Below are 72,089 nucleotides of genomic sequence, written 5' to 3'. Positions count from 1 at the left end.
GCCCAAGCGTATAAGTACAAATTTTTCATCGTTTTCTTCTTTTTTCAATTGTACAGCTGCCCAGGTTTCTGAAGAAGCATTTGTACTAAGAATAAAAAGACATCGATAAGCAGGACTTAAATGAGGAAGATTTTGGGTTAAGGACTTTAACTTTATTACTTCCCCTACCTTCCCATTCCATGTGAATGGCTCCTTCTTCATGCAAGCATATTTTTTTTTTGTAATGCTGGAATAAAATCTCGAACATAATTTATACAATCAAGGAATCTCTGGCATTGTAGCTTGTCTTGGAGCTGATCAAGGAATTTATTGATTTTATGAATAACAAGAGGCTGCATTTTTTTTTCTATCTGATAGTTGAACTCTAATGAAATCAATTGTATTTAGAGCAACTTGAATTTAATTTTCTGAATAACAAGAGGCTGCATTTTTTTTTCTATCTGATAGTTGAACTCTAATGAAATCAATTGTATTTAGAGCAACTTGAATTTATCTTTTGAAGCAGATAAACGAATGTCATGATTTTATACTAACTGAGCAAATACTTTGAGATATTGTATATTCTCCTACACCTTGCCAGAGAAAACGAGAAAATTATCTATATAGTTAGCAATAAACTTTATATATGGTTTGAAGATGAAATCCATCTTCCTTTGGAACTGTGATAGAGCATTTTTCAGGCCCAATGGCATGACCAGCCATTCAAATAATTCTTCAAGAGTAGGAAAAGTTGTCTTGTGGATATCTTCTTCTCTTATCTTGATCTGATGATAACTTGATTTGTAATCCAATTTTGAAAATATTTTCTTTTCTGCTACCCTCTATATCAATTTTTCTTTATTGGGTAAAGGCCATTTAGTATCCACGATAACATTATTAAGACGAATGTAATTTATCACTATTCTGGCTTTTTCTCTTTTTTCTTCTCTGTGATTTCTCACAATAAATGTTGCATGTGAATAATTTGACTGCGATGGCCTAATTAAACCCTTTTCTACCAACTCTTTAATTTGATTATTTAGCTCGTCTTCATCTTCCTTATTTATTCGAATAGGCTTATTTTGAACTGGTATATTATGAATAGTAGAAATATGAGCCACAGGTAAATCTTTGTCCCATTTTTCTAAAGGTTGCTCAACACAACATTTATGTAATTTTTCAATAATATTTTTAATAGTAGTTATCTAAGAAGTTAAGTTCCAAAGGCAAATCCTCTTATTTGTTTGACAAGCTCATATTTTTCATGGGCTTCTTCCAATTTGAGCAGTCTTCTTATAATTTTTGAAAGAGAGGGATTGCTTTATTTAATTTTGCTTGATCTCATTTTTAATGATGGCGATATTCTTGGAATAATATGTTTTTCTCCTTTTATGGAAAATAGTACCATATCTTGTAAAGAAAAAAGTTTATATAAAGATGCTATCTTATAATGTAGAACTACGGATGGCCCTAAAAAATCCATCGGAAAAGGGAGTTTTAATGTTGAAAAACCCTTTGATTGATCATCTCGACATCGAGATGTATGACTATGAAAAATAGTAAGATTTTAAGTCTTAGAAATAGTGCATTTTACAACATTTTATCTACACTGTCCATTTTCAAGATTTTCATATGTTTATAGATCTACTTGATTTTAACCATTTTTTAAATTTAAAAGTTTATAATTAGATATAAAAATAGATTTTGAAATAATCCTAAGAACATTTTACATCCAAATTATGTGCCATGATAAAATTTGAAGGTGCACCTTACCTCTACACCTACGGATGCATCCGTATGCAAATTATACCCTCCTCTAAAATAGTATAAGGACTTATCTCATACAGAGTTATAGGACCTAATCCAGTCTGATATCCTCCATCATCTATATTCACAAAATTTACAGTAACGACTTTTTCTCTAAGCTTTAAAGGGACATGTAAGGCAAATTCTGTTAATTTTCTTTGCCCATTCATTGTTTCAACAAATTCGCCTTGAGGATATTTTATCTAATTTTTGTGGCTTTTTTAATAATGAAAAACAAACAAACAAAACACTGACTCTATCTTTGTGATTTTTTATATAAGAAAAACAAACAGAGAAAGGCAAACCAAAGACGAACTCTATTTTTGGGGATTTTTTATTTAAGGAAACAAATACAAGCAAACCAAAGGCTTACTCTATTTTTGGATTTTTGGATAATAAGGAAAATAAAGACAAACCCTCAAAGAGATATTGTTTTGATGCCCAAATATCGCCAAATTGATCAAAAAATGGATTTCAAGTTTTGGAAATAGTGCATCTTATAATACAGTTTTGGACCATCAATTTTCAAGATTTTCAATTTTTCATAGATCTACTCGATCTACATTATTTTTTAAGTTTTAAATTTTATAATTAAAGATAAAAATATATTTAAAAACTATCACAAAGATTTTCAGTGTTGAAACCACATTTCTCGATACTATTTGAAGGTGGGTTTTACTTTGATTGTTTAGAGCCTCAGCTCTATAAAATTAGCGAGTCCTATAGCGGATTCTGCAGCAGCCACAGTAAGAACCAAAAGCGCAAACATCTGACCAACTAGATCATCCAAATATACCGAAAAAAGCAAAAGGTTTAAATTGACCACCAAAAGCATCAATTCAATAGACATCAGCATAACTATAATGTTCTTTCTATTAAGATAAGACAAATGCCCCAAATCCCTAATATAAAAAGGGTCATGGAGACAGCTAAGTATTTTACTAGATCCATAAGAGTCGAAGATGTTTTTGTTCAATTTTTTCAAAAGTGCTTGCACACTTTAGTGCAAGTACCAAAAGTGCTTGCCAGGTACCATATCATAATCATATTTACAAGTTCTTTTAAAAGAACATTAATTCTTTAAGCCCTGTCCTTTATTTTTTATACAAGGAGGTCATAATCATCATTAATTGTTAGATTTGATATCACGTGGTTGAAGATGTCTCACTACTTTGGCACAAAGTCTCAAATAAAATTTCTCTAATATTGTGACACACTCATCTATTAGGTTTCACATCCATTGTCCAAATGTAATTGTGATCATTAATCACTAAATTTGAAATCAGGTGGTTGAGGATGCCTCATTACTTCGACACAAAGTCCCAAGTAAATTTTTTCAAATGTTGTAACACACTCTCATCTATTAGATTTCACATCCAATATCCAAAAGTAATTGTGACCTTTTGGGCATCTGTTAGATTTTTCATATAATCGTTAGATTTGAAATCAGGTGGTTAAGGATGCCTCATTACTTCGGCACAAAGTCCCAAATAATTTTTTCAAATATTGTAACACACTCTTATCTATTAGATTTCACATCCAATGTCCAAAAGTAACTTTGACCTTCTCATAGTATACAATCTCAAATAAGTAAATAATTATTTTAGCTACTTCATTGAGTTTTTGAGGTGGTTTAAATGATAGTTTCCTATGTAAAGGTGATTTCCACTTTTCCTTGGATTCCTTTGTGTGTGGGTGGGTGTGTTTATGCACGCGACTGAGTAATAGAGAAAGGGCTGTGTTTATGCATGTGAATGAGCAATAGAGAGAGAGACTTGTTGATTTGTTGTGCTCATTTAGCAATGAGCCATCTTTATCCAAAGAATTACTCAAATTCTTGATGTAAAAAATTTGATTATGTACATACTAAAGATAAAGAATCCATTCTTCATGGTTCATTATAATCAAGAAATGATCATATTAATGATGAGAAAAGTGTAGTTGCATCACTATCTTGAGTTTACTTTGCCTTTGCGCCATCATGATAGCATAGGAAAAGAGATGACGATGCTCATTCATCGACTAAAAATATCCTAATGTATTTTAATCTCAATGTGGCCTCCAATCTTAGAGAAAGCAATGAATTATAATAATCAAAGTTGCTTTCTTAAGCTCGCAGGACCATCATTTTCAATATCAGGCCCAAAAGTTGCACAATTGGGTCATTATGTACAGCACGTGGCAAGTGTGGTAAAAGTTTATAGAAGCATAAATAATGATTACCTATATCGTGCTCCCGGTGGGAGCAAAAGGAAATATTCATGTAAGGCATAAATTTTATTAAAAAGTTTATATCGTCATATAAATATATTTGTAGAAGTAAAGTTGTAATAATCTATATTATCTCTTAAATTTAAATGGTATAGATTCGGTATCATCTTTAATTATATATTGATTGCACACAAATATCTGAATATTTCATTACTTTTAGTTTTTCAAAAGAATTTTAATACTGAAAGAGAAAATACATGTTTGATGGGTCAAAATCGTATCCTCAAATATCACGACAAAAGCCTCAAATCTATATTTCTCAAATTCAAGTATGGTTTGAATTTTATGGGATGTAGTTTTCCATCAACAATATCCCACAGATTTTAATTTTCTTCCCCTCTCCTTGAATATCAATTAGACCTCTCTTCGCCCTTTCCCCCATTACTCTCTCTCTCTACCCCCTTTGCAAGGGATATAGGACTTTCATAATTGAAGATGACATGAAGAAAGGGGTTTCTTTCCTCATGTCAACATGTTTGCCTTAAGAAAGAGGGTAATTTATGCATCTAGAGATTAAAGGTAGTCAATGAAGCCCTCCTGACTCAGTAGTGGTGGGGACTTTTGAGACAAAATGGGCACCTCGGGGAGGTGATCATGACCCAAATAGTTTCATTGTTAAGTAAAGCCCTAGAAATGCTTCCATCTCCACCGTATAGAAAGGGGTCTTGTCATAAAGATTACTCTTTGTGGCCTGTAGTGGAATGACGGTTGGGGATGGGAGAGAGACAAGGTTCTGGCATAGTAATTGGCTAGGAGAATGCCCTCTTAAAATCCTGTATCTCGAGCTTTACAAGAGATCTATGGGGAAAAATGAGAAAGTGGCCTCTATTGTTTCTAAAGGACCTGACAGAGCGACCTGGGATGTAAGGCTTGATCTTAGAAGGGTGGATACAAGTGTAGAGTAGCAGTTCATATCCTTAATCACCTCTCGTTATGGATTCTTGTACTGCCCTATGAAGATGGAGAAGTTGGTTTCGACACTGGAGCCTAGTGGTATATTCTCGATAAGATCTTTTTATGATCACATGCAAAGAGACGAGGATAACAAGACAGTGAACAAATTTTAGAAATGCAATGGGTGAGAGCCTTCAATCTCTTTGATCCACCATCAAGATTCAAATCTCAACTGTCGTTCTAAGGAGACTTATGGGGATAGAGATTTGAGCCATCAATCTCTTTGATCCACCATCAAGATTCAAATAGATGAGCTATAACCTTATCCTCCCTTCCCTAAATGTATTCCCATCAAATAAAGAAAGCTTATATTTTAATATATCAAATCCTTAATTATTGAATCAAGAGTGTCATTAAATAAAGAAAGCTTATATTTTAATATATCCAATCTTTAGTTATTGGATCAACCAATCTTGATTCAAAGATTTAGTAAATATCTCAAATATTCAACCTTACCATGGCTATACTCAAAAGATAAGCCAACAAGGATAAACATTATTCCCAAGAAGAATATGTGAATAGGTAAGCGTGCCACTTGTGTGGGCCCCACCTAATCCACATGCATTTAAATTTTAGGCCCCATATTTTATGGTGGTCCCATTTATTTTTAGAAAATATTTTATTTTATATTTATAATTTTTAAATATTATATTTTATTTAAAACATTTTAAAAATAATTTCTCTTAATTTATAAATCCAAATGACAAAAATAAAACATCATAAGATTCACAAAAATTCAAATAAACATTCTAAAAATCACATAACATAAAATTAATTAATTTTGATGGGAATCAGATCCGTTAAATCTAAAAAATTATCAATATATAGGAGCACTCCACTTTCACTACGAATCATGATCCGCCGAGCTTTCTCAAATTTACCCAGCAATTCTCATGACCCACAGTCCACTGCAAGGGCTCATGATTAAACCATCAAAGTCAGCCAATAGACTAGGGGGCGCAATCCTAGTTTATGGATTTCAAGTTCTCCCCTAGAGACAAAAAAAATCATGGTCCTCCAAACCATGATGCAACCACGACTCTATGATGCATATGGGTAATCTCTCGCATATGCACACGCTTCACCCTCATTGGTGAATCTCAAAACGGCTATTTATGTATATATCGTGTGATGATATAACGATGAGGTTTTAGTCATGTCTCTAAAAGCTATTCATCACACGCAAGGGCCACACAATCCATTGGCTCTTATCTGGGCATACTTCAACCTCATCAAGGGATAACCCACTAAATCCTTCTCGGTAGATCCCTATACCCAGGTATTTTGGGTTTTTCCAAACCTTGGCTGGCCTAGCTCGTCGAGCTTAGTCCGAGTATCAGCAAATAACATTTACCTAGTATGGTCCACAAAAGGACCACAGTCCTACTGAGTTTATAGTGAAACTATATAAAATGCTCATACAAACTCTTATAAGGCCTTTAAAGGCCACATAAACCCAATATCTTCCACTTGGCCTTTGAAGGTTTGAAGGCCTTACATTCTCTCTTCCTCACTTTCTCTCATCCCCATCTGTCTCTCCCAATAACAATTTATCTCAATACATTAATGATCTTTTCACAAAATGACTGATAGAGGCAACACCTCATTCTCTGTGCTGTTGGGATCTCAGCCCGAAAGTGGTTGTAGTTCATCTTACATATAGCATCACGAATCATGAACCTACTGTCGTAGAAAATCATCACGTATCCTCATCGCATGGTATCGTATCTTCATTGGCTTAAATGAGTTCTTCAAACAAGTTGCTTCTATAGCCATACAACCAGCACCACACATTTGGGTTTCAAGGGTAAACAAAACCATAGTCTGTTGTTCCAGCTGGCCTGTAAAACACTAGGTGCTCCCACTGAAATATTTAGTTCGATACGCTTGGAGTTATTATGGAATTGTGGCTCCCTTTTACACGCGTATCGCCGCTGTGTTGTCGCAGAAAATCCTTATTGCCTCACAATGCACTAGTTGAAAGTCAAGTCGATTAAGAACATTCTTAATACATACGCTCTTCTTGGCCGCCAAACAACATGCCATGTATTCTGCCTCCAAGATGGACAATGCCACCGCATCATGTTTCTTTGATTTTTAAAAAACTGTACTCCCTTCAAGCATGAACATGTATGCTGATGTAGACTTCACATCATCTGAATCTTTGAAATAGCTTGCATCTGTATATCTTAATATCCAGGCAGCTAAAACAATTGTGGAACTGTAGCAGCTTCCACTCAATTATTGCACATGCAATATATACATTCTCAACATTCTTATGTCTATATCATGAAGTAACGTAGTAAGTCTCATGCAATAAGTAATTCAATGCCCATTGGTTTCACAATATGCAAAAAATTTTATAAACCACAAAGGTTCAACCACACTAGTCATCTTGGTAGTAAATCCATACAAACCAAGTTATCTAATCAACATAACATGTGTCAAGGAAACCAAGCAACATAGCCTTCCTACAACATTCCCTATGATTCAAGGTCTTAGGTAATTGAGGATTTTAAATAACTACAAACATGAGTCAAGGGATATGGGTATTTAAAAACCTCTGCATGACAGTTTTTCTCCCAATTTTATAAATACTTTAAAGGCATAGTGGTTTTCTTCCTTTTAAAAAATTGACTTGGTATATATATCACAAACAATGGTTAGATAATAGCATGATGGTTTTAAATGATTTTCTTATATAAAGACTCAGGTTTTTCTCAAAACATCCAATTTGATATTAAAATGTATGTTTAATCTTCAAAAATCATTTTACTGCATTCACCTACCCAGTCATGTTTACAACTACAAAACAAGTCATAAAGTCCATGTTAAAATTATATCTAAAACAAAGCATGACTAAATAATAGTTATCAAAATCTTGACAAAAATTTCTTTTTGGCAAATATGGAGACTTTATGAAGAGATTATCATTGCATGCAACACATCATATTATTGGATATTGTGGGGAGGATGGTCACTAAGATTGAATTCCATCAGAACATTCCCTTCGTGTTTACATATTTGAATGAGTCATACCCATATCTTGTGTCTCATATTTAGGACTCAAAGCCCTTGATCAAATCACATCTTCATGTGTATCACTACCTTAAGTAGTTCGTATTCTTAGCACAAAGAGGCATCACAACACATGGTATTCATAAACAGACTATTTCAAATTTGTTAGCACATATCAGTCAATGTCCATATACTCTATACATATTCATAAAACAATTAGCCAAAAATATAACCAAAGCATATAAAAAGTTATTGAATCATCTTTCCCTATATGACCTTACCATGTAATATGAGGTAGATTTTAGACCTCAAAATCATATAGTGTGGTACCTGAGCTTTCTTGATTCATTGTTGACAAAATTTTGTGATCTTGGAAGAGCAAGTAACTGATGAAAAATATATTGGTCATCGGTTTCACATGTCACGAAGGGTGCATCTCTTCGGCACTTGGATTCTTCCTTATAAAGCACTGTAAATAAAAAAAACGTCTTCTTTATCCTATCATTTTAAATATCATAAATTTGATTTTCCACTGATCTTTAGCTTTTATTTGCTACCTCCAAGCCTCTTTATGTATCACTTCATTTCGAAGAAACCAAAATGTTGTTATAAGTATTGTGTTTCTTCTTCTTTTTGTTGTTCCCAGATCGAACACTCTTCATATAGTGTGTCGTGCCTTGTCAGCTTTATATTACGTCTCTCTGAAGTTTCATCATAATAAAATATATGCATGGCACACTATAAAGCCCCTTTTAAATGAGCTCTATAAAGGTTTCCATTACTGAGAATCCAAAGATGTGCATTAACATGCCACGTCTTTTAATTTACTGCAGAATAGAACATAAGTATTTTATGACAAAAATATGATATCTCTCAACTCATAAAATATTTATCTTTGAATCCTTTTTAGTATTGAAATAAACTCAAAAATATAAAATAGTATTTAGTTCCATCCCTAAATCATACCATTTAGTGACTCTTCATTCTAGTGACATTTACGTCACAATGCAATTTTCTCAGTAGAAAATTAGGCTAAGCATCTCTCAATAAAAAAAATTGTTTCACTCAAACCTCAAAGAATTTCTTCCTGAAATCTCTTGTGTCGAAAACTAGACTCAAAACAAAATCATAACATCATGGTGTGAATCTCAAATAATATTTGTCTTTAGATAAATAAATAAGGTGACATACACATCACAAAATAACTCAGAACTCCAAGATGAACACTGCCTAGTAAAAATGTATTTTCTCTCTATTCTTGTGAAGTTTTCCTTTCAAACTAATTTTATTTAAAAGTAGATACATAATGGTAGCACATATATTTCTATAAGCCTCATATCACTTTGTTAAGTAGACTTGATAATTATAGTCTTTTTAAGTCTCAATGAAAAGCACACCATAATTACAGAAAATTCAAGATGACCTTTCTTCAATCCAAAATTTTTATTCCTCTTTTACCATAGATATTTCTCTCTCAAATAAATTTCATTAGAAACTAGACTCAAAACGTACGTCTAAAAACTTAGTGTGAGCCATAAAATATTTAGTTAAGAATAGAAATAAAATCTTGATTTCCAAATCATAGAAATATTTTTTTTGGCAGAAAACAATACTTGCGCACCCTTCAATAAATTGATCATATCTTTCAAACCACAAAGAATTTCTTGATAAAACATTTTTTGTTTAAAAGTAGACTCAATTTTATGAGTCATAGTAAAATTTTAGATAGAAATAAAATCATATCATTAGTGAAAAAAATTATGGAACTCAATAGACAGTTTTTGGATTTTGCAAGGTCAAAACTGGCACCATTCAACCATGAGTTTATAACTCTCAATTCCCTTAGGATCTCCCACTAAAATTTTGTAAGTAGATCCTACTCTCAAAGACACACAAAATCACTGAAGTATATAACAGAGAAATACATATGCATCTTCTTCATATAACTGCTCCAAAATAGCACAGGATACTCATTCTGCAAAGTGTCTTTCTCGGTGTTTTGAATATTCAATAATTCTTCACGGGGTGCAGTGCTTGGCCACAAAGATTATTAGCTTTCTCATATCTCATTCTCAAGTTTGACTTTGACTCAATAATGAGAAAATACATCTAATAAAATCAAATATCAACGTCACCTTGATATCAATGAAAGGACTTTATGATAAAGCACAATGTATATATTTTTAAAAAAATTATTTACCCCTACACCGGCAAGATCATTTACAATGTCCAATTATAATCAAACCACTCTTGAAATAAATAAAATAAAAATAAAATCGCATTTCAATTACTACATCTTAAAATACAATTTTTTATTCAAGAAACAAAACTAGACTTTATTGCTTTATGAGAAGAGAAATAAATATTTAAAAAGGTAAAATTGTCAGAGATTACCTCAATCGGGCTTAGTACACCCCACGTCGAGTCTCCTCTTCTCGATGGTGCCCGGGATCTATGATCGGTATGTTGATTTCCTTACCATGACAAAAATCCGCTCAATGACTTAATCTTGATCAAGCCTCTTAGCTTGATTTTAGAGAGATGAGAGATGAATATGAAGAAAGAGGGAGAGATCTACTAACAAGGGGTTCCACCCCTTTGCTACCCACAAAAAACAGAAGTGGTACGTGCCACCAAAACATGGTACAACTTGGAGGGGAGATGGTGCAACTTAGAGAGAGATAAAAAATTGGGGTGTGCCTCCCCTTTGGAAGAGAGGGGAATTTTGGGTAGGGAGAGAGAATGGTTAAAGAGATAGAAGAGAATAAGTCATTCATGGGAGACCTCTTTTTATAGATTTTTTATGCCATAGATTTTACCTCAATTCGTAAGGTCAAATCTCAACCATCGATCTAAAGAGACTTGTGGGATGAGATATTTGAGCCATCAATCTCTTTGATCTACCATCAAGATTCAAAGAGATGAGCTAGAACATTATCCCCATTTCCCTAAATATATTCTCACCATCAATATTCAAAGAGATGAGCTAGAGCTTTATCCCCCTTTCCTAAATATATTCCCATCAAATAAGGAAAGCTTATATTTTAATATAACAAGATTATTATTAAATAAAAAAAACTTATATTTTAATATATCAAATCTTTAATTATTGGATCAACCAATCTTTATTCAAAGACTTAGTAAATATCTCAAATATTTAACCTTATCATGGTTATACCCAAAAGATAATCCAACAAGGATAAACATTTTTCCCAAGAAGAATAATACGCGTGTCACCCGTGTAAGTCCCACCTAATCCGCATGTATTTAAATTTTGGACCTCATATTTTATGGAAGTCTATATTTTTAAAAAATATTTTATTTCATATTTAGAATTTTTAAATATTGTATTTTATTTAAAATATTGAAAAATTAATTTCTCTTACTTTATAAGTCCAAATGACAAAAATAAAATATCATAAGATACATAAAAATTCAAATAAACATTCTAAAAATCACATAACATAAAATTAATTAATTTTGATGGAAATCAGATCCGTTAAATCTAGAATTATCGATATATGGGAGCACTCTACTTTCACTGCTAATCACGATTCGCCAAGCTTTCTCATACTGACTGAGCAGTTCCCATGGCCCACAGTCCACTGCAGGGGCTCATGATTAAACCACCAAAGTCATCCAATAGACTAGGGGACGAAATCTCAGTTTATGGATTTCAGGTTCTCACTAGAGACAAAAAATTCATGGTCTTCCAAACTATGATGCAACCATGACTTTATGGTGCATAGGAGTAATCTCTCGTACATGTACACGCTTCACCCTCATTGACGAATATCAAAACGACTATCTATGTATATGCCGTGTGATGATATAACAATGAGGTTTTAGCCATGTCTCTAAAGGCTATTCATCACACGCAAGGGCTACACAGTCCATTGGCTCTTATCTGGGCATACTCTGACCTCATCAAAGGATAAACCACTAAAACCTTCTCGGTAGATCCATATGCCTAGGTATCTTGAGTTTTTCCAAACTTCAACTGGCTTAGCTCATCAAGTCTAGTCCGAGTATCAGCAAATAATATTTGCGTAGTATGGTCCACAAAAGAACCACAGTCCCACTGAGTTTATGTTTCACTATATAAAATGCTCATACAAGCTCTCATAAGGCCTTTAAATGCCACATAAACCTAACAGTTGGTAGGTCAGAACAAGACGCTCACTATCAGCCATCTGCACAAGAGCGGCATGATAACCACAAATTATCTGTTTATTTTGTAAAAATGATGAAGAGACAATGATCACATATACGTTCGTTGCCCTGTTGTTGGTGCATTATGGGGTTAAGTTTGTGATTTGTCTCATTAGAATTGGGTTCAACCTTAAGTATTGCTCATTTGTTAGAGCAGGGTTGAACTACTTAGTTCTTGGTTATTGGCTTGACCCTTTGGAGGATCATGTTGATAGTTATGTTGTGGAATGTCTGAAAGGAAAGAACTATAGAACTTTTGAGGGCAGAAGGAGAGACCTTGGCCAGGTCTATTACGCTATACAGAACTCTGTCACAATTTGGGTAAAGGTGCTGCCTAGCTTTAGATCCATCCCAAAAGAAAACCTCTTTACCCATTTCAATGATATACTATTCTTTAAAAAAACGTAGAGCGGAACATTCGAAGGTGTGGCTACCACTTCTAAAAAGATGGATTAAACTCAACTTTGATGGAAGTGATGGAGTGGATGAACAAATTTCATATTATAGCGGTCTATTGTGAGACCCTAATGGAGTCACCCGATGGTCTTATCGAGGTTGGCTGCACTATTGTGGGATCAACAAAACTGAATTATGGGCATTAAAAGTTTAGAGTCTCCAAGTTGGATCATAGCCACACATGCCTTATTGTTGGCGTTGAGTTAACTAATGTGATAACTAGGTGCAAGTATCCTGACCACCTCCCTTGGTTTTGGAGCAAAGTAATGGAAGAGATCCTACACGGATTACAAGTGAGAGAGTGATCTTCAACTATACATAGATTAGCCAAAGAGGCCACTACACCTTAACTCCTTCCTCTACACAAGCTCAGGATCTTCCCTCTTCGAGCATGTGTTTACCGTTTTTCTTCCTTCTTTATTTACTTTATGTAAAGGGTGCAGTTTGTTTAGAGCCGAGGTTCTAAACAATCAAAGTAGAGCAAACCTTCAAATAGTATTGAGAAATGTGGTTTTAATACTGAAAATCTTTGTGATAACCTTAAAGTAGATTTTTATCTTTAATTATAAAATTTAAAGCTTAAAAAATAGTGTGGATCAAGTAGTTCTAGAAAAATTTGAAAATCCTGAAAAGTGACCGTCCAAAAATACATTACAAGATGCATTATTTTCAAAACTTGAAATCTATTTTTTTCTCATGTCCATGCATCTTGATGTCGAGATGATCAATTTTAGGATATTTGAGCATCAAAACAACCTCTGCTAGTGAAATTTTTGAGGTGGGTTCTAATTTGATTGTTTAGAACCTTGGCTCTATATAAACTTTTTCTTCATTTAAATATTGTATTTCTTCATCAACGAAACTTGCTAGACGTTAAAAAAAAAAAAAAAAAAAAAAAAAAAAAAAAAAAAAAAAAAAAAAAACGAAAAGGAAAAGAAAAGCAAGATGAAGAAAAGAAAAGAAGGAAGAAAGAACTGCCACTTTCACTCTCTTATCTTTCAAGCGAGACCCACTCTCATTTCCTGACCCTTCTTTGCAAAACCCATCCACATCTTGTAGATATTTCTCTCTCTAACTCTAAACCAAAGCTCGCTTCCTAATTCCTAGCAAAACCCACTTCCCCCTTGCTCTCCTCTCGATACCCAACAAAACCCACTGCCATCTTGTTAATGTCTCTTTCTAACTTTAGACATCTTCCTTGCATGGCCTGCAAAATGAATATCCATCTTCTTAACGTTTTTATGAGTCTTCGGACTCATATGTAGGAATGCATCTTGAGATGGATCTTCGACCTAATTTTTTCAAAATAAATAAGTAGTTAATATGTATAAATAAATAAATTTAAAAAAGTGAAAAACATAATTTATTGAAGAAAATTTTACCACTTTACATCCATCATTAAGATGGATGTTTTATATCAGTGGATGCAAGTGCAGGATCATATCCCCCGATGCATAAAACATTTTTCCAAAATAACATAAGCAATCCCCTACCCCTTGTTAGGTTCAACAAAAAAAAAAACATAAGGTTTTGCAAATACACATTGGTGAGGATGGTGTATAAGGCATCCTCCTTGAACTGTAGAAGTAAAACATACCTTTAAAAATTTGCTTAAGAGGTGTAGCTCTTGTGTCTCAAATCAGTTGTGGAATTTAAAATTTCAAAATTGATACAAATTAAGCAAATCTATAAACCAGTGTTTAAAAAAACGCCGAGTCGAATCGGACTCGCCCGGTTCGACTCGGGAATCGCCATGGACGGATCGAATCGGCGAAAAAAACGGGAATCGTCCGGTTCTAAAGAGAACCGAACGATTCTGTACAATGACGCGCCAATTCACTGTACGGAATCGGAGAGTCCAAACAGTGAATCGGCGAGTCCCGTACGGAATTTTTTTATTTTTTTTATTTTTTATTTTTTATTTTTTTTATTTTTTTTTTGTAATCCATGATAGATTTTTTTGTAATACTTGATCGATTTTTTTGTAATCCATGATCGAATTGTTTTTTTTTTTTTGTAATCCATGATCAAATTTTTTGTTTTTGTTTTTTTTTTTGTAACCCATGATAGAATTTTTTGTAATCCATGATCGAAATGTTTGTTTTTTTTTCTTGTAATCCATGATCGAATTTTTTGTTTTTTATTTTTTTTTTGTAACCCATGATAGAATTTTTTGTAATCCATGATCGCATGTTTTGTAATACATGATCGAAATGTTTGTTTTTTTTTTGTAGTCCATGATCGAAATGTTTGTTTTTTTTTTTGTAATCCATGATCGAGATTTTTGTTTTTTTCTTTTTTTGTAACTCATGATAGAGTTTTTTGTAATCCATGATTGAATTTTTTGTAACCCATGATCGAATTGTTTTTTTCTTTTTTTGTAATCCATGATTGAATTTTTTGTTTTTTTTTTTTGTTTTTTTTTGTAATCCATGATCGAATTTTTTTTGTAATCCATGATAGAATTTTTTGAAAATTTGTGATTTTTTTTTTTTAATCCATGATCGAATTTTTTTTTGTAATCCATGATAGAATTTTTTGAAAATTTGTGATTTTTTTTTTAATCCATGATCGATTTTTTTGAAAATTTGTTTTTTTTTTTTTTTAATCCATATTATTCAAAGAGAAAATGAGAGAGATGATGATTCTGAGGTCACCCTATCCCAGCCATATTATTCAACAACAGTGTAGGGATGAGCACGACAGTACAGGTGAGCATGAAGGATAGACAATCTTCGGGGATTTTAGATTGGGAACACAACAAAACACTAACACTCAGGGATTTGGGAATAGTCAGACGCCTGCTAATGTCGATCATTCGTTTTTAGATCGAATCAACAAATTGTTAAACGAATTCAATCAATGGCACCAGCGTGACCAAGAAGAACAATAACGTCGTCTATCATTTTATTTTTAGATCATATGTTACTAATTTTATGCTTTATTGTAGTCCATGTATGTTGATATACTTATTCCATGATAATTATATGTTTATCCTTTTGTGTGATGTAAATTAAATGCTGAATGGCGATTCATGCAGGGAAAGAACATATCAATATTCGCATATTCATTCAAAAACATGAAAATTCTTAATGGAATACCCTCATTTCTTATTGAATTCCTAAAAAACAATATTTATAATGAATTTTAATAATTTTTTCGGATTTTTTTTAAGCTTTATTATGACCAATTCACCTGATTCCTGATCCGGATCGTCGATTCGCCGATCCGGATCGCCGATTCGCAGATCCGGATCGGTTTTTTAGAAACCCGATCCGGATCATCGATCCATTTTTTAAACCATTACTATAAACATAAGAAAATCTTGAAATCTCAAATCTTTTATCCCTGGTTATGGAATTTAAAATTTCAAAATTGATACAAATCAAGCAAATCTATAAACATGTGAAAATCTTGAAAATAAATAACTCAGATACATCTATACAAAATGAACTATTTTTTGGATTTCAAATTCTTTTTTTTTCTTCATATACACACGTCTGAGGCCAAAATGATGATTAAAGGATTCTCCAATTACAAAACACTCTCTTTTAGAGGATTTTTCTGTGCATCTTGCTTCAATAGTATGAAATTGTAAAACCTCTTGTAAACCTTTACCATTAAACATGTAGATACTAGAACTTCTCTCCTTTCTCTCTCTCTCTCTCTCTCTCTCTCTCTCTCTCTCTCTCAATGTGGCCCTTTCCTCACTTGTAAAGCCCCACAATAGCTCCATAATAGCTCGTTTTGAGTCCATAACTTGCACTACCAAAACATCCAGAGAGTACCCCCATTCTGGCTCAACCATCACTGAAGGTTTAAAAGACAGCAGTTATAACTGTGATAACGACCGTTATGAGAGGAAAGCACCCCACCTATAATGTTAATTTAAGGTAACAAGAAACAGTTTGTACATAAAACAATGGTTGCTATTTTTATCTACAGCATTCGTTGTGCAAAGAGCCCAACGGCTTAACAAAAATAATATCATACATAGAAACGATAGAAAATGGCCTTTTTATAAGAAAAAAAAGTACTCTTCAGAGAAAAATGGAGAACTTATATTTTCCAGTACTTGACCATCATACTGTCCAATGTTTTCATTACCCCATTTTCCTGACAAAATGCTCTCTTTTCGCCCATTAGAAAACAGAAACAGACCACCTTCCCTGTTTTCCTGGTAAATAACTATTTTTTCCTTTATAACCCCATGACCGTCTTATAATTATCAACATTTTATAAACCTTGCCGCTACCACCACCAAGAGCAACAGAGAGTCACTTGACGTTACTAACATCACTCGACCTGAGACCAGCATCTGCACTTTTTTTAATTATTAACCAAAGTGTGAATTTAATGAAAATCATACATTTAAAAAACATAACATACATCTACTCATTGTTGATTTTAAAACAAAAGAATATATGAGAAGGCAAAAGAGAAAAAAAAAAAAACCTATACACAGCTACGACCACAAAAGGTTACTTATTTCACATTAACACGAACCGGATACAATTATCTCATAATTTGCGCTAAACCCATCAGCTAAAGGGCAATTGGCTTGTGGTTCAATTAATTTAGCCCTTGGCTTCAACATAATTCTCACGGACTGCAAGCTGTGGAAGCGTGAATTGACGTGTTAATCAAGGGTAAGCTAAGACATGCATTCCTTGCCACCAAGTGTCTGAATTATGGCTTCCAAAACCTTGATGTCACTGTCTCTCTTTGAGATCTCCTCTTGTTTTAACCTCAACTCTTCCATGTGTAGTTTGAAAACCTCTGCAAAAGTAAAAGATTTGAAAAAATAAACTACCCAACTTCATATTCTACCAAAACATCTCTCTCTCTCTCTCTCTCTCTCTCTCTCTCATACACACACGCACACACATTAAATTTGATTTAATAAAGTTTCAAGAAGAAGTGCACACGACTGGTGTTCTCAAGCTCCCTCATGACTTCTTGTGCACGTAACTCCGCAGCTCGCTGTCCAGCCTCAGCCAGTCTTTTTTCTGAGCGAGCCCGGGCTGCTGCTGTGATAGCAGAATCAAGTTCTTTTTCCAAAGTTGCAACCCTTTGTTCAAGTGCCTGCATTAGGAAATATTGTCAAGCAAGTAATAATACTGGCTATATGAATGTGAAAATAAGACTAGTTCTAAAGAGATATTCTCTTTAGAGAGGGAGTAAACAATATATATATCGAGAGAGAGAGAGAGAGAGAGAGAGAGAGAAATAAAACGAGGGTATGAATAACTCATTCAAAATTTTCTGGCTCCAAGGAAATTGAGCCCCTTCAACGTCGTAAAGTCGTGAGTTCCAGTTTATAAGTACAACTTTTGTGCCCGTATCTTGCAGACAAGGATTTATACTTCAAATTGAAGTGTACAAGTTTCCATTTAATCAAAATTGAGTATTGTTTTTCTTGCATGAGTTCTCAAACTATTCATTGCCAAAAGAAGAAAAATAAAATGCATGCTCTGGTAAGATCTTGGAGCACCTAACTAGATTTCTGTCTCTTATGTATTATAGTAATTTATGAGTTATCTTGCGGTACTAATTACTCCTAGTTTTATGTCATCTATGCCTTTGTACTTTTTTATCAAGTGCACATTAGATAATCAGAATAGGACAATCTGTTGACACATTTATGAACTTTTCAAACACTTAATTTTAAGGGTGTAACTGGATTTCTGATCTCTACATAGAAGTAACTTGCAGGGCCTCACCTTCCCTGTTGCAGGTCTTGGATTCGTATGGAACATTAGAACACTAGATGCTGAAGTTTTTAAAGAGGAAATAACCAACTTGCTCTAAACCCCTATGGCTTAGAGACTGATGATTAGAGTTCAGATGTTACTAGATAAGTTTAACAAGGGAGTGTACATGTGAACACACATGTTTATGTGTATGCACACATTCATACACATACTCCTGTATGAATATTCATTTATAGCTGTCCATCTGTATAACACACACACATACATGTACATGCGCACACATTCATATATATATATATATATATATATATATATATATATATATATATATGGAAAAGCCTCCCAACACCTATAGGCGAAAATGAACAGTGATTTCGTCTACCCTCATCACTGTCAAAAATTCATCGCATGGTCACAATTATCCAGTAGTGTTTCATTTTTCATTTTTATTTCTACAAATCGAAATGATCTGAAATTTGGATCCTATCTATATCTTAGTGAGGTGCACCTAATAAAAATATAAAAAAAATAATTTGTGAAAAAAATTGACCAAAATACCACTGAAACTTTTTAGGGGCATTTTGGGCAATTTATTTCATACAAAATATTTTTTTTGATATTTTTTGTAGATTCGCCTTTTTTTTATGAACACACACTCCAAATTTCAAATCATTCCGATTTGCAAAAAAAAACATGAAAAATGAAATACTACCGAACAATCGTAACTGTGCGATGAACTTTAGACGGTGATGAGGGTAGGCAAAATCACTATTCATTTTCTCCTATAGGCGTTTTGCAGTATCTTTCATATATATATATATATATATAGGGAAAGTTTATATAGAGCCGAGGCTCTAAACAATCAAATTTGAGCCTACCTCAAAAGTTTCACTAGAAGATGTTGTTTTGATGCCCAAATATCCTCAAATTGATCATCTCGACATCAAGATGCATAGACATGAGAAAAAAATGGATTTCAAGTTTTGGAAATAGTGTATTTTGTAATGCGTTTTGGGACCGTCAATTTTCAAGATTTTCAAGTTTTCATATATATGTCGATCTACATTATTTTTTAAGCTTTAAACTTTATAAATAAAGATGAAAATATATTTGAAGGCTATCACAAAGATTTTCTGTATCAAAACCGCATTTCTCGACACTATTTGAAGGTAGGCTCTAATTTGATTGTTTAGAGCCTAGACTCTATACAAACTGCATATATATATTCATTTGTACCTACATGCATATCTATAGATACGTAGATACGTAAGATACTATCTCATTTGTTGGATAAGCTTCAACAAAATCACTCATCTAAACAAACTTATGAGATCTGCAATAGAAGCCTCCATTCTCTTCTCCTCCTTAAAATGCAATGCAAGCTCCTACCCCCCACCCCACAACCATTAAAAAAAAAAAATCTCCTGCTTGGGCTGCAAGGCACCCAACTGCATCCCTCTCACTTATTGCCAACTTTCCCCTCCCCACGTGTCTCTCCTTGGGCTGCAATACATGCTTGCTCCCATCTCTCTCTCTCTCCTGCCGTGATGACACCAACCTCCTCTCTTCTCAACTCTCTCACCCCTTGGGCTTCATTGCAGGTGCCTGATGTCTTTTTCTCTCGGCTACAACGCGTAGACAAAAAGGTAACTATTGGTCATCTCAGCAACTTGGGGCATTAGATTTGCGCATTATGCATAGGGAGGTATTCTCATTTGCCCACCTCCTTCTGCATTGTCCAGCTGTAGCTGCTATCAACTAGGACGGTCAGTGGCCTAGTGGTTGGTTGGGAAGGGGCTCCTCTTGAATGGAGATTCTTTGGAAGTTCTCCTCCCTGAGTATTTTCTAGGATCTCTGGAAAGAAAGGAATGCCCTTATTTTTAGAGATGATAGATGCTCGATGGATGTCTTGTAGGAAAACACTTGCATGACAATATTTATTAGGTTGTAAGGGCCCTAAAGTTGGTGGCTTACTTAATAGATGGAAAATGATAGCTTGCTTCTATCCCCACCCACCCAGAGTCCCCCTTGCTGGCAGAGATTCGAGACAAATTTTTTTGGAATTCAACTTTGATCGTAGCTCCCAATCCAGGCTCAGCAGGGGCACGTAGTCTACTTTAGGATTCACTAGGGAGTCATTCTCAGTCTCTTTGGAGATTGGATGTAAGAAAAGCTGAAACTTTGGCTTTGCTTGCAGGTATAAGGATTGTGAGTCATTCTAGGTCACCCCTTGTTGCAGAAGTGGACTACCTGAACATGATCAGTGGGCTAGGAATGACAGTTCACCTCCTTGGCATGAAAAGGATAAAGACCTGAGCCTGAGCTGAGTAATTGTACACTGCTCTAAACACATCACAACTTGGAAATAATTAAAGAAAGAAAACCTGCTCTAGACACATTACAACTTCGAAACAACTAACAAAAGAAAACCTAATAGTTTGGGAAGTCACCTAAGAAATGACTAAAAAGGGCCTTTGATTGGAATTACATGGTGGCCTACCTTTATGAAGGAGTCCTCCTAGGGATCCACACCCCACATAGACTCTCTCTAGGTTTTATTTTGGGTCCTTTTCGAGCCCACCAAGGTGCGGCGCCCCTGGTTTCTGTGCCATCACATAAGTTTGTGAATTTGTCGAATTTAACATGTTTAAGATACTTGGATCTGCCATCTTTATTTGGTAGAAACTGAAGGTTTTTTCCTGTTTATAAACCTTCAGTATTAGAATTCTTTTATACAACCATGTTTTTTGGGTCTAACAAGGTTGAGGACCTTAAACTTTCCCTTAACCCATCCCAAGCTTAGGTAAAGGAGGTATGCGTTCGCTAAGCAGCCAGCGTAAAACTTTGCCACATCATATCATGAATCTTGAACCTCTAGAATGGTGGAACAAGATTAATGTAGTCAACCCCAAATAATTTGGATAAGGCTTGGATGATGATAATGATGATGATGATGATATATATATATATATATATATATATATGGAAAAGATCTTGTCAGCCAATGGCCAAAATTGAATCTGGGCCCAATCCAATAGTCACAATTTTATTTCGTATTTGAATTTTCTTTTTTTGTATACAAATCCAAATCACTTGAAATTTTGAGCGTCTATTCTTAAAAAATATTAGAATCTAATAAAATATTAAAAAAGTAATTCAAAAAATATTAATTGACCAAAATACCCCCCGAAACTTTTCGGTAGTATTTTGGTCAATTTATATTTTACGAATTATTTTTTTTATATTTTTATTAGGTGTGCCTTGATGAGTAGAATGTACGCCTAAATTTTCAAATGATTTGGATTTGTAGAAAATAAAATAAAAATTCAAATATGAAATAAGGTCGTGACTGTCAGATCGGCCCAAATTCAATCTGGGCCATTCGCTAACACTGTAGTAGTCAACCTATGGGCTAACAGCATCCATTCCCATATATATATATATATATAAAATGTAGATTTCTGAGTTTAACCTGAGCTCAATAAACAATGAGTCAGTAAAAGCATGGTTGTAATTTTACTTCATCAACCAAGCAAAGTGGAACTTTGTTAAGAACAGCAGGGAGCTAATTTAGATGCACACACGTCAAGATAACACATCCATTCTGTATGGTGTATAGCATGAGCCAGTTTTCATACCATCCAATGTTTTCCTTCATTGATAATACTCTCTTTCAACACATAAAGTTGCTGCTGCTTCACCACATTGCTTTCTAGCAAGTAAGTATATCACATCAAATGTTAATCACCTGGAATTATAGGTATTTGGCAGAAGTTGCTATTAATAACAAGGAAAAACTAAATAAATGTCTGTAAAGCCAGAAACTGGAGCTCATTTTCCAGTAAAAGTATACCTTACTAAGTATCGCAAATATGCCCCTTCAGATTTTTTAATATGACCAGTGTTACCTGAAACAATTTTCCATCACAGACTACAAAAGAGTAGACAAGGGATGGTGTACTAATGGACTATGAAATAGTGGCAGAGCCTGAAAATGATAGAGTTCGAATAAAAAACACAAGCCCTAGGTTCCAACTACCAAACCCAGAGCATGAGGAACAAATAAACCAACAAGAACACCCCATTCCCCCACTCTCCTTATTATTCCATGAGGTCATTACCTCGACTATTTCAGAGCACACTCTTCCATTCATACAAAGACAACAATGTCTCCCACTAAGAGCAATGAAAAGGATAAGTCAAGCATTTGGCTGGGTTGCTAAGAAATTGAGACTCTTTGAGAAAACACACTCCATTCCCACGCCATGGGTGAAACTTCTTAGTCATGACTCACGAGATAAAGAACCCCAAAAATCACAGCACCCTTAATTCGAGGAAATTTGAGAACCCACCAACGATCAAAAAGAAGGAAGAGAGAGAGGAAGAGAGAGAGAGAGAGAGAGAGAGAGAGAGAGAGAGAGGGAAGCCACCAAGATGGACAAATGATCTGGGAATGGCCTAGGCACCAAAATGTTATGGGGCGCAAGCTCTATTTTTCTAAGGTAGTCAACGCTCGATGTTTGGGAGCATTCAAGAGCTCCAGATAGCTCCCTGACATAATGCAACTGCTGCTTACTAGCAGCATTTGACATTATCTTCAAAACCTCTTAACAGTATGGCACAAAAGAACAGAGTATCAGAGCGCCTGAGAATATATAAAAGTCAAAAAGGCATCACAAGAACTAACCAATCCAAACAAAGCCTAAGTGCATGAGAAACAGGCAAGGCCTAATAATTACTTGAACTAGGCAACTAGAATTTGTATTCATCAGAGAAAAGCATCAAGGCTGAATCAACCCCTCCACTCCAACTCTATGACAACCCTTATTTGACACCCTCAAGAAAACGTCCATGATTCACTCAATTTGAACCAAAAACTAAAATGGAGATTTAACAACCACCCCAACTGTATTATGAAAGCCTAGTACCAAAAACAGGGCAAGTGGCCCAACAACACCCTCTCCATTCCAGAAAAGGCTAGAAGCCCATAAACTGGAGCATTTTGAACTATTTCATAAAAGCCAAACATGACATCAGATCAGAAGATCATTGGGTTCTACCATTCAAACTTGCTACCAAACATTATTTATTTAAAAAGAAAGAAGAAGAGGGAAATACTCAGGAAGAGAGAAAAACTTAATGGAAAATAGGGAAGTTCAAAAAGGGGGAAAAAAGCAAAGGGAAAAATTCATTATACAATTAAAAATATAATAATTACTTCTAGTTCCGTTTTCAATAAATCATAAGATACTAATTATTATATAACATGATCCATGGTCTATCAAGTAATTCTTGCATATGACCCCAAGTGAAGGGCATTCATCTCTCTTATAAACAGGGAGAAATAAGCTTCCTTGAAATGGAAGCACCCTCTAGTTACATTCTCCCACTTCATTTCCCTCAGCTACACCACTTTAATCCTCTCTTCTCAACATAGTCGACTACTACAAAACTTTACACCCCACATCTTCCCTTTTGGCTTCACTTTTGCTTCTTCCTTAGCATCTGCTTTTCGACAAAACTTCCCCCTAACACCCAATTCGAGGTTCATAACTTGAGAGCTAACGATTAGCTAAGAGCTTCTAAGACAACAGTAGCTTGAGCAGTTGAGCATCTTGAAAAATCAACCAGCTACACAAACCTTTTCCTACATGTACTCAAAGGCAAAACATGAATACCATGTCGGCAACCCACTCCAACTACTAATCCCATCCTTTCCTACTCACAATGAATAATTGGTCAAATGGTGTGTCCTTAGTTTTAAGAGTAGTTTTAAGATAACTCTTATTCCTACTTATGGTTTTGTAAGACTAGGATTTTTGTATAATTACTCATTCTTATGATAAATTGATATCACAAGCAAAAGGAAACAAACCATTCAAAGAAGACCAGCAAGATGCATTAGTAGTTAATGTCTACACCTTACATATTTTCATATCCTAAGCAATATGGACAAAGTTCATTGACAACATAATGGCATCTTCTGATATCAAGAACGGATTTGGTATGCAAAAAGTAACCAAGTTCTTGGTTATAACTTTAGAGTTACAAAGAAATTGTCTAAGAAGATGATTAGGAGAAGAAAGCAAATCATTTGACATGGAAGTTATCAGGTTTGTGTTGAGAGGTGATTCTCCAAATATAATTGATATTAGAAACCCCACTACTTTGAGATATAGACATTAATGTTTTTCACTCCTTACAAACATAAGTCGGCAAGGATTTCGGAACATTTTGAGAATGATTCATATGATCGATTTTTTTTTTGTCTTATTGTGATTGACATATGCTAGTTTATGTTGCACAAATTGCAGGGAAGGATTACCAAATAAGGTAATGGCTCATTTTTTCATCCAAAATACAGGATACCATCACACAAGCTTGAACAATATTTAGTTTCAAATCAAATATTAAACTATTCTTGAGCACATATGCAATGACAAAGAGTTAGCATATCTCTTCCTAGAATATGCTAAAGATAGACACTCATGACAACAATTTCTGTACAATAAAACGCTAAGCTTTATCAGAATCGTCTGAGTTGGCTGAGAATAGGTGGGTGGGTGATTCCTGTTCTAGGAACCCTAGAGTTGCCTGATTCCCCCGATTATTGAATTCTTTTCTTATGTTCTATTGTATCCACATGACAATCCTATCAGGAATTGAGTGAGTCGGACTAGTTGTCTCAGAATCGGTCCCCCGACCAGTTCTGATTTGTAAAACCCTGTGCTTACTTCATGGTATCTATTGTTATGCAGCTAATCAGAAGAACTGATGCATGAGAAACTCAAAATAAGTTTGAATTGCAAAGCATAGACTCCACAAATCACAATTGGGTGGGCAAGGAGAGAAAAAAAGAAATAGTAACGATCTTATTAGACTTACCAAACTCTGTAAAAGAACCCATGAACTAAAAAGAACCCATCTTATTAGACTTACCAAACTCTGTAAAAGAACCCAAGAAAACGTCCATGATCCACTCAATTTGAACCAAAAACTAAAATGGAGATTTAACAACCACCCCAACTGTATTATGAAAGCCTAGTACCAAAAACAGGGCAAGTGGCCCAACAACACCCTCTCCATTCCAGAAAAGGCTAGAAGCCCATAAACTGGAGCATTTTGAACTATTTCATAAAAGCCAAACATGACATCAGATCAGAAGATCATTGGGTTCTACCATTCAAACTTGCTACCAAACATTATTTATTTAAAAAGAAAGAAGAAGAGGGAAATACTCAGGAAGAGAGAAAAACTTAATGGAAAATAGGGAAGTTCAAAAAGGGGGAAAAAAGCAAAGGGAAAAATTCATTATACAATTAAAAATATAATAATTACTTCTAGTTCCGTTTTCAATAAATCATAAGATACTAATTATTATATAACATGATCCATGGTCTATCAAGTAATTCTTGCATATGACCCCAAGTGAAGGGCATTCATCTCTCTTATAAACAGGGAGAAATAAGCTTCCTTGAAATGGAAGCACCCTCTAGTTACATTCTCCCACTTCATTTCCCTCAGCTACACCACTTTAATCCTCTCTTCTCAACATAGTCGACTACTACAAAACTTTACACCCCACATCTTCCCTTTTGGCTTCACTTTTGCTTCTTCCTTAGCATCTGCTTTTCGACAAAACTTCCCCCTAACACCCAATTCGAGGTTCATAACTTGAGAGCTAACGATTAGCTAAGAGCTTCTAAGACAACAGTAGCTTGAGCAGTTGAGCATCTTGAAAAATCAACCAGCTACACAAACCTTTTCCTACATGTACTCAAAGGCAAAACATGAATACCATGTCGGCAACCCACTCCAACTACTAATCCCATCCTTTCCTACTCACAATGAATAATTGGTCAAATGGTGTGTCCTTAGTTTTAAGAGTAGTTTTAAGATAACTCTTATTCCTACTTATGGTTTTGTAAGACTAGGATTTTTGTATAATTACTCATTCTTATGATAAATTGATATCACAAGCAAAAGGAAACAAACCATTCAAAGAAGACCAGCAAGATGCATTAGTAGTTAATGTCTACACCTTACATATTTTCATATCCTAAGCAATATGGACAAAGTTCATTGACAACATAATGGCATCTTCTGATATCAAGAACGGATTTGGTATGCAAAAAGTAACCAAGTTCTTGGTTATAACTTTAGAGTTACAAAGAAATTGTCTAAGAAGATGATTAGGAGAAGAAAGCAAATCATTTGACATGGAAGTTATCAGGTTTGTGTTGAGAGGTGATTCTCCAAATATAATTGATATTAGAAACCCCACTACTTTGAGATATAGACATTAATGTTTTTCACTCCTTACAAACATAAGTCGGCAAGGATTTCGGAACATTTTGAGAATGATTCATATGATCGATTTTTTTTTTGTCTTATTGTGATTGACATATGCTAGTTTATGTTGCACAAATTGCAGGGAAGGATTACCAAATAAGGTAATGGCTCATTTTTTCATCCAAAATACAGGATACCATCACACAAGCTTGAACAATATTTAGTTTCAAATCAAATATTAAACTATTCTTGAGCACATATGCAATGACAAAGAGTTAGCATATCTCTTCCTAGAATATGCTAAAGATAGACACTCATGACAACAATTTCTGTACAATAAAACGCTAAGCTTTATCAGAATCGTCTGAGTTGGCTGAGAATAGGTGGGTGGGTGATTCCTGTTCTAGGAACCCTAGAGTTGCCTGATTCCCCCGATTATTGAATTCTTTTCTTATGTTCTATTGTATCCACATGACAATCCTATCAGGAATTGAGTGAGTCGGACTAGTTGTCTCAGAATCGGTCCCCCGACCAGTTCTGATTTGTAAAACCCTGTGCTTACTTCATGGTATCTATTGTTATGCAGCTAATCAGAAGAACTGATGCATGAGAAACTCAAAATAAGTTTGAATTGCAAAGCATAGACTCCACAAATCACAATTGGGTGGGCAAGGAGAGAAAAAAAGAAATAGTAACGATCTTATTAGACTTACCAAACTCTGTAAAAGAACCCATGAACTAAAAATAGAAATTAGTAAACTTTGGGGGTCCTAATATAGAAAGATACATAAACAGATAGATTGAGAGAGATAGAGAGAGAGGATCGTAAATTTCACAGAACCCGAGAACGGAACTTTGAAATTGTCGTATTTCGGTAGTCTAGAGAGAGAGAGCGGGGGAGGGGGAGAGATTTGTAAACCTCCTAAACTTACGGATTCGATGAGCTGAAGAAACAGGAAATTCTGTGTGCTGGTCCAGAGAGAAACAGAGAAGAGAAAGGATTGTAAATTTCAGAGAACCCTTGAACGAAAGTCAAGTTTTACCTACAGTAGTAGAGATTCAGAGAAACAGAGAATTACAAAATTTTCAAACTCGTAGATCCCATGAACTGAACAAATAGATATTTGCGTTGGTGTAGAGAGTGAGAGAGTAAGAAAGAGTTGTAAAAATTCAGAAATTCAGATCCCATGAGCTGAAAAATTAGAAATTCGGTACACATTGATGGTTTTTAGAGAGAGAAGATGAGAGAGTAGAGAGAGAGAAAGGAAAACCTTGATTGTGCGAGTTTGGTCAGCATTGATGGAAGCCTGAGCAAACGCCTCTTCATCCAAATACACAGCTTTTGTGAGCAAAAGCTTCTGGAGAGAGTCGAGTGTTGCGCTCATCTCTCCAACATTCACGAGCGCCGCTTTCCATCTCTCTGATCCTTTCCCCACCACTTGCCCCTCTCTCTCCCCCATTTCCTCTCTCTCTACAAAAATTTCATGGCTTCATGCTCCTCGCTCCCTAAATCTGTTCTCTCTCTCTCTCTCCTCTCTCTCACCAAATCCCTGCTCTGTGTTGTGCTCTCTCTCCAGGCTTGACCAAAAATTCAATAGTTAATTGCATATAATTACACGAAAAAAAATCTTTGATTTTAAAGTCCATAGAAAATTAAAACTCAAAACTAAATATAACAAAAAGCAGGTTATATGGAATTTAAATAAGGAAAAATCGAAAAAGGGCAAATACCTAAGTATTTATTCAGATAAAGTAAGCCCCAATTCCTTCACTTGAAAGCAAAGTCTAAGTATAAATAAATCCAATATACGTCAGAAAAATAATCATAAGATGATGATTTCAACCCAAAAAATCCGAATAAAAAATAAAAAAAATTACGTATATATCCGTTATAGTTTCCGTCATTACTAAAATATTAAATAGTTTATGTTATTACTAAAATGTCCATTTCTTCTCTTAATAACGAAAGTTTTTAAAAAAACTTTTTTATCTTTTTTCGGTTTTTGAACAATCGAAAATAGGCGGAAGCTCGAAATTTGCATTCTTATTTTCGGATGTTGAACAACCGAAAATATCTTGTTTTCGGTTGTTGAACAACAAAAAATAGGACTCAATACTCCAGAAGCTTGCTGGAATATGCAGTCCTATTTTCGGTTGTCTAATATCCGAAAATGTCTTGTTTTCGGTTGTTGAATAATCGAAAATATGACTACGTATTCCATAAGTTTGCTGGAACATTTTCGGTTGTTCAACATTCGAAAATGTTCTATTTTTGGTTGTTCACCAACCGAAAATATGACAAAATCTTGGAATTTGTATTCTTATTTCTTTTTGTTCAACAATCGAAAATATTATATTTTCGATTGTTCAGAACCCGAAAATATCTTATTTTCGGTTGTTTAGGACTGCATATTCCAAAAGCTTAAACAAGCCCCGCTATTCTCGGTTGTTCAAGAACTGAAATTAGCTTATTTTCAGTTTTTGAACAACCGAAAATCCAGTCATTTTGGTTGTTCAAAAACCGAAAAATAGTAACAAAACCGAAAAATGGTAAAAAAAAACCATTTTTAAAAAATTTTGTTATGAAGTGAAAAAAATGGATATTCTAGTAATAACGAAAACTATTTGGTATTTTGATAATAACAAAAACTATAACGAATATAAACGTATTTTTCCAAAAATTTTAATTTCACCTATTTCCACACAAAAAACAAAAGAAAAAAAAAATGCTTAAAACGTGGAAATTGGTTGGCCTACAATAAATAGGACTCCCACCTTCGAAGGGCAACCAAACAACATTTCTTGGCCGTTTCTATGGAAAATGGGTCTCCCAAAGACCTATATCTAGTGAACCAAACGCGCCTAACCACATGGGTCTTTCTCAAGGTGTTATCTACGTATCATACGTTAACATTTTCCTAACTATAATCAACAAATTAATCTAGGTAATTAGATCCGTTATTGCTAATGCATGTATAATTTTAGCTTCACATCACTAAATATTTCAGAACATTTATTTGATGAGTATTGTATGATTTCAAATTTATATATTTATTTCTAAGAATCTAATTAGTTATCCCATTATGAAAGAGAAAGTTAGGGATAGACCACAATGGAAGGAAATCATAGATGCAACTTCTCTTTACAAAAAAATTAGTAGCATTTTTAGTTTCAATAAATATAGTACTTTAGAAATCAATAATCATTCACTCCTATATTTATCGGATGCTAGATTGGGTCGGGTTTGGATTGGTTTAGATTGGTGATTCAGAATAACATTTGAAAAATAAATGAAATAAAAAAATAAAAATAGGGGTTTATATGGTGGGGATATAGATAGATCTAAGGAAAGAAAATACTAAATAAGTTTTTTTAAAAGAAAATATATTAGGGTTTTTTTTTAAGGAGACCCATACCATCCCAAAACCAGTTTAATCTTGATCGATTCCCATCCAGATCACTAATCAGGATCACAAATCACTAGGCTTTAAAATATTGACCACAAACAAGTGGCATGAGATGTGTGCATATGTGTATATGAGAGAGAGAGAGAGAGAGAGAGAGAGAGAGCTCCTCTCATCATCATCATCATTCTCAAGGTCATTTTTCAACTAGTTTGGGTTGGTTACATAAATCTGGGTCTATCGTTCTACTCTATTAAAGGTCATAGCCCCAATGAGGTTATATCTTTCATTATTTGTTCTCACTACTTCCAATCATGTGCTTTTAGGACTACCCCTCGCTCTATTTGAGCCTTTCACTTGAACTAACTAGCACTTCCTAACAAGTGTTGTACCAGTCCACCTAAGTTTAATTTATCTCATCTTATCGCCTATTGGTATCACGTTTAAATTATCCTGAATGTATTCATTTCGAATTATGCCATCTCGTCTTCCTATACAGAGAAAGCCTTAACTAAATATTTGCTAAATAATTAATATAACCCAACCACCTAAATTTTAAATTAAAATAATTGCTTTGTAAGTTTCATTTTATTCATGTACTTCCTCAAAAAATTATTTTTATATCCAAATTACCAATATTGCATATTTGTGACTTTAAACAAATTTTCTCCTACGTAAATGTCCCAAGCAAATGACATGAAACTATGCTTGTTTTGGGTTTGAATTTGAAACATGTTTTATATTTTCAATGTGTTGTTTCTTAAAGTGAAACAAATTATATCATTTGGTTCATGCCAATGTAGCATTTGGCCCTAAGTCATTCAGGTTTTAATTCAATAGGCTTATTCTGGGTTCCTAACATTGAACAAGGAGGTGTAATTTAATTATTAGACTCGAATTAAGTGTTGGGGTGGCAATGGGTCGGGTCTGGATGGAACCGAACTCGAACCCAAATAGTATTCGGGTCCAAAATTTGGACCTATACCTGGCCTCGTTGGATCTCGGGTCTACCCGTCAAGTCCTAGGTTGGGTCGGATCCATTGCCACCCTATGACTGAGTTTTTTTTTTTTTTTCCCTTTTTTTTATTACCATCACATACCTTATGACTTTAAGCCCTTTTTTTTTTGCCAATAATACTGTCAATGTTACCAATATTGTGACAATATGAATACCTAACATGCACCTAAAGACACATGATTGCTATCATATATCTTATGACTAACGATTGAACCTGGACCTGGACCTAGACCCAAATAGCATTTGGGTCCAAAATTTGGACCCACACACGGACCCGAGATCGGGTCTCCCCGTTGGATCCCGGGTCTGGTCGGGTCCATTGTGGCCCACTATAAGACTTGAAGCTGAGAATAGTTTTGTTGTAAAAATGCTTGTTCTATGTCTCCAGCTGCAAACACCTTATTTGGTCCGGGTTTAGCTTGGGTTGCCCAAGTGGGCAAAATTACTGGAACTTCTGATTGTTTAAGGTTCTTATAAACTAGAGAGTTTAAAAATAAAATTTTGAGAAATTATCAATAATATATTCCTTATAATTTTTATAATTAGGAAAAAAAAACGCTTTTTTTTTTTTTTACTTTTACCCAATTATTTTCCAAATGTTTTCGTTAATATTCAAACTAACCAGGTGCTATTAGAATTGTAGACATCGCTATAGTTCTATTAGATTCGTAGAGCATTTGACACTTCCGGGCCAAGGAGGAAGCGTCAAGAAGGGGCTACAATATTGTTAGATCCATGGTGGTGCAAAAGGCCTGTTGTTGCAAAAAAAGGGTGTGATTGTGTTGTTAGATCATGTTGGTTATTTTGGTGCTTCCTAGAATTTCTTGAAGATCTAAATATGCTAGAATTCTGCCAGAATTGTGGCAATTAGCATGGGTGGCAATGGACCCAGACTTGAGGGGTAGACCCAATTCGAGTTCGGGTTCAAGATATCCAGACCTGAGGGGTAGACCCAATCCGGGTACGGGTCCGGGTTGGGTCCGAGTTTGGTAATATTTTCGGGTCCCAATATACGACATACATTTAAATATAGTTAAATACATAGATACTTTAATTTTTGGGTCGGGTTAGATCAGGTCTAGGTCCGGGTCTCGGTTTAGATCCCACACTGTATTTTTGAGTCTGGGTTCGAGTCTGTTGAATTCAGGTCCGGATTCCACACTATATTTTTGGGTCTGGGTCCACCCCCGACCTGACCTGTTGCCACCCCTAGCAATTAGCGATATGGATCTAAATTATGGTGCCTTTTGTGACCCCTCTCAGGCAAGGGAGAGCTCAATGTATTTCAAATCTAATAGATTCGGGAAAGTATATAATAAGATAGTTTACTTTTGGTACAAGGTAGTCACAACTAATATTGACTATTGGATGTGAAATTGGGCGGCTGCATTTATTTCATTGATCATGCTCAAAGTTCAAAAGAAATCTTCTCGAACTTTATTACACAACCAACAATTAGATTTCACATCAAATGGTTACGAGTAATTGTAAACTTCCTATACCAAAAGTAAATGGTCTCATTGTATATAATCTCAATAAATTCGTAGTACTTAGCGCTAGAGTTATAGTAATCCTTTAATTGAGTTATTTTTTATAGAACAAAAAGTTTTAGGAAAAAGTAGGATACAGATAAAAAAACCAAAATTAAGTATTTTTGCAATTGCAAAAAAAATGGAAAGTATTGACAATAATTTCCTCAATTTTTTGAGAAGGTGCTAGGCAAACAAATTCTTATGACCTCCTTAAGATTTTGTACCATTTTATTAGTGATTTTTTTACATCCTAGGGGCACAATGTAGGCATTTTCATTGAAGAGTGCATATACTATGCTCCCTTGGGAGCAAAGGGTCCTTTTGCCCCCTCGGACAGAAAATGTATCATAAAAGAGTGCTTTTGGATCTGAAAACTTGGAATCTGGTTAAATATCATGGGATAATTATTAGAAAAAAAATAGATTTTGAGCTCTTTAATAGGGGCGGGAAATGAAATGGGTAATAATTGACCCCAGGGTGGCAATGGACTTGATAAACTTGGGACCTGATGTGTAGACTAGACTTTTGGTTGGTCCAAATTTTGGGCCCGAATACGATTAAGGGTTGGGTCTGGGTCCAGTCAGACCCAACCTGATTTGTACCCGTAGTCATAAGGTATATGATAGCAATAATGTGTTTTTAGGCATGCACTAGGTGTTTAAATTGTCACAATATATTGGCAGCATTTATAGTATTATTGGTAAAAGAGAAGAAGAAGAAGATCATAGTCATAAGGTATATGACGGTAAAAAAATAAGGCAAAAAAAATAAAAATAAGCTCATGATGGGTAATAATGAATCCGATCGGACCTGGGACCCGATGGATAGATTCGGGACTCGACGGGTCCCGAGTGTGGGTCCAAATTTTGGACCCAAATTCTATTCGAGTCCAAGTCCATCGAGACCCAATCCGTTGCCACTCCTAGGTTGACCAGGGGACTCGACAAGCCGATAGGTCTAGTTGACATGTCTGGTCTGGGTCTAAGTCCAAGCGTTCAACTTATATTTTGTCGGGTCGGGGTGGGACTGGTCAGGATCGGTACGAACCTTACCCAACGGGTTGGGTCTGGGTGCAACTACCCCAACCCGGACCCGATGCGACCCGTTCCCGCATTCCACCCCTACTCTTAACACTTAGATATTGGGAGCAAGTGGCTCCTGGCGAGACCATGAAATCATGAGGCTTATTGAATTACGGGGAATCTAGGAGGGGGAGGGGCTCCTACAGGGGCAAAATAGGCATAGATCGAAGGCGAGGGCATTGCACAATTGCCATAGTTAAAGGAACTCGTAACGAACTTGCTTTATTCATCTGGGGGTATTTCTGTCATTTCTTCAAACCTTTTCCATACTATTTTAAAATTTCCTCCTTTCCTATGTTCTCCTCATAATATGCTCCCACTGTCACAAATACCCGCTTCTTCAAAGCTAGGGTTTATCTCTGCTCCTCTTCTTCATCTCCTCCCTTCATAATTTTTTGGTTTCTTTTTCACCTATTTTTTTTTGCCTGATTTCAATTCATTGATATTCTGAAACTCTATCAAATTCCCTGGAAATAATCTGATTAAAGGTATGGACTTTTTCACTGTATATGGTTGCAGATTTTAGTAGTTGTTGAGGAAAATCACTGAGCAAAGTTGAGATTTTTTTAATTAAATTTTAATTTATTTCTGATTTGGATTGAGTTGAACTATGTTCTTTCTGAAAATTTGCTGTGAATTTGGTGTTAGTTTGGATAGTTTGATGTTTGCTTTGATGATGTTTTTGTGAAATTTGAGTTTCTGGATGTCGTTTTCGATATATATTTTACATAGTGTTTATTCTTGCCGTTGCCCTAGAACCTGAGGTGGGTTTAATGAGTTCTCGTGATGCTGATTGGGAAAGTTTTCTGTTTTAATTTATAATTTCATCGGTTGAATGAAGTTATTCGATACTTTATTATGTTGTAATTTAACAATAATTTTTCTTCTAAAAAAGATTTTTTTTTTTGCTAATTTTCCTTTTTCGTTTTTGTTATACTTTTGTATATGTAAAGGCTTGCAGAGGAATGGTTATTAGACCTTTAGAAAATTTTTATCAGCCTTGTAAGAGTTGAAGTTGGATAAGTTTTAACGGAATGTGTAGGCTGGTTGATGCATTTGATGTTTAGTGTCTGAAGGATTTGTTGGATCTGTTGGGGTTTGGAGGTTGTCTAGTGTTCAAAATCTCTCTCTCTTCTGTTCTCTCCAATCGTATATGGATATGGGAGCTAGGTAATATGGATTCACATTAGAGTGTAGCAACCATATTCATACTGTTAATTTAGCCACCTGGAATTTCCCAACTTCATAATGAAACGAAATTCACATGGTACTAGTTTTGCTTTTAATGATTAATTAACAATTTGTGTGTTGCGAATTCTTTGATCCGCTGCAAATGAGAAGCGCACTGGAATTCCATAACACGTACATTATTTTCCAATACCTATAGTTCACGCATAGCTCTCTCTCTCTCTCTCTCTCTCTTTTTCTCCACAGAAACACACACACAAAAAAACCATGGAATTTTTGAAAATCAGGGGTATGGACAGGGGGAGTGGGGTAAGCAAAATTTATGGCTGCAATGATTTACTCACATTTGACAAGAAGATCACACATTTGCAGGTCGCCTTTCTAATTTGAGTAGCAACATATTAAACATCCCGAGATGTATGGGCAAGGGAACTACACCTCTCATTTCCAGCATGGACCCCCTGCCCCTCTTCCTGCCCTTCAGCAAGGCCCGCCCCCTCCTCCCATTCATCAGCCCCAACACCCACCTCCACCTCTCCATCAAGGGCCTCCTATTCCTCATTCTGCCACTCATCGAGTCCCACGTCCTCCACCACCACCCATTCAAGCACCACCCCCTCCGATTCAACAGGGCCCACCCCACTTGCCTCAAGCTCAACCTCCTCCATCCACAATGAACATGAACCACTCTTACAGGCACCCACCTCCCCAAAACGCCCAAAACCCAATGCCAATGGCTATGCCAATGCCACCACCTCCCTACCAAAACAACCAACAATACCCCCCATATCCTCCACCTCCGAGTGTCAACACTGTTACCCCACCTCCTCCAAGAGTGGTTCCCTCTCCTCTTATGCCTCCATTGCAAGGCCAACTATCATATCAACCACAAAATCATCGTGGCCCCGTAATGCAAGGGTCACAACAACCTATGCGTCCTGGTCCTGTTCCACCCCCAACTGGGTTTGTTCCTATTACTCCTTCTCCTTTTCCGCATTATGCGCAAGGCCCCGTTGATATGCAGCCCCATTATATGCCTCCTCCTCTGCCCCCTCCTCCACCTTCATCACCTCCTCCCCTACCCCCACCGCCTCCTCCGCCTGCCTCACCACCTCCTAGCTTTTTGTCTATGAATTTGTTGGCGAGCTCTACAGATTCCATTGCCCCCTCATCTGGGACAAATCGCTACTCAGAATCTAAAATGGGTTTGGAAAGTTCTTCAAATCGTGTTGACAGGGTTGGGGTTTCTGAATTGGCCACTACGATTGGTGATAAGGTGGAGAAACCAGAGGGTTTGAACCAAAAGTTTGATGGTACGCCTCTCTGTGGTGGCTCTTTGGGGAATGAAATGGTCAGGATGGACACTAGTTCTTTTGCTTCAATGTGTCTACCCCCTCAACCTCCTAAGCCATTTGATGGAGAAATGGTTAAAAACATCGAAATTTTGTGTCAGTTTATTGCAAAGGTTGGGCCTGACTTTGAGAAAATGGCACGAACCAAGGAAGCTGGGAATTCGAAATTTGCATTTTTGTTTGGTGGGGAACCTGGGAGCAATGCAGCAATTGGACATGAATATTTTCAGTGGATGAAGATGAAAAGTAGGTTCGAGGCAAATTATAGTAAACCATCAGAGGGGCGTGATCAATCTCTTATGCCTTCTGAAACTTCGGGGACTTCTTTGCGTCTTGGTGGTGTGGTTGATGAGGATATCTCTGCTTCTCCAGCAGTTTCAGATATGGATATGGAAGGTATGTTTTACATTCTACCATGGTTATGCATTTATTTATTTCATTAGTTTCTTTATTTTGAATGTTAACTTGGTTCCTGATGAGAATGGAACTCAAGACGTCAAGTTGTGGCTTCTGCCACCCTGGCCACCTCTGCCTGGAGCCCGTTCTCGCTCATTAGCTTCTTCTTCATGTCATAATTTTTATAATCTTACTTTGTGATTCTGATAAGTGTAGTGTTTTGTGAAAGATGCTAGAAATTGTCTCGTCTTTTCAATTTTGTTTTGATTGTCAACAAGACATTGAAGGTTGTGGAGAATTGTTGGTTGCCAGAAGTAGTGTGACAGTGATTGCATTTTTGTAGATAACGAATTATGTGCCATGGGACTGTATGCCTAACAATTATTGTTTCTAAGGCTTATTTTTATGTTCAGCATTTTATGCTTTGAACAGCATTAGATGCGAGGATTTGTTGACTAATTTGAGATGCTGAAGGTCCCGTATTTGCTCTTTCTCAGACGATGTTTATCCACCTTGTAACAACGATGGTGGTGATGGATTTGATGAACCCTTGAACGCAGAAGTCTCAACATCTTTGGAGCCATATAATGGGAAAGACAGTCCTGGAGCTTCTCAGAATTCTTCAGAAGAGCAAGTTCTCAAGGATATGCAAACTCCTCCTGAAGCCTGGATGAGGTCTTTAGCATCAGAATCTCCAGGTGAGAAAGGTACAATTTCATAAAAGAGTTGTTGAGTTTTCACACAGTTCATACTTTGACTGCATCTTAGTATTGATTAAACATCCCATAATCATTGTTCCTTTTGGGAGGTTGGATTTCTTAGCTGTTGTACTGGCATTTACATGATTTTCTGTTGTGTCTAGAGACTTGTATATGCTTATGTGCTGGTGTCATACCTTGAAACTCATCCCAGATGCTGCTAAGATATTTTTGAGCATAAATGAAATATATATGTAAAATTGTAAAATGTAATAGCATGCATTATGATATGGTATATCTGTATATCAATGTGTTGGATGAATATGTTTTAATATTGTACTATCTAAGGGCCAGTTTAGATGTCAAATAAAGGAATTTGTTATTAAATTTTTTTTCGAGTTTTTCAAATACCAATTGAAAAAAATACAAAGCCTTTTTTCTATTCTTATAAAGTTGGTTGGGTGTTACACGAGTATTTTATTTTAGCCCCCACTATGGATTGGTAACACACTCTCACAAATCCCTCGCCTCACCAAATGGTCTCTCCCTCCCCTCTTACCTCTCCTGATCTCTTTACTCAAATCTCTCTCATTCTGTCTGCATATTTTGGTTCGGTGCATTAAGCTTACCCTCGCTCCAAATTTAAGGTTTGCGTTGATTCTGATGAACTAGGGTTTTCTACGAGAATTGTCCGCCTCTGCAAATTCGGGGTTTGTGTTACTTCTGATGAACACTGTGGTTATGCAAAATACCTTTTTTTTTTGCTGAAAAACTAGCGTTTCTGCTTTCATGGTTTCGGGTTGTGAGGAAGTGTGGACTCTGGTTACTAACCAAAGGAGAAATGGAGGTAGAACCAGAAGAAACATTGTAAAGGCCTGTCAAAAGATGGAGACCCTGAATCAACCATGGACTCCGGTCGATGCAGAGATAGACAGTCAAAGAGAATCGAAACTGATGGAAAATATGCGATTCTCTCACTTACTGCAATTTCTTGTCAAATCTCCTTCCTCTTCCCTATCTCCTCTCTCTATTGATGCCACATTTAAATCCCCTTTTGTTGATATTAACACTAAAAACCATTAGCAGCGCCAGAGGAGCTTCTGAGAGAGAGAGAGAGATGGGTAATAGGGTGCTAGAGAGAGAGTTGGGTTTTTTATGTTTGCAATGAGTGAGAGAGAGAGAGAGAGAGAGAGAGAGAGAGAGAGAGAGAGAGAGAGTTGGGTTGTTGGGTCATGGGTAAATAGAGAGAAAGCTGGGTGTGGGGTTTGCACCTGGTGAGAGAAGGCGGCTGCACTTTCATTCGAAAAACTTCAAGCTTAACTTGAATTATTTTGACAGTAACTTTTGCCTAGACACGACAGTATTTTTCTTTCAATCTAAAAATCTAGCAAAATCTTGTGGTTGTCCAAATGGTTCAAAGTCCATTTCACAAGATTTTTGGATTGCAATAAAGAAATATTCCAATTTTGGGTTCATCCAAACTGGCACTTAAAAATATATTTATAGATGTGTTCGATAAGATATTCATATCTTTATCTTTATTCTGAATTTTGAGAAATGCTGAGTCATATTATGCTTTCCTTATCCTTTTACATATCCATAACCATATCCCAGCATCTTGGATATGATATAATGACTCATGTTTATTGTCATTTTGATTATAGATATCATTGACAGGTGCTGACTAGGATGATCTGAATTATTTTTATCCATATTGGTCAATTGAATCATCTGCTTTTTTATCTATAAAAAGATGATCATTTGTGGTTATTATATTTGTATTTATATACTACATCGAATTTTTAAACAGTGATTTTTGATACTAAAGATATGCATGGTTCAGGATGATTACATGATGGGATCAATTTTGATCTTGATATTGCAAATCCCAGAAGTGGGGCTCTTCTGATAAGTATTTGTTTCTTTGATAGATTAGGGTTTTCTGATATGCCTAATCTAATTGCTCATCTCTACAGCTGAACGTCTCTGTTGGAGCGCCTGGTCTTTAGTTCCCTTTTTCTTTTGTATTATACGATAAAATTCAGTATATGGATAGAGAGTCATTAGTGTTTGCTTGTTTCTAACAGGTGCTGTTGTTTTTTAGGAAAAAAGGATGGTTCTACATTTGAAAGACCAGTTATTGAAGATCGTAGCCCAGTGAAGGATTCACATGATGCTTACAGTGATATTCCTGAAAATGATGCGCGTAAACCTTTGAGGACATCTGTCAAAGATCTGAGTCCTGAAGGTGTTTCGCCTCCAGTTGTTGGGCTATCCTCAGACAGCAAGGAGCAGGACACTGCAAAGCCATTGATTGACGATGTGAGCCCTATGAGAGCAATTGCAAGTTATTACTCGGAGGATGACACCGATGAAGCTGAAAGGCCATCTATTAAAGATGTAAGTCCTGTTATTGTTTCACCTGAGACTACAAAGCTTCCTTCAAAATTCCATGACAAACAAGAAACCGAAGGTACCTTTGGATTGAAATGCGCCTTTCATTTTATAGAATAAGATGTGTTATATAAACAAACTTCTTACTGCAATGGAAACAAGTCATCCTCATGTCAATTGAAACGTTCAATTGACAGGAGTGGAGCATACTTGGGAAGTTTCCCCATCATCTCCCAAATCAGTATCACCGAAGGATTCACCTGCTTTTTACAAAGTGGAATCACCATGTTTGACCCCTTCAAAGCCAACAGAAGAATATACAGAAAGCAATGAAATGGGGTCACTCCGTGAATTTTCCAAGCACGATCATCCGTTACAAGAGAATGATATTGGTGTTGAACCACAGAAGGAACGGCCTCATGTGGCGGATGTTTTAAAAGAGGCTACTTCAGCATTGGTTGTGGATGAGTTTGGGAGATTAGTTAGAGAAGGTGCGAGTGATAGTGAATCAGATGGTCTGAGCAATAGGAGAGGCAAGAGGGGCAGGAGTAGGAGCCGTAGCCGTAGCAGGTCTCCCCAAGAAAACTGGCGGAGGAGGAGAAGTCGTAGCCCACGAAGGAGAAGGGACAAACGGAGTCGATCTCACAGGTAATTGTTGTGAAGACTATTATATGATGAGACCGTTGACTTTTGATACATGAAGGTCACAATCATTGTCAACTGTTAGATGTGAAATTGAATGGGTGTTGATGTGTCGCTAATTATGCACAAAGTTCGAAACAAATTTTCTCGAAAGCTACGATACATTTTTAATATGTCAGACTTCACATCCAATGCCTAAGAAAAGTTGTGACCTTCATGTACCAAAAATGAATTGTCTCATAGTATGCAATCCCTATATATATATATATATATATATATATATATAGAGTGATTTCATGCAACGGTTGTATAGTAATATAATGCAACAACCTTCAAATTGAATGGGAGGAGGGGGCGGGCCTTGCTTAACCCTGTTGCTTAACAACCTTCAAATTGAACGGTTGTATAGTAATATAATGCAACAACACTTATTTTGACTATATCTAGGATGCAAATTGAATTTTATTTTTTTGATATTGATCATTGGGATGAAGGGAGTGTGTGTGCAAAATTTGGGGTCATACAAATTTACTAAATATGAGTTTTTAGAAGTGTGGTTGCATTATATTACTATACAACCGTTGCATGAAATCATTCCCATATATATATATATATATATATATATATATATATAAATAAATAAATAAAACAATACATATTCTATTTCCTTTTTAGATTTTGGAGTCATGCGATGCTACTTTGGCATCAAAGTTCATTAGCCATTCTAAATCCTTTCCTCCATATGGCATAATAAAGGACGTGCCCCCCCTCTCTCTCTCTCTCTCTCTCTCTCTCTCTCATGCGCACGCACACAAATGTTCTGAAAGGACCTTCTTTATATTGAAGAAGTTAAAATTTCTCAGAGGTTTCATCTTTGTCTGTCTGCCTCACTGTCTATTTTTCTATCTGCATACCAATCTCTCTCTCTCTCTCTCTCTCTCTCTCTCATGAATTGACTTTTTGTTTTCAGCTGGTCACCTAAGAGACAGAGAAGCAGGAGCAAGTCGCCGGCTGCTTTCAGGCGTATGGGTGATATCTCAGGTGAAAAACCAAGAAAGGAATGTTTTAACTTCCTTCGAGGCAGGTGCTTTCGTGGAGCATCTTGTAAGTTTCTTCACCTAGAACATCCCATGGATGATTCATATAGAAGATACAGAAGCAAAGGGCACCACCACCATGACAATCCCCATGATTCAAGGCAACCCACTTGGTGTGAGGACAACAAGGATGGGGCTAAAGACGTAGTAACTAAAACTGTTCAAGAGGAACATGGGCCCTTTAGTTATGAGCTAGGAAAGCTTGTAGAGGTTAAAAAAGAAGCCCAAGATGGGCCCATGGGGTTCATTGGTTCTGTTCCATCGAGTTCAAACATGGACGAAAACAAGGAAGTTGTGCCTTCTTCCGAGGATGCACAACCTGGTATGACTAGTGAAGAAAACAGTCATTCACAATTTAATGTTATGAATAAAGAAGCTGGGAATTCATTGGGTCTAGAAGAGAAGGTTACCCTAGTGCCAGGATCTCTGGTAACTGAGCAAATGGGAGTGCATCCTTTGACTGAGGAGATTTCTCACAACCCAATTCACCGATTGCAGGATGAGAGTGTTGAACCTCAGACCACCCCCCATGTAGGTGCGCAACCTTCAACAAATGAAACTCTAGTGAACCAGCCTTATCCCTATGATACAAAAGCTCCCCTTCCTGACTCTGAACCAGCTGAGAACAGTATTATCTCTCATCCCCCACCCATAGAAAACTCGGCTCCCCATTCCTTTCCCGTTCAACTCTTTCCACCCTCCTTTCCAAATCAGGTTCAACCGTTTTCTCAACCTTTTCAAGCTCATTCGGCACCTTCTCAGCCATTCATGTCTGATAGTTTCAGGCATCAACCTATACCACCAAAGGATATGCACCAACCTAATTTTTCATCAGGGAACTTCCAATTTCAACCTCCCTCTACAGGCCCTAACCAGTCATTCCACTCCAATGGGTTTATTCAGCCACCTCAAGTTATCCTCTCTCAACCCCAACCTGAGAAATTCCGTTTGCGTCAATCCCCAATTGATGACCAAAACACCCCTGTGAAGTCTCGAAATGATGCCCCCCTTCCTTATGGGCCTGAATCCCTGCTTCCCAAGCCCCCCATGCTTGCAACTGAATTTCACTCTACACATTATAACCCTAATCCTTCTCAAGAATTTCACCCTCGACCCTTTGCACCCCAGCAATCATTACAACCAATTGATGAATTTCGTCAGGGGTCCATGGAGAATCCAAGAGACCCATTGTTCATCGGCCAGAATTTCATCAGAGAAGATCCTAGAAGCCTTCATCGAGAAGAGCGATTCCCATATTCAGCAATGCATGAAGTGGGGCCCCAACGACAAGAATATTATGCCCCCCCACCTTGGGTAAGGGAAGATATGCAGCGCCCGCGGCATGCATTAAAGGATGAGGGGCACTTGTCTAACCCTGGGTTTGATCCTCGATTACCTGGTCATGGGTATACTTCACAAAGTAACACAAGGGACATCTGGCCACCAAGCTCCTCTAGAGATGCCCAAGCCCAAGTACTGCCTCCTGCCCCTCTTCATAGGGATGGTTTGCCATTGCGACCCTTCTCCAGAGAAGGTTTGGATGGTCCTCCCCTTAGAGAATACTTGTATTCTCAGCAGAACCAGCCAACCTTAGTTGGTGAATTCTCATCATCATTTCGTTCTCATTCTACCCACTATAACCCTTATGCATCTACTTTTGATCGCTCCTTACCTCCTTATCCAAGAAGAGAAATTGACATGGGTCCTGGTCCCTCTAAAACTAGTTCCACTTTGTTTGAGCCGCCTTCTGGGTTCGATTCACTTGTGTCCAGGCCATTTGCATCCTCTGCTTTGGTGCCTCCAGTGCACTCTGGTGATGTGAAGGAATACTCATACCCCTTAAAAGAGCCATTAAGGGACTCTTTAGGGGGTGACCAATATGACCCTCTATTTGATAGCATTGAGCCTCCCACTGATTCTTTCACAAACTTGAACCGATCCCAAGAGAGGGAAACTAGTGCTGAGGCCGTTGCTAGGTCTAGAGCCAAATTAGATCGGCCTCAAGAGAGAGAAACTAGTGGAGAAGTCATTGCTCAGTCTATGACCAACCAAAGTACCAGCCCATTACCAGACTTGAATTTGAGGATGAGTACCCATCACAGGCCTCTTGATGTAGAGGAGAATAATAAACAAAAAGAGGGTGAGGCGATGGTTTTTAAGCCTCAAATCGATGCTGAAGAGTTTGGGGACGCTGCTTTGGATGCAGAGGTGGGTGTTGTGGAAAACGTGAGCCCAAACCATGCTGTAATTGACCAAGGGAATGCAGGTGCGGGTGAGATAGAGATAGACCAGAATGTCAAATCGCCAGGAAAGAGTAATAAGAAGGAAGCAAGGGCAATGAAGCTTTTTAGGATAGCTTTGGCTGAGTTTGTAAAGGATATATTGAAGCCTTCATGGCGGGAAGGAAACATGAGCAAGGAGGCCTTTAAGACTATTGTGAAGAAGACGGTTGATAAGGTTTCTGGAGCGATGAAGAGCCACCAGATCCCCAAGACACAGGCAAAGATTGAGCAGTATGTGGCATCTTCACAACGGAAGTTGACAAAATTAGTCATGGTACGTGCTGTTCTTGTTTCAATTATTTACATTTGGTTCTCATGAGCTAAGAGTGGCATCTTATCTAGAAAGGGACGTAAAAAGTGGTAATATTTGTCTTCTCATGATTGAGTCTGATTCAACTGCACAACTCTCTCTTTCTCTCTCTCTCTCTCTCTCTCTCTCACACACACACACACATAGACCCATGGAAAGGGGGAATACTTTGAATATCCTTGTTTATCATGTTACACCATAGCAAACCAAATTTCAAAAAGATATTATACCAAGTCTCATGTGGTTATGCATTTTGGTCAACTATAGAAACGGGTGTTACAGTTTTAATTATATTCTTATATTTGGTGGTCGGTCCCATTTTTGTTTGCAGGGCTATGTGGACAAGTATGTCAAGGTTTAGGCTTCGCTATGTGCCCTTTTCCTGGGAACATTGCAAGATGGTGAGGTTATCTTCCTGTTTATGCAGTTAGAAATTTATCTTTTATCTTTGGTGCACTAATTATGAGGTTATATGGCTTTTCTTTTGGGGGAATATTGAATGTATCAATGCTTTGGTTGCAGAGGGCTTCAAGAGTTTGCATTGGGGAAGAAACTGTTAAATATTGGTTCTCTTGAAGGTTTTTGAGCAGTTTCAGTTAGCCATTTATGAGTTTCGAGAAAACTCGACTTGTATGTAATACCAGTTCTTGATGATGCTACTCTTTTTGACTCTGCCCAATGAATACATATTTTCAATTTGTAAAAAAATCTATGCAGAAAAAAAGAAGAGTAAAGAGAGTTATGGCGCTGTGCATGTATCCTACAGCGAGAGTATGCTTGTCTTTTTAACTCTGCCTAACGAATTACACCCATTTTTATTTGTAAAATATACGGGCCTGACTTGAAAAGAAAAAGAGGACCTTATTTGGCACTGTATATGCTTTCAGCAACAGCAATTACCATGAGTGGGCCCTTGTATTTGTTCCCATACAAGGTTTAAAAGCTAGAGTTCTAGATGGAGTTGCTCGATTTTTTTAACATTATTTAGCTTGAACAATACTTTGCACAATCTCAGACTCGGGCCAATTACTCGGCTGGGGCCTGGGCCGAGTACACAGCCTGAGTCATTCAATTGAACACTGGTTGCTGTGTGCGTGGATAAAACACTGGTCCCATGGGTTTTGCCCCTTGCTTGCCTTTGATAAAAGCGGCCTAGAGATGAGCAAAACTCTTACTGTTACGTAATTATCAGTTTCTACATGCGTATGTGAGAAAGAGACCTGATGTCATGGTAACTTTCGTTCCCAGAGAGAGAGCTAATGTCATAGTGACTTTTGTCCTCCCTGTGTATGCGCACTGTGTTCGTGGTAGAGAGAGAGAGTAGCTGAGACGGAGAGAGAAAGAGCTAGTTTCCCAGTATATTGGGCTAATCGAAATATTCAGCTTTTAAGCTAGTTTTGGTGGTTCAATTCTTTAGTGGTAGATGGAGAGAGAGAGAGAGGGAGAGAGGGGGGGGGGGGGGGGGGTTAGTTGGGGAAGTGTACAAGAGAAGTCTTTTCCATATAGAAACAAAGAGAAGTGCGTATCATCCTCTCTCTCTCTCTCTCATCTTATCTGCATCCCCATTCCCTCAATGCGAATCCAATTGACTTGTAGGAGGGTCATGGTCCCCCTAGATTGCAATAAATTTAAAGCAGAATTTTAACAGGATTCTTTATAAGTGCTCAAAACACAACAAAAGGTTAACAAGGTTTTCCATCGCAAAACACGATTAAATATCCATTCCCTAACACAATTGAATCTTCTTCACCATCTCCATGTTTCAAAATGCATATAATTACATAAAAATCCTCGAGAAGAAAAGTGCGGGAACTAGAAAGAAAACTACCAGAAAAAGATAAAAACCTTTGATACATTGTTTCCGTTACAAGGTAAATAAAAATACTACAATCTCAGCAAGTAAATAGAAAACAAATGTGGTACAAGAGATTACAAAACCCCAAAACCAGCAGCTGAAACCTGAATGAGTCGCTCTTCGAGCTCAACTTATTTCCTCACAAATATGAATGCACTCCCAAGTTTTATCCTTTTTCAAATAATGGGGTCTTAAGACCACAAATCGTACTCAAAGGACTACTCTGGGTATCTCCTCTTGCGTGTATAGTAGTATCTCTGGGTGGCAAATGGATGAATGGATGGATGGAAGGATGGAGTGAAAGATAGATGGCTCCGTGATGGAAGGTGGGATGGATGGAAGGACTGTGGTTGGTTCATTGTGGGTGGATCGATGTATGGTGGATAAAATATGGTGGATTGATTAAACGATGGATTGCTGGTGGGTGGGTTGATGGATGGATGGTGATATGGCTGAATTAAACGACTGTCGGTGAATGGTTCTGTGAATGTGAATCGATGGCCAGAAGATGGATGGGTTGATGTGGATGACTGATGGTTCGATGCATTGTTCATTTGATTGTTGGATGATGCATTTATGGATGAATGATATGATGATGTAAAGGTGGATGTCGACGCTAAATGGTTTGATCTATTACTGCATCGATGGTTGGATGACGTATTGATGGATGGATGGTCCCATGATGAATTGGTGGATGGTTTAATGGATGGATGGCTTGATGAGGGATAGGTGGATGGCTTAGTGGATGTATGGATGGATGATGGACGAGCAGATGGATAGGTGGTGGATGTATCGAGAATTTGCTTATAAAAGCTCCAATCGGGATGGCCAGGTGTAATAGGAGGCTGACCAAAAGGGTGTTCTCTAACGTACTCTTGCACATCACTTGCCATAGCTAATCCTTCAAGAAAAACTCGAAGATGTCCTCCCTCACCTGTTAATATGCAGCAACATTCACACTTTCTAAATTGAACATTTTATAAAGGAAGTTCTGCTTGTTAAATGAAACAAAAGATCATCTATCTGAAAAGTAGAGACAGAATAAGATTATAAGAGCTTTGTGATATGGAGAAATGTTTCTCACCTAAAGCAGTATCATTTTCATCCGTGAATTTGTATGGATGAGGAAAAATTGAAGAGTTGGGCTGCATAAGAAAATATAGTATTTAGAATGATTGCATCTAAGAGACAAGGACAAAAATCATAACAGGAGCAATATGCACAAACAAGCACACCAAACTTACTCACGTACCATGTTTTTGCTACAAATTCCCATGTACTTGGATGGGATTTCTCTCTCTCTCTACAAAAATATATATATAGAAAATAATGAGATTAGCCCACTAGCTCATATGAACATATGTGTTCATATGAGCCCAACGACCCAGATCAATCTGGGCTGATCTGACAGTCATGATCTCATTTCGTATTTTAATTTTAATTTTTCTTTACAAATCTAAATAATTTGAAAGTTTAGACCTGTATTTTTCAAAAATAGGAGAATCTAATAAAAATAGCAAAAAAATAATTTGTAAGAATAAATTGACCAAAATACCCCTAAAATGTTTCGAGGGTATTTTTGGTCAATTTATTTTTATTAGGTGCGCCTTGATGAGAAGAATACACGCCTAAACTTTCAAGTTATTTTGACTTGTAGAAAAAAAATTAAAATTAAAATATGAAATGAGATCGTGACTGTCAGATCGGCTCAAATTCAATCTGGACCATTGGGATCATATGTTCATATGAGCTAGTGACCTAATCTCAGCATTTTTCTATATATATATATATATATATATATATATATATATATATATATATGGGTGCGGTTTGTATAGAGCCTAGGCTCTAAACAATCAAATTAGAGCCTACCTTCAAATAGTGTCGAGAAATGTGGTTTCAATACTGGAAATCTTTGTAATAGCCTTCAAATATATTTTCATCTTTATTTATAACGTTTAAAGCTTCAAAAATAGTGTAGATCGACAAATCTATGAAAACTGGAAAATATTGAAAATAGACGGTCAAAAAATGCATTACAAAATACACTATTTCCAAAACTTGAAATCCATTTTTTTCTCATGTCCATGCATCTTGATGTTGAGATGATCAATTTCAAGAAATTTGGGCATCAAAACCTCTTCTAGTGGAATTTTTGAGGTAGGCTCCAATTTGATAGTTTAGAGCCTCGGCTCTATATAAACTCTTATATATATATATATAGGGCAAAGCTGAGGTTAGCCCACTAGCTAACGCTATAGTGTTAGCCGATCCAATGGTCACAACATCATTTCGTATATGAATTTTAACTTTTTTCCACAAATTCAAATCACTTGAAATTTTGAACGTATATTCTTTAAAAATAGGATAATCTAATAAAAATATCAAAAAAAAATTCATAAAAAATAAATAAACCAAAATACCCTAAAAAATTTTCAAAGCTATTTTAGTCCATTTATATTTTACAAATTATATTTTTAATATTTTCATTAGGTGTGCCATGATGAGAAGAATGGATACTTAAAATTTTATGTAATTTAGATTTGTAGAAAAAATATTAAAATTACATTACAAAATGAGGTCGCGACTGTCAGATCTGCCCAGATTTTGGGCTAACATTGTAGTTGTTAGCTAGTGGGCCTATATATATATATATATATATATATATATATATATATGGGTACGGTTTTTATAATGTCGCAACTTTACTTGTAGAATTGAGCCTGTGATGCTCTATACGGTCCATTTTAAATGAATGGTGTAAATTTAACACATTTTTTAAGAAAAGAGTCAAAAGGTGACACATCTTTTAAGATAGTGTCAAATCTACACCATTCAAATAAGATGGATGAGGTAGATTACTACAACCTATTTCTACAAGTAAGGTTGCAACTTTATAAAGCCATATATATATATATATATATATATATATATGGAAGATACTACAAAATGGCTATAGGCGAAAATGAACAGTGATTTCGCCTACCCTCATCACCATCCAAACTTCATCGTACGGTCACAGTTATCCAGTAGTGTTTCAATTTTCATTTTTGTTTTACTAATCGGAATAATCTGAAATTTAGAGTATGCGTACATCTTAGTGAAGCGCACCTAATAAAATATGAAAAAAAATAATTTGTAAAATATAAATTGACCAAAATACCCCTATAAATATTCGGGGGTATTTGGTCAATTTATATTTCATGAATTATTTTTTTCGTATTTTTATTAGGTACACCTCACTAAGAAGTACACATGCTCCAAATTTCAAGTAATTTGGATTTGTAAAAAAAAAAAATGAAAATTGAAACACTACCAGACAACTGTGACCGTGCGATGAAATTTGGATGGTGATGAAGGTAGACGAAATCACTGTTCATTTTTGCCTATAGGCATTGGGAAGAGTTTTTTATTTTTATATATATATATAGGGAGTCACTGCTGTACGCCCATACGTGAATCTGGGCCATTCTGTGGCCGATCGGACGCTCACAAATGTCCGATACTGTTTGAATTTTAAGTTTGTTTCTACAAATGAAAATCACTTGAAATTTTAGACGTGTTCTTCTAATCAAGGCGCACCTAATAAAAACATAAAAAAAAGTAATTCGTGAAATTGTTTTGATCAAAATACCCCTCGAAACGGTTTGGGGGTATTTTGATCAATTTATTTCATGTAAACTTTTTTTTATATATTTTTCATATATTCGCCAATTTTTGAAGAACACGTCTAAAATTTCAAGTGATTTGGATTTGTAAAAAAAAAATTAAAATTCAAGCACTATCGGACATCCGTGATAGTCAGATCCACCCAGATTCAAACTGGGCCGTGGGCGTTTACTGTAGCAGTATGCACCTTGGCACACAGGATCTTTTCCCATATATATATATATAATTATCTACAAAGAGACTATTTATCTTTTGTGCATAGAGGTAACAATCATTCTCACTTATTTGATGTCAAATTGGATGGCTTGGGGTGAGTCACAAACTCCGAGAATTATTTTTTGGGAACCTTTGTGTCGATTCAATGACACTCTTGCAGCGACCCATTTTGAAATTTAAGGGACAAGAATGATTGTGATCTCCATGTACAAAAAAGGGTCTCTTTGTAGATAATCCTATATATATAGCACAAGATACGTCAAACGATTCATATCGGAGAAGAGAAGATCTAGACTATTAAGAACGATGAACCCATTTTACCCCAAGATTTTAGTAACTACCTATTTTATTTTTTTAGCATCTAGATGAAACCTACATGTGTGCAAACTTTGGGTTTATCAAACCCTTATTCTATTAAGAAGCAATAATCTAGTGCGCAATTTGGTTGTTCTCTTTTGCCTTCAATCCAGGCTGTTCGGCCTGGCAAGCTCATAAGATATTTTTCTGACACACATACACACACTAATGGATGGGTGAAGAAGGAAATGGTCTCACAGGATTACGAAGAGCTTTGTAAGGAGAATCATCCATCAGAAGTGTGTTTGATGGTGTGTACTTGCCCTCCTCCCATGGAAGATCTCGGTTTTCTTTCTTCCATAATTTCTGCAGTTCCTTAACAAACAAAGGCTTATGTCTGTTCTCCAAACTATTCAACCCTGTTGCACCACACATCGATTGGTCCTGCAAGGAATGTACAAAATGGCACATACAAACAACCTTTACTTTGCCTGGAAAATGATTGTACTGCAAACTAGAAATAATAAAAGTTGCTTGGCATCAAATCACTAGCAAGATATCAAGGAAGATACAGGTACAGAAGGTAAAAATTCATGATGGGAATCTCAGTGAGTGTAAAAGTCATCCTTTCTAATTTCTGTAGGTCTTTTTTTTGGTGAGGATTTCCAATTTCATGACTAATTGCTTTTAAATGCATTCAAGCACAATAGAAAACAATTTACATATAAATATATGTCGTGATTAGATGTTATTAGGTTGCATTAGGTGGTATATATAAAATGTACTTATGCCTTTTTTAATTTGTTCGATTGTTCCAATTGTGAGAGCAGCATATGTTGCGAATAAAGGTTCTTACATTGCAGCAGGTAGTTTCCATGCCAATGCGCTTCATGTCTTCTTTTATTTATTATGACTGTGAGAGCAAATTAATGCAGAAATACATCCTTTCAAGTTACTGTATTTTCAGTAATGTGAGTGATATATCTATGCCATATGAATCTAGTGTCAGCATCTTATTGCATGGAACTCTTTTTACAAGCAAAGGGATAAGTGGAAAGATGGTAAACAAGGTGCCGCATAAATGTACTCTATTCACTGTGCAGTAACAATCGCATACAATCAATTATTAGCAGTCAGGTCAGAGAGAACATAAAATGAAGGCGTTCATTTTCCCTTTTTTCTCTTTTTTCAATAGAGACTGAAGATGGTCATTCTCCTTACCCAGGAAAATAGTAGCCTCCCTGCCATATCTCCAAGTAAAAAGTTGACTACTCCTTGCACATTTTTCCTGCACGTCAGAGAAACCTTGTGTCATTTACAGAAAATGAAAAGAAAGAAAAAGAAACAGCCATGTCTCATTTGGATATGATTAAAAGACACAGCTATTACAATTGCGACTATCATTTACAGAAAATGAAAAGATAGAAAAAGAAACAGCCATGTCTCATTTGGATATGATTAAAACACACAGCCATTACACTGCAAATGTCTCAAGTTCTAAAGTATTTCACAATCTTTACAGAAAGAGGTAAAAAAAACAAAAATAAAAGGCTGAAGGAAGTACATTGTTGCAGATGACCAGACACCCACATCAAATCTTTCGAAGCAAAACTTGATGAAATCTTCACAGAAGGGTCTCTTAAAAACTAAAAGTATAGACAGAATAAATCATGTCAGTAGTTGATGAAGCAGTGAGTATAAAGGGGACTTGTACTATAATCCAGTGGAATTTGGAGAAACCATTATCAGGTTCTGATAATCCCCACTTCCTCTCCATCATCATCCATCATTTCAGTGGAAACAGTAAATCTCAAAGTTGATTCTCACCTGATTTTCTGCCAACCCTTCCATCTGGTTTACGACCTTGACGATGCGCTTTACCCTCAATATCAAAGAAGGTATCAGCAAGCAGTCCATTCACATCGAGGACAATCAGAATTCTTTTTGGAGGGGTGGGTTGAGCTCCTATTGATGGCATGCCATGATTCACATTAGGCTTCTCTTTCTTTTCACTCTCCTCTTTTGTATTTTGAGGATATTGAGTAGACGACTTCTCCATGGGACCCATTTGTGAAATTTTAGAGGTGCCTAACACTTTGTTAGAAAGTAAATCTAGATGCTTCTCCAAATCAGCAGGTGATTGTTCACCGCCCTCGGAGGAAATCAAGGGTTCTTTCTCCTTCTTCTTTCGCCTCTTCTTCTTCTCCTCCTTAATTTGATCACCTTCTACTGCAGGTGTTGAAGAAATCAGGTCTTCCTCTTGCGAGTTACCACCAGTAGATATGTCGTGTTTTCTTGTCACCTTCTTCTCCTGCATCATTGGATCACTCTCTAAGGTTAATAAAGGATCAATCTTGCGGTCATCATGATACTTAAATTCAGTTGCCATGCATTTTTTCTCTTCCCTCTTTGTCTCATCCTTCACTGCATCACCTTCCAAATCAGCAGGTAGTTGTTTATTACCTTCCGAGGAAATTATGAGTTCTTCCCCATTCTTCTTACTCTTCTTCTTCCTCTTCTCCTTGATTGAGTCACTTTCTACTGCAGGAGTTGAAGAGTTCAGACAATGCTCTGCTCGAGAGCTATCATCAATTCTTTCATGTTGGTTTTCCATCTTCTTCTCCATCATCCGATCACTTTCTAGATAATTGATGTCATCCAGATGCTTAAATTCAGTTAACATAGCTTGCTTCTCTTTTTTCTTCTTACTCTTCTTCTTCCTCTTCTCCTTGATTGAGCCACTTTCTACAGCAGGAGTTGAAGAGTTCAGACAATTCTCTGCTCGAGAGCAATCATCAACTATTTCATGTTGGTTTTCCATCTTCTTCTCCATCATCCGATCACTTTCTAGATAATTGTTATCATCCAGATGCTTAAATTCAGTTAACATAGCTTGCTTCTCTTCTTTCTTCTTATTCTTCTTCTTCCTCTTCTCCTTGATTGAATCACTTTCTACTGCAGGAGTTGAAGAGTTCAGACAATTCTCTCCTCGAGAGCTATCATCAATTATTTCATGTTGGTTTTCCATCTTCTTCTCCATTATCCAATCACTTTCTAAGTAATTGTTGTCATCCAGATGCTTAAATTCAGTTAACATAGCTTGCTTCTCTTCTTTCTTCTTACTCTTCCTCCTCCTCTTCCTCTTCTCCTTGATTGAGTCAATTTCTACTGCAGGAGTTGAAGAGTTTAGACATTTCTCCGCTCGAGAGCTATCATCAATTATTTCATGTTTGTTTTCCATCTTCTTCTCCATCATCCGCTCACTTTCTAGATAATTGTTGTCATCCAGATGCTTAAATTCAGTTATCATAGCTTGCTTCTCTTCCCTCTTTGTCTCATTCACTTCTTCACTTTCCAGATCAGCATGGGGTTCTTTAGTACATTCAAAGGAAATCATGGATTCTTTCCCCTTCTTCTTTTTCATCTTCCTCTTCTCCTTGATTGAATCACTTTCTTTATCTTCCCTCTTTCTCTCCTCCTCCTCCATCGCATCCCTTTCCAATTCGGCAAGGGATGGCATATTACCTTCAGAAAAAATCATGGCTTCTTCCTCCTTCTTCTTCCTCCTCTTCTTCTCCTTAATTGGATCACTTTCTCCAGCAGTGCTGGAAAAGTTCAGATTCTTCTCCTCATGAGAGTTATCATCAGTTGATATGTTCCTTGCCATCTTCTTCTCCTTCTTCATTTGACCACTTTTGAGGGTAGATATTATAGGATCAATATTGTTCTCCATTGGATGCTTAAATTCAGCTAAAATGTCTTCTTTCGTTTCCCGCTTTGTTTTCTCTTCCTGCAATAGGTCCATTTCTGCTGCAGGTGACAAAGCGTTGTTTTTACACTTCTTCCTCCTCTTGTTATCTTCCTCCTTCATATGATAATTTTCATCTGCCAATTGCAAAGAGTTGATATTTTTATGCTTCATTGGATCTCTTTCTGCTTTTTCTGCTTCAAATGACGCAAAACTAACATTGTCCTCCCTTATAAATTTATAATGAGAATCATCCTTCTTTGCCAGATCCATCTTCATTAACATGTCTTGTTTGTTATCCAGCTTAGTCTTCTCCTTCACTGCATCACTTTCTGCTGTATGTGACAAAGAGCTGTTATGGTTCTCTTCTAGAGACCCAAAATCAGTTAATATCTCACACTTCTTCCTCCTCCTCCTCTTCTTCTCCTCCTCCTTCATTTGATCACTTTCATGTGCCAGTTGAGAATAGTTGATTTCATCTTTCTTCATCGGATATCTTTCTGCTTCCAGTGGCAAAGACTGAAAATTGTCCTCCTCTACAAATTTATAATCAACACCATACTTCTTTGCCTGTTCCATCTTCGTTTCCCATATTTGACAATTTTCTTCTCTAGATGACAAAAAGCCAACATACTTTGTATCTGAAGACTTAAAATCAGTTATTCTGTCTTCCATTGCCCTCTTGAACTTCTCCCCTTCTACTAGTTCACTTTCTGCTGACAAAAAATTCACGTTGTTCTGAAGAGGGTTTAATTCAGTTGATACATCATGTTCTTTTGACTTCTTCTTTTTCTTCTTCTTCTTCTTTTTTTTCTTCATTGGATCATTCACTACTACTGATTTGACACCCAAAGAATGATTTTTCTCTGCATCTTCATCCTCCTTCGTTGGATTAACATTAGTTTCTGCACTTTGCAGCAAACCATTGCTAGCTTTATCCTCAGGCAACTGCAAACTGTTCAAAGACAATACATCATGCTTCTTTTCCTTCTTCAATTTTGAGGAACCCCAAATATTTTTCTCACTGCATGATTGAACACAACTCTCCAATATACCATTCATTATCTTCTTCTTTTTCTTCCTCTCATAAGTAACAACAGCTTTCGAACTCTTAATACCACTGTTCTCCATGCAATCCTTAGTATTCACTGATTTGTCCGAACTTGTATTCAATATCTGCACGGAATAAACTTCTACAGTCTTAGATGAATTTTTGTCAATCTCTAGGCTTGCCTTGTTCTCGAGTGGACCATCAAATTCTTTCTTTCTCTTCCGTGACCTCTTTGTTCTATTCACAAGCATCTCCTTCATTAAGGGATCAGAATCCAAGATATGTTGCTGACATTCAGTTTGGACAGCTCCCAAATATTGTGTGGTACGTTCTATTATCTTTGTTGGCGACAGATCCCCACATAGTCTGGTACTGCAACCGCCAAATTTTTTGATCACCAGGTCAGTGCTTGGATCTTTGCCTTTGCTCTCTTCATTCCTCCTCTTCCTCCTCTTCTTTGTGTTCTTCCCATCAATAATGACATTATCCTGATCTAAGCGTGTGGAGATTATGTCCTTTTTCTGGTAGGTTTGCAGATCCTGATGAGACAAAGTGCCCATGTCCAGATTCCTTATGTGATAATTGACTTTAAAAAATCAATCAATCTGCTGAAAAAATGTAGCAGATGTTTCTTTTTCGATAATGTAATAAAGGAATTCCTCCTTTGCAGAAGAACCAACCTTCTACAAATGATGATCAGCTTATTATCGCGATCACTTCCCTTTAAATTCCCAAGGCATATCAACTTCAATGTAAGCTGACCTAAACCACATCCTCTTCATCAAACTTTAAATCGCAACTCAGTGAGTTCTTCCACATAGAAAGTTCAAATCATATGGCACTCCTGAAACAATATTGAAATGAATATCATTACTAGAACAGCCCAAGTGCAGAACAAACAACACTAAATAAACTAATCTAGTGCCTCTTCCAAACCTTAGTTGAAATGCATGCTTTAGTGTAAGACCAAAGATGTAGAATGCAACATTATGCATGAGTCCCTGGTGAAGTACACATGTTTCCATCTGTTCAATATTCATATACAGGTGTTTATGTTTGTATTCCACATAGAAAGTGCAAATCATATAGCACTCCTGAAACAATATTGAAATGAATGTCATTGCTTGAACAGCCCACATGCAGAACAAACAACACTAAATAAACTAATCTAGTGCTTCTTCCAAAACTTAGTAAACTAATCTAGTGCTTCTTCCAAAACTTAGTTGAAATGCATGCTTTTAGTGTAAGACCAAAGATGTAGCATGCAACATTATGCATGAGTCCCTGGTGAAGTACACATGTTTCCATCTGTTCAATATGCATATACAGGTGTTTATGTTTGTATCTATGATCCGTGTATGTACACACATGTGTATGAATATTGCCCATGTGCAAATTGTAGAAGCAATGGTCATGGTTAAAAAATAAATTTCATCAGATTAGATGACAAACAACACAAAAAGAAAAAAGACATATATGTAGCATTTTCTGACCTAATGCACATGGTAAACTCAGTAAACTTGTGGACCTCTAATTCCAGATTGGAACTTGTTTTCTCACACAGGCAAATTGGTCATTTTCTATCCAACCACCAGGGTATAAGATGATCATGACAGAAACCACATGATGATGGGCGTTTTGAAATTTTTTGACCCAACAACGTTCTTCATTAACAGGTGAAACGGATAGGACATCACGCCATTTTGTATTTGGGGAGTGATTTCATGGAATGGTTGTATAGTAATATAATGAAACAACCATTAAAAACCATGTTAGACCCATCTATTTAACCCCTACACTCTTTTCAATCTAATGAATACTCACAAAAATGCAAAATTTGAAAACACACCCGAAAAGATGTGTTTTGAGCCCAACTAATATAGACCATCCATTTCAATGAGATGCTTAAATCGAGGCCTCAAAAGAATTTTTTTTCTTTCCAAAATTTTTCAAATAGCTTTAATATCATTATAGACTAACAATGCTAAAAAAGAAAAAATTGATTTTGAATTCGTAACGGCCTAAGTCTTGAAATTCACCAAATGGATGGTCGTGATTCATTGTTAGTGGGCACTCATTGCAACCACATCTAGGGTGCAAATGGAATTTTTATTTTTTTGGTATTGATTATTGAGACAAAGGGAGTGTGAAACATTTGGGGTTATACAAATCTATTAAATATGGTTTTCTAGAAGTGTTGTTTCATTATATTACAATGACACGGTGACATGAAATCATTCCCCTTTATATTTTGGTTGAAAAAAACGACAATCATCCCGCATAAATGCTATCACGCTCATATGGTGTAATGCAAAGTAGGACACAGCCATTATTTCTCTAGAATAACGAAAAGTGAGTTTCTCAGTATTAGAACTACCTGGTTACAATTTTCATTGTCTGGTTTCAAGTGTGGAAAATGCTATTTTTTTTAGACAAGTGTACTACTCTATCTTTGAGATTTATGAACTGTTGTTCTGTGGAACATTGGCACAAAAATATAAACTAGAGGAAAACCAAGATTCTGGAGATCAGAGAAGAGGCAAGCATTATATTACAAGATTTGGAGTCTTTGGACTAATGTTGTGGAAATGCAGTTCTTGTATTTCCATCGGCTTATCCGGCCTCCTAATGTGTGGATTTCGGGTGCTCTTTGAGAATAGTTACAGGAGCCTAAGTTAACCCAAAAAAGAATAAAATATATTTAGTTTTAACTATTAAAGGAAATTATAATAAAGTTAAACATTATGAAAAGAAAAAATGAAGAAGAAAGTTGTACGGGTGGAATTGTGGAAATGCGAAGCCCTGCCTATTGGGAAATGATTGTTGACCTTTGTAGGAATGGAACTCCAGACATCATATGTTGTAGCACCTCACCACCCTGGCATCCGAGGGCCTAGAGGCCATTGTTGGGGAAAGGAGTGCTCCTATGAAGGATACTTTTAACGTACTTTCCGTGTTATTATATGTCTCTACTCAAAATGCTTGAAGCAGATGGATAGTATTTGAGGAAAATAGGACTCAAAAGGATAAAATAAATTATATATATATATATATATATTAAACTCAAAAGGGTAAACTCATTTAGTTAAATGGGATGAGATTCATAGCCTTAAGAATAAAGGAAGCCTATACATCAGTCATCAGGAAATTGGTCACTTGTTCTTTTTTCCTTTCTCTTTTTAGTTGGTGAAGGAAACTCGTCATTATACAATCTAAAAACACAAAAGGAAATTGGTCATTATGATGCAGCCTAGATAAATACGGAGTTCAGCTTATGAATAGGAAAAATTGTGGAATATAATGATTCAATCTATAAATTTGTCTTTTGGTTATGTATGCGATTTTATGCCGAGAGAGGGTTGTCGCTTTCCTGCTTCTAAAATTGGGTATAACTAAGCCTCCTTAAGATACATGATGTTTATAGTCATGATTTCCAATCGGTCAGCTTAGAAAGAAAAAATTACCTCACTTTACAGTTAATGCAATTGTTTTTTTTTTTTTTTTACTTATAAAAATAAGATTTTGTTCTTCCTTTTGAGAATGGGTTTTTTCACTTCCACCAGTAATATTCTGTCACATTAATGATCGTCATACAACATTATTTGAACAAGTTTATTAAATAAGCAAACTAAGGAATACATGAAACGAATCTAACATCATTCTGTCTCTAATTGCTAGAGGTCCATGAAATTATCAATTTAATTAGAGAAAACAAAAGGAGCACATATATTGTAATTATGTTGTTCTTTCTCTATGTTCAAGCGAGAACAAAAAAATAAACTAGGTTTCCAAAACTAAAATTTTCTTTTCTTTTTCATTAATAAACAACAAAAACCCAAAATACATATCACAATTCGTATCACAATTCAGAAAAAAAGAAGAAGAAGAAGGGTATCAGTATTTTTTTCTTTGATTATTTCAATCACATTGAATCAGATTTTTGCATAAATCTTACATAAAATCCAAACTAAAAAAACCCAATCCGGCATCCAACAATACCATAAACAAAAGATTACACAATGTTTCTGAGATATTATTTATCGCTCTTACTAAGAAAACTAAACATGGACAGAGAGAGAGAGAGAGAGAGAGAGAGAGAGAGAGAGAGAGAGAGAGAGAGAGAGAGAGAGAGAGAGAAAGAGAGAGAGAGAGAGAGAGGAATGCGAAAACACAAAGAAATAATGGAAGGACCTGAAAATAGAGTGAGAGAAAGAGATGAAGAGGAACTACAAAAGGCAGTATGAGAGAGAACCTGGTGATTGAGGAGAGAGAAAACTCGAGGAAGGAAACCGTTGCTTGCAGGCGGGCTAGGGCATCACAAACATTTGATCAATTGCATTAAAGTTTAAATTTTGCCAACTTTTTCCATGATGTTTACTGTATCTTACATATTACTTACTAGGTATGCTTTCTGTTCTTTCCCCATTGCCTCGAACTTGCGTACTTCCCCCCTATCCAGCGGCCCAATTTAGACGGACGCCCCAATCCAGCCGCCTAGTTGAGACGGACGGCTGAGGTTAGTTGTATCAAAATCTGCTAGTAAATCCTTGTATCGTTTGATCTAGATCTGAGGTCTCAAAGTAGATTATTTTTAATTTATTTATAAGTAAATAGAAATTTTAATTAAATGATATTTTGGTTTTTTTTAAAAAAAAAATTTTATAAATAAATAGGAAATTAAGAACGCAAAATAAAATAATCTATTGGTGTGCACCTAAAAATTATTTAAAAAATATTTAAAAAAAATAAAATAACCAAATTATCTCTAAAAATTTTAGAGTCTCTTTGGGTACATGGATTTAAGGCATGGATTTCAAATTTTTTCGATTTTGCCAAAATTCACCGTTTAGATTGCTTAATGACTAAGATCCTTAAAATCAAGACTATCAAAATCAAGAAATGAGTCTTACTTTTCTATGATTTCATTTCCACATCAAAACTTGTTTTATTACATTTTCAAGGTCCATGGACTTCACTCAATCGCTCCCTCAAACCGAAACATAGGGAGTATTTGGTAGGTATGAAAATTTTAAGGAGAGAAAATACTTACATTTTTTAAGAAAAAAAATTATATCAAAATTTTTAGAGAGAGAAATTATATCATATTTTAATTTTTAGAGAGAGAAAGTATGTTAAAATTTTAAAGAAAAAGTACTAAATTTTTTTAGAGAGATGAACAATTTCAAAATTTTAGAGAGAGAAACTATATTAAAATTTAACTTTTAGAGAGAGAAAGTATGTTAAAATTTTAGAAAGAGAAAATATGTTAACATTTTAGAGAGAGATTATGTTAATATTTTAGATAGAAAAAATACCAAAATTTTTAGAGAGATGAACTATCTCAAAATTTTAGAGAGGGAAATATCTAAAATTTTAACTTTTAACGAGATAAAGTACCAAATTTTTTAGAGATATCAACTATCTCAAAATGTTAGAGAGAGTAATTATCTCAACTTTTACCTTTTAGAGAGAGAAAGCATGTTAAAATTTTAGAGAGAGAGTATCAAAAAAATTGAGAGAGAAACTATCTTAAAATTTTAGAGAGAGAAACTATATCAAATTTTAAGTTCTAGAGAGAAACTATTATATTTTAGAGAGAGATAATACATGCAAAATTTTAGTGAGAAAACTATTTCAAAAGTTTTAGAGAGAGAAACAATCTCACATTTTAATTTTTAGATAGAGAAACTAATCAAATCTTAATTTTTAGAGAGAGAGAGTATTTTTAAAATTATAGAGAGAGAAAGTATTCTTAAACTTTTCAAGACAAATTATTATAAATTCTAGAAAGAGAAACGGCCAAAAAAACTTAGAGAGAAACTATTTGAATTTTGATTTTTAGAAAGAAACTATCTCGAATTTGGAATTTTAGAGAGATAAAATATTTTAAAATTGTAAAGATAAAAATTATATCAAATTTTAGAGAGAGAAACTACCTACAAATTTTTAGAGATAGAAACTATCTTAAATGTTTTGGAGAGATAAACTATCGTAAAATTTGTGTTTTAGAGAGAGAAAGTTTCTTAAAATTTTTTAGAGATAAATTATATCAAATTTTAGATAGAGAAAATACATTAACTTTTTAGATAGAGAAACTATCTCAAAATTTATATTTTAGAGAGAAAAAGTATCTCAAAATTTTAAACGTTAGAGAGAGAAAGTATATCAAATTTTAGAGAGATATTATATCTTTTCAATAGAGAAACTATTTCAAAATTTCAAAGAGAGAAACTATCTCAAACTTGAAGTTTTAAAGAGATAAAGCATCTTAAAATTTAAGAGAGTAACTAAATCAAATTTTAGAGAGAGAAAGTACATAATTTTTTTATAAAAAGATATTATCGCAAAAATTTTATAGAGAAATTATCTCAAATTTTAGCTTTTAGAAAGAGAAAGTATCTTAAAATTTGAAAGAACAACTGTATCATACTTTAGAGAGTGAAACTACTTAAAAATGTTTAGAAAGAGAAAGTATATCAAAATTATTGAAGAGGGTAACTATCTCAACTTTTAAGTTTTAGAGAGAGAGTATCTTAAAAGATAAATTATATTAAATTTTAGAGAGAGTAAAGCACTTAAAAATTTTAGAGAGATAAATTTTCTCAAAAATTTTATATTGACAATTTCAAATTTTAAATTTTGAATAGAAAGTATATTACATTTTAGAGAGAGAAACCATATCAAATATTAGAGAAAAAATATCTCAAAGTTATACATACACTATCCCAAATTTTGAGTTATAGAGAGAGAAAGTATATAAAAATTTTAAAGAGAGAAAGTTTTGTTAACAAACAATGAACATAGAAGTGATTGCAAGGAATTCATGAATTTTGTATAGTTTATCCAAACAAGAGATTTGATGAATCCATGATAAAAATCTTTGATATTTAAAATCCATAGATTTCTTTGGATTTCATGTATCTAATATTCCTAATGTCCTCCTAAGCAAACAGGCCCTTAGAGTTATTTTGGTTGGTTTACACGTACTAGTTAAAGAGAGGAGATTTGGTGTCAAAATGTTTTATAGAAAAATTAAAAATACAATAATGGAGAGGTATGACATTGTTATTTTGGTTGTTCTACACGCACAAGTTTAAGAGAGAAGATCTAGTGTCAAAATATTTCATAAAAAAATAAAAAATACAACAATGGAGAGGTGTGACATTGTGATTGAGACAATCTTTGACATTGTAATTGAGACAATCTTAGCCGTTCACTCAGAATGGACAGCTGAGGAAGCATAGAGCTAATAAAAACTTTTAATTAGAGATAAGAATAATATCCTTTTTTAATGATTCCAGTTTTACATTTATGGTTTGGTTAGAATTATTAATGGAAAAACTTTCGGTACGTCATACTCATCTAATATTATGCGGTCTTAGTTATATATACTACATTATTAAACCAAAGTTAAAGGGTGGACACGTATCACAAAAATAATAAGGGACCCTAATTATATGGAGGTTGTAGGACATATTCCTTATTCTTAGGGACACCCTAATTGTAGAGAGGTTGTAGGGCATATTTCTGAGTCCAAAGATATCTTCTCAATCTCTCTAAATATTTAGAAAGAGAGAGAGAGGAATGAAGGTGTAATAATATGTTGAAAGAGAAATATCCAAATTTTTAGAAATTCCTAACTCTAAGAAATGTAAAAATTTTAAAATTTTGCAAGCTAAATCTACCTAGGAAGAAGTATCCTAAAAATTCACCCCTAAAAATTACGAGCCTTTTTCTCTTTCTAAGGAGAAATCAAAATTCCGATATAGCAGCAATATATCTTCCTAAGTATCTTGACAACAATTTTTAGTTAACCATTAATGGAAACTTCTTTTCTTTTTTTTTTTAGGAAATTTTGGATAATCGATTAGCATCATGAGCGCTAGTAGGTTTTGTGATATTTTTATCTTTTTTTTTTCTCCCAATCTGCATAGGTTTAGAAGCCTTATCAGGTGCCCTCTCTCAACTTCTCATATATAAAAAATAATGGTCATTAAATTTTTCATGAATAACCCCTCTAAAATAGGTACGCTATTCTCTTTTTTTATTTTTTTTATTTTTTTTTATTTTTCATACAATTTCAGTCTTTCATACAAATACGTATGTTTATTTTTCTTTTTTTCTTTCTTTCTTCATTCTATTCCATTATTTTTGCTTTATTTTTATTGTTCACTGTAACTCCATGCATTGTCTTTTATTTTCTTGCAACCAAGTACCTTTCTTCAAATTTTGAAATACATGTTAACTGAATCCTCTGTATGTTAATTTAGGCGGTTCTATGGAAGTTAATTTAAGTAGATGTAACTATTAATGGGCTTGGGATTACACATGTTACATAACAAAGTTGATCTCGAACATGAACACCTAGACTTTGGGGAATCCATGTTTGTTTGGACCCGTGTTGAAAACTCGCCGAGTCAAACCGGACTCGCCCGGTTCTATTCGGGAATAATAGGCTACCGAGCCGGTTCCATGAAAAAACTCGCCGAGTCAAGCCGGACTCACCCGGTTCGATTCGGGAATCGTTTGCTACCGAGCCCGTTCTACGAAAAAATCGGGAATTGCCCGTGTCCCGAGAGAATCAGGCGGTTCTATGGAAGGTAATTTCAGTAGGCGGTTCTATGGAAGTTAATTTCAGTAGATGTAACTATTAATGGGCTCGGGATTACACATGTTACATAACAAAGTTGATCTCGAACCTGAACACCTGGACTTTGGGGAATCCATGTTTGTTTGGACCCGTGTTGAAAACTCGCCGAGTCAAACCGGACTCGACCGGTTTGATTCGGGAATAGTCTGCTTCCGAGCCGGTTCCATGAAAAAACTCGCCGAGTCAAGCCGGACTCACCCGATCGATTCGGGAATCGTCTGCTACCGAGCCCGTTCTACGAAAAAACCGGGAATTGCCCGTGTCTCGAGAGAATCAGGCGATTCACTATTGGCGATTCCCAATAGTGAATCGTGAGTCTCACAGGAAAAGTATGTAATTTTTGAGTTTACACGTGTCCGCCTCACGAGACCAACAGGCGGCCACCTCACGGGAGCAACACGTGGTAACTCACTTCACATATCTTCCCCCTTGCTTTTCTTCACGCACATTGGAATATCTATTACAAAGGACTTTATAGAGAACCAAGCGACACTCATCTTTCGATGTGGGATAATTCCCACAAAATATCATTAAAGCAAGATGTTTGAATAGATATTATTATAGAATCAAATAAATCACATGAAGCGATGAGGCTGTGTTGGTTGACAACACGGATTTTGCAGTGTTCGTCTAGGGTTCGAACCCCTTAGTGCACAACCAAAAGCTTTTTGAGTTCGAACCCCTTAGCGTACAACAAAATTGTTTTTGAGTTCGAACCCCTTAGCCTTAGCGTACAACAAAAAAAAAAATTTAGCTTGAACCCCTTAGCGCACAACAAAAAAATTTTTGTCGTCAAAAAAATAAACAAAGGCAAAAAATACTGTTGTAAAAAAATAGAAAAAACATAAAATAAAAGGCTTTTCAAGATAAAGATAAAAAAAAAAATACAATATTTTCTTATGTTTCTTGTAAAAAAAATACAATTTGTTGTCAAAAAAATAAACAAAGGCAAAAAATACTGTTGTAAAAAAATTGAAAAAATATAAAATAAAAGGCTTTTCAAGATAAAGATAAAAAAGATAATACAACATTTTTTTTATTTTTCTTGTAAAAAAAATACAAGGTAATATAACAAGTATTTCTTGCAAAAAAATAAAACAAAAGGCATAAAAAAATAAAATGTACTTTGGCAGCATCATTTTTTTATTTTTCTTGTAATAAAAAGTAATACAACAAGCAAAAAAAAATGTAGTACAACATCTTTTTCTTTTGTCAAAAAAGAAGAAGAAGATAATCAACAAGTATCATATTTTTCTTGTAAAAAAAAATAAAAGATAACACAATGAGTATTTCTTGTCAAAAAAATATAAGGTATTTCTTAATACAACCTAGAAATAAATGGTCTAATTATATTTTTTATTTTTATAACATGATGGTCTTTAACATAAATTTAATAATATAAATTTAAAGATAGGATTCATACAATGAGGCCATTTGAAATCTCTCTCTTTCTACTAACAATCTCTTCCACTAATTTATTCTAGAAACCTAAAAAATGAAAGAAAATTGGTATGCATTCTAATAATTTCTACATTGATAACTAAATCTTTTATTTTATTTATTAATTTTTGTATTATAAATCATGTAGTGTACTATTTTTCTTACAGTTGTCAATTATACATTTTAAATTAGATGATATAATAAAATATTTTGGATTTTTTATTATTTATATAATAAAATAATTATAAAATATTGTTGGTATATAATATTATAGTTAGTTAGGCTGTAATAATTTGGGTTTTTTTAGTGGATTAGGGTTTTCCGCCAATTCGAGATTTTAGTGGCCAATTTTTTATCGATTTAGTCAACTCTTTATTGTAGTCTATATATGATTATATACTTAATCCATGATAATTCTATGATTTCTTTTGTGTGCTGTAAATTTAATGGTCAACATAAGTTCATACAAGAAAAGAATATCTCAATATTTATAAATTGATGAAAACAATGAAAGTTAATATTGTAGTATCCTCATTTCTTATTGGATTCCTAAAAAACAACATTTATAATGAATTTTAATAATTTTTTTAAAGCTTAATCCAAGCGATTTGACCCGATTCCCGATCCGGATCACCGATTCGTCGATCCGAATCGATTTTTGGAATGCCAGATCCGAGTCACCGATCCGTTTTTTAAACCACTGGTTTGGACCGTAGTGCAAGGCATGCGTACCATACTCTGTGCCTTGCTCTGTACCAACATTTACAAGTCTTTATAAGAAGAGAAGAATGGTTATTATTTATTTCTTTACCTCTAAATTTTGTACTTGTGTTATTTTTAGGTATTATTTCCAATTTAGTTAAAGTTTAACGAAGTTTGAATGTAAGGAAGTAATTCATATTATTATTTTTTTCCAATATCTCATTTTCTTTCTGGTTTTATTTTGTTCTCTTTCAGGTATTATTCCAGTTTCACAAAGATATAAAAACACATTTATCTTTAACGGTATATTGTTGCAATTTTTTGCACTATTTATTCTTGAAGTTAAAAAAATAAATATAAGTATAAATTTTATGCATAAATTTATAGTCTATAACTGTTTTTTACTTTTTACGTGTAATCGTATATTTGTTTATTTTTTTAATTTTGTCTCTCTTTTATTTTAATTTTTAACTAAAAATATTTATTTTTATTTTTTATTTTAAGTGTAAAATAATCTACAACTATTTTTTGTTTTCGTTCCCAAATATTTTAAATTTTCATTTTTATTATGATTTTCAAAATAAAACAGGTTGGCTTTCAATTCATCAGTTTCAAAATTTTGATGCTTTACAGCTTCATTGTTAAGACCTATTTAATGAAAGGTTTTAAAAATCAAAGGGGTATTCCGTTTTAAAAAAAGATTCTGTTTTGGAAATTGTTTGTTACCTATTTCTAAGTTTATTATAATTAATTATCCATCTATGCCATATTTTGAATTACTTAACTACTATATATATACTAATATGATGATGAACAACTAATTTTTTTCACAAATTTAAATTAAGAATTTTGAAAGGTCTAAAATGAATTGTTCTATCTTTACTGCAAAATAGTAAACCAATTTTGAAAAATTTATATTTCTAAGCCATGGATTTTAAATGCTTTTTGAAATTTATTTATGACGCATATACTTTTCAATAATTATAAAGTAAAAAATGAATGTTAATTTTCCAATATATGGATACTATATTATGATATGATGAAAGGGTAATTATTTGATAATCAAAATTATATTATTAAGAAGAAAAAATAATACAATAGTATTCAATATATATCTCACGCTATTTTTGAGATAAACAAATATTTAGATCATAAAATATTGAATATACTTAGGAGGAGAAAATATTCATTTAGTAAAATAGTGTTAAAAATAAAGAAGACATAATAAAGTAATATAGTGATTAGAACGAAAAACAAAGATACTACTTGATCGTATTAGTATATTTATAAATCATATTAAAATACGATATATAATGTACTTCATAATCTAAATGATAAATATTGTATAAAGTAATTATATAACCATGTTTATTAAAATTGCATATTATAATATTGCAGTAAAGTTTTTAAATACAAATAGAAATGGGATCCAAATTTCTTCCCTTCCCAATTTCCCATTATTTTTTTTTTCCTTTAAAACTATTTGTTGTCCTACTTTTCTTTTTCCTTATCTTTCTCAAAGAAAAAAAATATAATTGTTTTAACTTTTACTCCTTATTTTTCCCATGAGGAGAAGATCAAAACTTTTGAAAACTCATAATTCTATTTCATGCCAAGTCAATGGTATGCATTCATATCTTTGTATTCCTTCTCTATGTAAACAAACTCCATTCATTTATTTCTTTAGTTTTATTGATTTTTGTTATACCTAATTCCTTGCGGTTTATTTAGACTGATTTTTCTTTTAGGCGAAAAATCAGTTTCGTTTTGTTATAAATGGATTTTATTCATATTTTCAACTTTTGAAGGAGAGACGAGAGAAGTAAAGAATGGAGAGACAAGAGAAGCAGTAAAGACGCAGCTTTTGCTCGAATTTACTCATATTGTTGTGTTATATTTGAACTTAGCCGGTAATAGTTTATTTAATTGCATATTTTAGAGGGAAATGGACATGAAAATTGTATACTCTTGAATTATGTTCTTTTTTTATGTTAATTATGTGAAATATTATATTCTTTTTTTATGTTAATTATCTGAAATGTCATATATTTTTATTGTAGCATGGTTATCTATTTCCCTATTTTTGTGAAATTATTCATGTGAAAATATACGTCAAGCAAAAATAAAAAAAGAGAAAAGTAAAATGACTAATTTCTTTTAATTAATTGTTTCTTCAATAAATCTAATGATGCATCTCTTCACTATTTTCATTATTTTTTATTTTTCATGATTTTATGGTTCATGATCGGTTATTGTATACGAATATATTTTTGTGTTGTATATTTGTGATTAGTTGTGTGAATGCACATTGTGTTTATATGTCATGTACATTATATATTTACATAATTACTTACGTGATCGCTTTATTCCTTTTCTATGTGCAACTCATTTATATTTCATTTTTATGTGTAACGCACATAATTCTACCAGTAAAAATTATTTTAAAGATAAATTTTTTATCCAAAGTTTAGCAGGTCACAATAATGTGAAATAATTGGAATTTAAATCTTAAAATATATTATTTTAAAGGGAAATATACGCTAATATTATTTTAAAGATTGCCCAATAGTTTCGGCTCAAAACTTTATATATTAAAAACTCAAACGGATGAAAATCTGGAAAAAAAATAAAAAATTTAAAAGGGGGATGAGTGCAAATTAGAACATATAGGAGAGAGATTTTTTATTTCCAAAAAAGTTACAGGAAGTTTGTGTAAATTCCCCTATTTTAAAACATTTAAAAAGGAACAATCCAAAAATGTCTAAATAATTTATTTTAACCGGTAATATTGGAAATTTGTTTTTCATTCAAATTTATGTTCATGGTGGTTGGCATTGTTGCGTCGTTGAATATTAGATCTAAATCCATCTCTAAGATGAAACTATGGAAGTAGACTGCCCTTGAATAGGGTGGCCTGATTGATGCACCGAAATCGCATCGTCTATTTTATTTTATTTTTTTAAGTACATTATTGAATATGGTTTTGAAAATAGTTTTGTTGTCCTATTAATATGCATCTCCATCAAAATATCAATCTTGGAATGATTTTGCATCTAAAAATAATATCCACCATGATCATGAATCTACAATGGTATTTCAACCCTCAAACTAGATTATTATAAAGCAATTAAAACGTACAGCCAAAAACCTATCCAAAAACAAAGTTTAATTTAAATTTTATTTTTATTTTTAATATTCATAATCATGTTATGCAAGATTATAGACTTGTTGAATTTTAGAACCAAAATCTTTGTATGGATGGATAACCTTTGAAAGGAGATTGCACTTGAACGGGGTCTATAGCTTTGGTTTTTTTGTTTTTTTTAAAACACTTTCCCCAATATATATTTCTATAACAAATACTAGTAAGATGCACATGTTTCATGTATTATGTTAAAATTTTGCATAAAACAATTTCTTTCTATATATATATATATTTTTACATAAAACAACATAATATTGATGAAATTTCGAGGTTTGGATCCTCATACTGCTTGGGTTATTTGAAGACTATGCAAGCCATACGGTCCGAGGTCTGGAACCTCGAACCGGTCTTTGGATTGTGATTCACATTCCAAGGACTGGTTCACAATTAAGTGACCAGTTTGAAGTTCCAGATCTCTGATCACTTGGCTTGCACAATCTTTACAGAAACCAAGCGGTTTGAAGTACCAAACCTCGTAATGGTCCCTACACTTAAAGAAAAGAAAAGAAAAAATGGTCCAATATTATGAACATTGGACTAAAGGGAAAATTTGAAAGAAAGAAAAAAAAAACGTAGGGCCCTCCATGCAAAATTTGTAAAAATTAGACTTCCTCATAATTCTTTATTTTATTTATAGTGTAGATATTAATTTTCCTTAATGTGAATACAGACCTACATAGTTATACTTATATGGGTATAAACAAAACTGAAACATTCTATTATTTGTATTTTTTTATTATTGTTATATTATTTATTACAATATTACAATTACATTAGAGAAAACTTCACATGTGACGCCACCCACATATAAAGTGTATTTGACCCCTCCTCTCAACCGTTAGATCTGAGTAGATAGGTAGGGTGGCTTGAGTCACAATGTTACAAGTTGGCTCACGAGCATCAAATCTTGATCCGATGGCTCAAAATCGTTTAATCTTTAAACGTTATTCTATAAATCACTTTGCAACAGAATTTGGGGCATGCATATATCTAACATGGGTGCATATGATAAAAATAATCAAATATTTCTTCGATGAAAAATTACCTAAGTGCCTCTCAAATTTTTGGGAGTATTTTGGTTATTTATTTTCATTAGAAATATTTTTTATTTATTTTTGCTAGGTGTGCCCCAATGAGACGCTCCAAATTTCACTAAAAAAGGTTTTGTAAATAAAAAATACAAATTAATTTGTGTTTTGGTGTCAAATTGTGACGTGAGTAACCATTGTCGTCCATTCAGATCAAATGGCTAAAAAGTGGATTAACACATAATTTGACGGCTAGGAGTCAACCTATATTATTATTCATTAAAGGTAACACACACACATATAGAAATCATTTTCTTTAAGGCATAGGTTTTATAAGAAAAAAAAAAAAGCCTCACCCCGAATCCTTGTCTGGAATACTTTCTATGATATTTGAAGCTCATAAAATGGTACAGACATTGCGAATCTGTGAATACTTATTTTTAGCGTGAAATGGATGGTCTAGATAATGTATTACAATATATAGTATTTTTAGGGCTTAAAATACGAATTTTTTTTCAGAACCAAAATGGTCAAGACTGAGATAATTGATTTGAAGTCTTAACAGCTAATTTTGGTGAGTTTTGAAGTGAGACTTTTCTTATTTTGATAGAGTTGTTGCTCTATCAAAACATATATATATATATATATATATATATATCAATGGTTTAAAAAGCGGATTGGTGACCCGGATCAGGCACCTCAAAAACCGATCTGGATCAGCGAATCGACTATCCTGCTCGGGAATCGGGTGAATCGGTCAGAATAAAGCTTCAAACAAATCCGAAAAATTATTAAAATTCATTATAAATATTATTTTTTAGGAATTCAATAAGAAATGAGGGTACTCCATTAAGAATTTTCATGTTTTTGCATGAATATGTGAATATTGATATGTTCTTTCCTTGCATGAACAACTATTTAGCATTTAATTTACATCACACAAAAGGATAAACATAGAATTATCATGGAATAAGTATATCAACATACATGGACTACAATAAAGCATACAATTAGTAACATACGATCTAAAAATAAAATGACAGACGATGTTATTGCTCTTCTTGGTCACGCTGGTGCCTTAGATTGAATTCGTTTGACAATTCATTGATTCGATCTAAAAACGAATCATCGATATTAGCAGCCGTCTGACTATACCCAAATCCCTGAGTATTAGTGTTTTGTTGTGTTCCTAATCCAAAATCCCCGAAGCTTGTCCATCCTTCATGCTCACCTACACTGTCGTGCTTATCCCTACACTGTTGCTGTTGGGACTCGATATGTGAATAATATGGCTGGGATAGGGTGGCCTCAAAATCATCGTCTCTCTCATTTTCTCTTAGACCCCCTTCCCACTCTCCCTTATTAGGTGCAATATCACCGACATCTCCGACGAATTGTGGATACGTTGGTTGGCTGCTTCCTCTTTCATGTTGTTCATCACCTTCTTCAAGATCTTTCTCACCGATAGCCTCAAGGAATGCTCTCTTATGCAACATTGGCTCCTCATCTTCTACTACCCATTGGTCTGCTGTGTCTGTGACAAATATTATGTCTAAGTCTATCGGCCCATAGTCTTCAAGCTTCATTCTTATTTGTCGCTCTCGGAGGTTTAAATTATAATGAACGTACACTAGTTTATGAAGCTTCTCAGAAGCAAGTCGATTCCTCCTAGTAGTGTGCAACCATTGGAACGTACTCCAGTTGCGCTCATAGTCAGTAGCAGAACATGTCTGGGAGAGCACCTTGATTGCTATCCTCTTTAGGTAAGGTGCATCAGTACCATATATCTCCCACCATTCAGCTGGATTCAAATGTAAAAAGCATTGTAAGGGCAAGAACAATTCATAAGATTAAATATATGAATGAATAAAATATTAGCGAGGGGATAACTTGGATCCATCATAGTTCGAGAATTCCTGGCAAGTCTAGTTCCGAAGGATCCTATAGCATCCCTATACATAGCAAGCTAAAACAAATATATTACGTTTTAGTGCATTATTCCTCACAAATATAACAACTCAATGAAGTTCTTACCCAAACATTAAATAATATATATTGTATTGCTGCTACTTGGTTTCAATGGCTTCTCTCCAACCTTGCAATAATGTATCTGACCCCTTCCATAATCTTG

The 72,089-nt window shown here is 34.9% G+C and overlaps 3 protein-coding genes across 7 annotated transcripts; 1 reads left to right on the top strand and 2 right to left on the bottom strand.

The window, feature by feature from the left end:
• Positions 1 to 17,020: 17,020 nt before the first annotated feature.
• On the bottom strand, positions 17,021 to 28,270 carry LOC18435789 (tropomyosin). 2 transcript variants are annotated; one of them, XM_006845826.4, is made up of 3 exons: positions 27,974 to 28,270; positions 17,625 to 17,781; positions 17,021 to 17,475 (listed from the first exon to the last, which is right to left on the bottom strand). In XM_006845826.4, exons 1-3 carry the CDS (start codon positions 28,160 to 28,162, stop codon positions 17,351 to 17,353), a joined length of 471 nt encoding a protein of 156 aa, XP_006845889.1. In that variant the 5' UTR covers positions 28,163 to 28,270; the 3' UTR covers positions 17,021 to 17,350. The 2 variants fall into 2 exon arrangements, with proteins under 2 accessions (XP_006845889.1, XP_011623978.1); XM_011625676.3 differs by having other exon boundaries at positions 17,628 to 17,781.
• A 5,770-nt stretch (positions 28,271 to 34,040) lies between these two features.
• LOC18435787 (uncharacterized) lies at positions 34,041 to 44,973 on the top strand. 2 transcript variants are annotated; one of them, XM_011625674.3, is made up of 8 exons: positions 34,041 to 34,226; positions 35,299 to 36,674; positions 37,172 to 37,372; positions 39,477 to 39,845; positions 39,964 to 40,414; positions 41,379 to 44,061; positions 44,429 to 44,498; positions 44,620 to 44,973. In XM_011625674.3, exons 2-7 carry the CDS (start codon positions 35,342 to 35,344, stop codon positions 44,456 to 44,458), a joined length of 5,067 nt encoding a protein of 1,688 aa, XP_011623976.1. In that variant the 5' UTR covers positions 34,041 to 34,226; positions 35,299 to 35,341; the 3' UTR covers positions 44,459 to 44,498; positions 44,620 to 44,973. The 2 variants fall into 2 exon arrangements, with proteins under 2 accessions (XP_011623976.1, XP_011623975.1); XM_011625673.3 differs by having other exon boundaries at positions 37,172 to 37,381.
• Positions 44,974 to 45,788: 815 nt separating this feature from the next.
• LOC18435785 (uncharacterized) lies at positions 45,789 to 59,380 on the bottom strand. Of its 3 annotated transcripts, XM_020668163.1 has the most exons (8): positions 59,186 to 59,380; positions 55,870 to 56,027; positions 51,962 to 55,777; positions 51,699 to 51,780; positions 51,356 to 51,422; positions 50,393 to 50,578; positions 47,037 to 47,097; positions 45,789 to 46,886 (listed from the first exon to the last, which is right to left on the bottom strand). In XM_020668163.1, the coding sequence occupies exons 3-8, from the start codon at positions 55,491 to 55,493 to the stop codon at positions 46,171 to 46,173; spliced, it is 4,644 nt and encodes a 1,547-aa protein (XP_020523822.1). In that variant the 5' UTR covers positions 55,494 to 55,777; positions 55,870 to 56,027; positions 59,186 to 59,380; the 3' UTR covers positions 45,789 to 46,170. The 3 variants fall into 3 exon arrangements, 2 of the variants coding, with proteins under 2 accessions (XP_020523822.1, XP_011623972.1); XM_011625670.2 differs by lacking the exon at positions 55,870 to 56,027; XR_016042532.1 differs by lacking the exons at positions 51,699 to 51,780; positions 55,870 to 56,027.
• Between the last annotated feature and the right edge of the window lie 12,709 nt (positions 59,381 to 72,089).

The sequence above is a fragment of the Amborella trichopoda genome, chromosome 10, assembly GCF_054954075.1.
Source record: "Amborella trichopoda isolate Santa Cruz 75 chromosome 10, AtrichopodaSantaCruz75HAP2 v2.0, whole genome shotgun sequence".
In the NCBI taxonomy this organism is placed as follows: Eukaryota; Viridiplantae; Streptophyta; class Magnoliopsida; order Amborellales; family Amborellaceae; genus Amborella; species Amborella trichopoda.
Note: the sequence above shows the minus strand (reverse complement) of the source record. Positions and strands in the feature narration are given on the sequence as shown.

Excerpts from the sequence above, each read along its gene's own strand:
- LOC18435789 (XM_006845826.4), bottom strand. The coding sequence starts at position 28,162 with ATGGGGGAGAGAGAGGGGCAAGTGGTGGGGAAAGGATCAGAGAGATGG. Across the intron at positions 17,782-27,973 it reads ACCAAACTCGCACAATCAAG|GCACTTGAACAAAGGGTTGC; the intron begins GTTTTCCTTTCT and ends TTCCTAATGCAG. Across the intron at positions 17,476-17,624 it reads GGAGCTTGAGAACACCAGTC|AGGTTTTCAAACTACACATG; the intron begins GTGTGCACTTCT and ends TTACTTTTGCAG.
- LOC18435787 (XM_011625673.3), top strand. The coding sequence starts at position 35,342 with ATGTATGGGCAAGGGAACTACACCTCTCATTTCCAGCATGGACCCCCT. Across the intron at positions 37,382-39,476 it reads AGAATCTCCAGGTGAGAAAG|GAAAAAAGGATGGTTCTACA; the intron begins GTACAATTTCAT and ends GTTGTTTTTTAG. Across the intron at positions 44,062-44,428 it reads AGTTGACAAAATTAGTCATG|GGCTATGTGGACAAGTATGT; the intron begins GTACGTGCTGTT and ends TTTTGTTTGCAG.
- LOC18435785 (XM_020668163.1), bottom strand. The coding sequence starts at position 55,493 with ATGGGCACTTTGTCTCATCAGGATCTGCAAACCTACCAGAAAAAGGAC. Across the intron at positions 47,098-50,392 it reads ACAAAGCTCTTCGTAATCCT|CCCAACTCTTCAATTTTTCC; the intron begins GTGAGACCATTT and ends TTTCTTATGCAG. Across the intron at positions 46,887-47,036 it reads TGAAAATGATACTGCTTTAG|GTGAGGGAGGACATCTTCGA; the intron begins GTGAGAAACATT and ends GCATATTAACAG.